Raw genomic sequence first — 65,051 nt, 5'->3', positions numbered from 1 at the left:
TGTTCATGATAAGTAGTGAAGCTCCTCCTCTACAGTAAATGTTATCTCTGTATGCTTGATGTTTTAGATTGTTTTTCCTCTTAGCAGAAATTAGCTGCTTTGATGATTTATATACACTATACATAGCATATAAGGGGAAAAACTGTTTTCTAACATCTCAAATTCGGAAATACAGTAACAGGATTGATGAGGACATATATATTTGTGTGTGTGTGTGTGTGTGTGTGTGTGTGTGTGTGTGTGTGTGTGTGTGTGTGTGTTTGTGTTCTGGAATATGATTCAGCACTAACATACTCCCTCCCTCCTCTCTTCATTGACTTTGAAGAAATATGATGTGAAGCATTTACTGAGCTGTACCTTGTGACATTGAAAGTTCAGAGTAAAGCTATCTAAGAACATATTTTACAAACTTTGTACTTATTATCTGTCCTATTGATTTATGCAAAGATTGTTTTATTTCTTTCCTAAATTATACAGTGCATGATTCCCTATTCTTGCAAGAATTTCAATATACCTTATTTTTTTACAGGACAAAATTATTTTTAGAGCAAATTTACATAATTACAAAATGTCTAGGAAGCATCTTATGAAGTCAGCTGTATTTGAGCTTTTCACAGTGAATCAAGAGAAAAAAAACATTTTGTGTGTCAGTGTATAAGTGACCCAGAAGAATACAAATGCTGTGATGCCAAAATCACTGCATACTCAGGCAGTAATAAAAATGTTCTTCAAGAGCTTCCAACCTAAAAAGACATTTACAACGCTGCCACCCAGAAGTTTACAAAGCTGTGATTCAAAAAGATCACAATAGCACCAAGAAACCAGAGCCCAGCACTTCCCGCCAGGCAAAGGATGAACAATGACACCAGATGTGTTTAAAAGACAGCTCATCAAGCTTGTTGTGAAGGACAGTGTACCATTATCATTATTTGCACGACCAGCTTTTACAGCTCAGTGGAGAAATGGCCCGCAAACTTGGTGTTTCTCTGGAAAAGCCGGATTACTTACTGGTAATACTCTTTTAATGAGTCCACGACAACACCCACCGCCCATAGGAACAGGAAATCTACAGAAATAAAAGGGGCGGTCTGCCTTGCTTCCTCAGTTGGCACCCACTGGAGAGACTTTCAGGGACCTAAACCCGGGAGGGACCACCATGCTGAGGACAGCTCTACCAAAGACTAGGTCAGTGGAGGATGTTAAATCGAGCCTGTAGTGGTTATAAAAGGTAGAAGGAGCCAACCAAGTTGCGGCCTTATATATAGACTCGATTGCGACGCCTCCCGTTTCCGCCCAGGAGGATGCCATAGCTCTGGCGGAATGTGCCCTGATATCCTCCGGTGGATCTTCATTTCTCGCGGAGTATGCCAGACAGATCGCGTCCCCAATCCACTGGGATAGGGTACCCCTCGTGACTCCATACCCTTTCTTTTGACCCTGGAAGGATATAAATAGAGCCCTACTCTTCCTCCACCTGCTAGACATCTCAACGTATTTTAATACTACTCTTTTCACATCTAGTGTGTGGAATTTTTCTTCTTCTGGAGTGAAGGGTCACGAAAAAATGAGTTGAGGTGGATTTCTTGTGATCTGTGAAATCTCCCTGCTACCTTTGGTAGATATGAGGTTTTAAAGCCTTTTTTCCTTTCCTTCGCCTTGGTGAGGATCTCATCTAGGGTCTTTCCGAAAAGAAACTCACCCTCACAAGGGATAGCGCAGAGCTTTGATTTGGACTGCGTGTCCCCTTTCCAACTTTTGAGCCAGAGAGCACACCTGGCATTGTTAAGCAAGTGATGGCTGTGATGGCTGCTAGGCGCAACGAGTCCGCTGAAGCGTCAGCTATGAATGCTGCTGCACCCCAGATTAAGGGAATGGCGGCTCGTAACTTGTCCCTGGAGAACTTCTGGTCTATCTGCTGATCGAGTTGGTCAATCCAGACCAGCATAGAATGGACCATACAAGTGCTGGCCACTGCTGGCTTAAATGTGCCGGTAGCTGCTTCCCAAACACTTTTTATCGAGGCATCTGCTTTGCGGTCGAGTGGGTCTTTTAATATTCCTGCATCCTCTACCGGTAAAGATGATTGCTTTGAGGTAGAGGCAACTGCTGCGTCAACTTTCAAAACCTTAGTCCAAGTTAGCAGCTCCTCATCACCAAATGTGTATCTCCTCTTTGAGGCTGCAAGGAGGTAACCTCTTTGGTTTTGTTTTTCCCACTCTTTTTTAATTAAAGATTTGACTGCCGGAATTATGGGAAAGGCGCTTCTCTTTCTCTCCGCTAGACCTGCGAACATCACGTCCTGTGTTGTTTGCGGCCCTTTTGCCTCTGTGCACACCATAGTGTCTGATGGATTTCACTAAATTATCCATGCTTTCTAGCTGAAAGCATGAACGTCCTTCCATGTCTGAAGAAGATGGTGATGAGGACACCACCGAGGAATCGGAGGCTACTCCCTGATCATCCTCAGAGTCTGAGCTAGATATAATCAGCTTTTTGCTTTTGGTGTGAGTAGGTACACTACTTGACTGACTCAGGGCCTGTAATTCATCTCTTATCATTGCCCTTATGTCCGTGGCTGACACTGTTGCTTGTTGCACAGTTTTGGCAATACATTTTTTACACAGCCTTTTGGAGTAGGAGTCAGGGAGGGGGCGTCTACAAAGGGCACATTCCTTATTCTTTGCTTTTTGTTTTTTCTTAGTCTAAGGAGGAGACGTAGCGAGAAAAGGATAGGGAGTGTCAGCTTGATAGGTAGAGAGTAACCACTCACCCAGTGAAGCTGTAGGTACCTGATCAAGAGGCTTCAGTACAGATTTGGTGGTGTGGCTTCTGTGGCTCCTGTCAGTGGAGCCCCTATTAGAGTGGTCCTTGGACAAGCCTGCTGCAGTATCACCTGCCGGGAGATGCATGCTTTTCCCTGGGGACGACATGCTGCACTGTCGACTTTCATGCTGCAGGGGTTTTTAAAGACCCCCGTCTTCCGTTGACCCCATCTGTACACCCCTCTGGTTACCTCCCGGGACCGCGCCACATAATGGAGAATGCTATCCGGCTAACCCGGAAGTTCCCCTACTACTTCCGGGGGGCGGGAGCGCCTGCATGCCCATGCGTGGTCCCACAATGTCCCCAGGACGCCGTGCACCTCATTCAGCTGGGGAACCTCCGGTGTGACCCGGAAGTTCCCCCTTACCACTTCTGGGGTGGTGGTGCTGCCTGCATGTGCACAGCCACATGCTCCCGGGCCCACACTGAAGACAACGCGGGGAACGGAAGTCGGCATTTCCTCCTCCGGCCCCAGCCCCACGCGGGTCAGGACGGCTCTATCCAGACCCCGACGGTGCGTCTCCTGCAAGAACTAGGGGCGGCCTTCCCCGGACCCGACATTTCTGCTGCTGCTGCTCAGACGAGGGGGGATCCGGAGTACAGCACTCCCCCGACGCTGCCTCTAGACCGGAGGCCCTGCCGTTCACATGGATACTGCACTGGTGGCTCGCTGGTCCAGGTATTTCTTCTTGTAGAGAATATTCCTGCGGTTCCCATAAGAACAGGAAACCAACTGAGGAGGCAAGGCGGACCGCCCCTTTTATTTCTGTAGGTTTCCTGTTCCTATGGGCAGATCCCTCTTTCCAGTGGGTGCTGTCGTGGCGAAGGGTAAAAGAGAAAGTGTTAGAAAATTAGTGATTGAAGATGCCCTTAACTAAAAGGAAGATCTTAAAAAGACTTTCAAGAGACCCTTTGTGTTTCTTAAAATGGATGCCTGCATGTCACAGAGTGAACTATTTTGCTATCAACGTTCGATATGTTTGTGACAAAAAAATTGTTACCAAGCGGCTGGCAGTAAAAGATACTAAAGCTCAACACAGCAGCCAGTTTCTCCAGACCTTAGTGGAAAAAGTTCTGCAAGATTATGAACTCACAAAAGAACAGGTTCTTGCAATTGTAACTGATAATGCTTCAAACATAAGTACAATTAAACTGATGAATGAGAATAATGTCCAAGACTTTACACGTGCTGCGCCAATTCTTTGGAATGCACTTCTCAGGTCAATACGATTAGTCCCCAATCCCCACAATTTTAAGCGTGCCCTGAAAATGCATTTAAATATTCAGACTGACCTATCGCCTCAACACATTAACTTAATCTATCCCTGTGTGGCACAGCCAAAAGTTTTACCATAACCAGGTTCCCCGCATCATGTTCCCACATGCTTTATGCATCCATTAGCCCTCTGTGTCTGTACTGTTAAACACTTAATATTATGGCTGGTCCATACAATCAGGGCAACTGTTATCACCCACCTTTGGTGTCTACCTCTTTCCTCAGACTGTAAGCTTGCGAGCAGGGCCCTCATTCCTCTTGGTATTTGTTATAATCTATGTGATTATTGTTATGCTGTAATGTCTATTGTCTGTACAAATCCCCTCTGAAATGTAAAGTGCTGCGGAATATGTCGGCGCTATAGAAATAACATTTATTATTATTATATTGAAAGTGAACAGCAGCTAGAATAATATTTTACATTCAGTATGTTGGAGATGGAAGGCCCCAGTCCTGTTCCCATAACGGAGGAAAAAACAGATTTTACTACAGAGAAACAGCAAAATGATTCTTTACAATTAAATGATCTTGTTGAAGCTGCTTCATACCTCTTTCCTACTCATCACATGGCACTGTGTAGTGCACACGCTGCAGCTGGCAATAAGAGAGTCTGCAAGAGGGACATGTTGGAACTCTGATTAGCAAAGTGAGGAACTTGGCTATTGCTGCCAGAACCCCTAAAATTGATTCCATCTTGAAGAGACGTGCTGGAAAAGGGGCAATTGTGGATCAAGCCACTCGGGGGGGGAGCAGCACCTATTTAATGATTGCACGATTGCTTTAGTTGAAACCCTTCTTTTTAGATATGGCCAACCCTCAGGTAAAACTACATGAAGGTTAATGGACATAGGTGGCTGAATTGAAGGAATTGCGTCATCAAATCATCACCCATTTACAGTGCCTAAAAAGTTACAAGCTGAGGATTTATCTCCTGGCATTTTTATAAAGGAGTGGAAAAACTTGTTGTTTTTCCTGCCCCAAAGAGGAGGTTTAATTGCAGAGGGCATTGCTGATTCAATGAAATGGAGAGAGACACTGCTATTAGAAAATAAAATTCTTTTGGTAGCTGTTTATGTGGACCCGAGTTATCGTATATTGCTGGATGGTCAACAGCTTACTAAAGGAAAAGAAGCATTGAGGTAGCAGTTAGGATGAGTAGCTGACAGGACAGCCAAGAGCAAGAGGACTCGGGTCCTGCCAGTGCTCCTGCTGCCGTTTCTTCATCCTCATCAGATGAGGAGTTTGATTTCGACAATTATTTGGATGACATGGAGCAGGCAAAGCATTGCTGCAGGGAAAAAGATTCTACTCCCATAGCAAACAGATTTACCATATTTCAGCAACATTTTTCACTTGCTCTCAAAGAAGTGAAAGAGTTCAATCGATCATCAAAACTGTGCACGAGACAATTCCTTTACACCCTGAAATTGTTAGAGATGTTGCCCATGTGGTTACTGCTTTGCCACCAACCCAAGTTAGTGTAGAGAGGTTGTTCTCTAGCCTTAAAATAATTAGGTCAGATTTGAGGTAATCTATGAAGGAGGATCTGATGGAGTTGATACTATTTCTCAGAACAAAATTCATAGACTGCACAAATGTTATTCTGTACATTTTTGTTGAAAACTTTTTTCCCCACTTACTGCATAGTGTATAATAATTGTAAATATGAAAGTTTTTTGCTCTAAAGTTGTATTCCAATATATTTTATGTTCTATCTAAATGGCTTGATTATTTTATCATAATTATTAAAAGCCTGATGTTACCATTTTACTACAGTAAATTTATCACTTAAACATGAGCCATGTATGGAGGGGTCTGAGTTGTGGAGTCAGGGTCATGGAAATTGAGTAGTCAGAGGTTTGGCTTACCTACTCTACAGCCCTGGTTTTTCCAACACTTTTTTTGTGCTGAAAACGTCCCCCTCAGCTTATACTCAAGTGAGGTGTCCAGAACATGGAGGGGTAGGGGCAGCGGTGGCGCATCGGGTCCAGGAGGCAGGAGCCAGCTGCTGCCAGTAACACCTGTGCCCGCTGCTAAAGAGAAATGAATATTCACTGCACTGGCGCTGCTTGCAAGAATAAAGCAAAGCCGGTTGCTGACACCAGAACAATACGCTGCGAGGGAGCGCAGGAAGGTAAGTGTAATGGGTTTTTTTTTGTTTGTTTTTTTCATGTGGGTCAATCATACCAGGATAAGAATGGGGTCATGAAGACACAGATAGGGATCGAGCCATGCATACAAGTATAAGGATGGAGCCATGCACAACAGGATAGGGATGGAGTCATGCACACCAGAATAGGGATGAGGAGTCTTACATACAAGGATAGGGATGAGGAGCCTTACATACAAGGATAGGGATGAGGAGCCTTGCATACAAGGATAGGGATGAGGGCACAATGCATACCCGGCTTATACTCGAGTCAATAAGGTTTCCCAGTTTTTTTGTTTTTTTTTTCTTTTTGTAAAATTAGGTGCCTCGCTTTTACTCGAGCATATACAGTAATTTTCTATGACCACTATAGCATCTTGGTTATTTTTTCATAAATAAGGGTCAAATGATTGAAGATCATAAAATATTTTATTAACATTTCTACATTTCTATGAAAATTATACAATAGGTTATTTACTTTTTAAAGCTGGATTTGATAAGATTTCTATAGGCTCCAAGCAAAAACTAAATCTAACAGTCCTGAAAAAATGCCTTTAAACATACTTTAAATGTATGTCATTTTATTAAACGCGTTTTAAAACGCGCAAAAAAAGGCAGCGTGACGCAATACAAAATGTATTTGGAGACGGTGTTAGAATGGAGACATTTAGGTCTTCCTGACTGTAGTCATATAAGGGAACCAAACAAATAACAGGATTTCTTTCAATTAATTTTCAAAAGACAAAATGAGAAATTTTAGGTCTCTTTTGTTAAAAAGGACTTACTGGTTAGAACAAAAAAAAAAAAAAAACACGACATAAGTCTTTTCTTAATACAGATAATTAACAAATCAGATGTTTTCCCTTAATTTACCAGGACGCAGGTTTCACTTTCCCAGAATCAGCACAAAATATGGAACAATGCTCTTCACTGGGAGATATCAACACTGAGCAGGGGGCCGATTCTAGACAGCATCTGGATGAAAAGTGGAACCCTTTGATCACACTGTCAGGATTTTGTCCGTTTTTGACTTTCGATCCACAGAATATGACCGGAGAATTGATTTCACATATTTTTCTCACAAGTTCACCAAAAGTAAATCAGCAAAACACAAATCGGGCAAAAATATACCTCACCTCCAACCTGGAGACAAATCTTCACCTCAAACACAATGCAGCAAAAGAAGGAATCGTTGCTTGCAAAGGGTTAGCCTGAGTCTCACTACATACTTTACACAGAGACTCACCAAACATGGTTTTACACGTGCCTATGGAGGAGGTCTGATGGCCCGTTTAGTGAACACAGAATATAATTTTATCAACAGCACTTCACCTGCTTACACAAGACAGAATGCTGCTTAGAACTGTTTTTTTTTGCTCAATTAAAAATCAGAACACACATCGAAAGAGCATTATGCTTGTTTGTAAGTCATCTTCTGGCCTTTTTATACGGGCCAATAGTCAAGAAAGAACATTTCTACCAACACTCGTTTACACATTGGCTTGTCTAAATGGGACCCGAGGAGAACCTTTGAAAGTAGTACATTTGCTCTTTCTAGCCTTCTATCAGTTAGGTGAAAGCAGGAGAACAGCCACTCCCTTTAAATTTTCAAAGACAATAGCTTATCCTACGAGTTTACATGCTGAAGATATCCATTCTATCCCCACAGTGTAATCTGCCAGCTGAGAAGCAGGAAATCTCAGAACTGTCAAATAGAGAGACAGGAGAGAGCCCCACCTTCAGCCTTTCTTTTCTGATAGGAGTGAATTGAGATAGGCCAGGCACATCTATTTGGAATGTGGCCAGAATTATACTTCTTAAATACTTGCGATCACATGACCACGTGATCTTTTTGCCTGCATCAGAGAATCCTGACAGCGCACTCTGTGCACGATGTGAGGATTCACAAGTCTACAGTCAAATAGAATGACTGCAGAGTTTTGTACCAAACCTGGACAACCCTTTTAAAAGTCCATAACTATACTCTAGACTTTTATATATTTTTAGTTTTCCTAATTAGATCTAATTCTATATATATTGGAGAAAGAATTTATATTTTGAACTCCTTTTATATCACGAGAGGTGTGCCCGATGCTATCGCATCGTGAGGGAAGTGTGTGTGTACGTGTGTATGTGAGTACATGTGTGTGTAAATACGTCTAAGTGTACGTGAATACGTGTGTGTGTGTATATGTGAGTACAGGCGGCGGTGGGGGGGGTTCAGCGGTGGCAGGTCCAGCGGTGGGGGGGTCCTGGCAGCGGCCAGCTGGCAGGAAAGACTGCGGTTTGCGGCCTGTGCAAAGGCCGCAAGCCACGGTCTTTCCTGCCGGCTTTGACGGAGGTGCGTGGGCAGGCAGCGGCGGGGGGGGGGTCCATCGGCAGCGGGTCAGGCAGCGGCGGGGGGGTCCCGGCGGTGTCCCGCTGGTGGTCCTGGTACCACCAGCGGGTGCCATATTGGAATACCCATCACTGGGGTATTTCAATATGGCGGTCGGTATACTTCCAGTCGGCGCGGTGGATTGTGGGATTCGGGGACATCCAGACGGAAGTGGATTACAGACAATATAAGGTAATTATATATATAGAAATTTTCCAAAAAGTAACTGTTCTGTTTGAACATCTGTATTACATTGAAAATAAACACATTCTCGATGTTCCCTTAAATGGTTAGTCATATTGATAATTTCTAATACGTACAATTGGTTAACAGCAATTAAAACAAACAAGAAAAAAAACAAAGATTAGGGATACAAATTAGCTTATTCTCAATTAAACGTATGATGACAGAATTTGAGGCATAAAATGTCAAACAGTTCTCGGTAACAACCAATAAATAATATGCTGGGGCGATGTCTAAAATATCCACTATGAAATCTAATGTTCTTATCAAAATAAGGCCTTATTTACACTTGCATGACCATTTTGAATCTGTGTGCTGGTCTGTTTTTCACCCTTTTGCATTCCATGTATCGTTTTATTTTACCATCCGCATGTCATGTGTTTTTTGACTACGCTAAACAAAAAATATCGGAAGGTAGCGCAAGTGTCGCCAAGCAAGTGACCAGTGAAAAAAACGATTTTTTATTTTTGCTTGTTTGAAAATTGGACAAACTAGTAGTCCCCTAGACTACATATAATGTATTCATGTGCAGTGTGTTGAAAACATGGACAGTACATGGATGACAAAGACATACATTTGACTGAGGCCTAAATAGAATAATGTAGAGGTGCATTCCCAGCTCATACATTTACGGTATGTCATATCCACAAGTGTCAATGCAAGTCCCAACAGCAGGACCTGCATATATCACAAAAATGGCCCAAATGCACGGCTGTCAGCGGAGAAATGGTTGGAACTCTCATTCATTTGTCTGGTATGGTAATTTTGACCACGTGTTCTCTAACATAAGCCTGCATCGGGGCTCCGTTCTCAAGATATGGTGGGACTTGCATCAACTTTATATTCAAACCATATTCCAAGGACATGCCATAAATGTACAAGATAGGAAAACCCCTTTAACGTAACAAAGGAGCTGTTGGAAATCTCCTTTAAAAGCAGGGCTGTGGAGTCGTAGAGTCGGAGGTTTGGCTTACCAACTCCACAGCCCTGGTATGAGGGAGTGGGCGTCATAGAAATTGAGGAGTCAGAGGTTTCGCTTACCGATTCCACAGCCCTGTTTAAAAGCACACGAGGATGTGGTATATCGTCTAACAAAAAATATTGGCCCTCAAACACATTAGATTGTTAGGGGATGTCACAAATATTCACATTAAAGAAGCACTTTCACTTAAAAAAAATCTTATAAAATGTGCGCAGACTCCCCTGGATGACAGTGCGCTCTGTGTAAACAGGAAGTGTCTTTTACAAAAAGTCTATAGAGCGACAGAGAAGGGCTCCGTAGGCTAACGTTAGAGAATTCCGGGTCATGCTGAGAGCATGGAGTGTGCCAACTACCCTGAACACCAGTGACGTCACTGAGAAACAAAGCAGAACAGTGCTGGATCCCGGCGAGAGCCACGGTAGGCGAGTATGTTACCACACTCACAGTACATTTCATATACACACACTTAATAAATAAAAAATAGACAGGAGTCCTCCTTTAATGTGTGCATCTCATCATCCATTCTAACCAATGTCCGCTGTTTTATCAATATTATTACTCTATGATCAGATACATTGTGAAAAAATAAAAATGCTAGTAGGAAATGGGAAGCTTGAAAAGACTAATGCCAAAAGAACATTTGCATTCCTAATCTGACATGTTATATATTTTACTATTCTATTTTTGACTTCCTTTTATACAATTGATACAATAGAAAAGGGCAATACACAAGGCACACATAAAGGTAACACTAACCACAGTACAAGATAAGGCAGAATCTTGCTCTTTGAGTGCTTTTTATTGCTTCCTTAGTGGATCTACTGTTGGTCTATATCTATACATAGCATCTTAAAGGAAAAGGGTCATTTGATTTATGCTGCCCAAAATATGGGTTGAAGGGTATATGTCTTTCTGAAACGCTGTGGTATTTCAGAAACAGCAGTTTGAAAAACTTGCTGGGAGCTATAGGGAGAGACCAGTTTCTCACCACCCCCCTTCAGTTGATTGACAGGTCTCTCCTTTGTGTACATAAGGAGAGACCTGTCAATCAACAAGCGGTGCCAGGAGAAATCGGCGAGAGGAAGCACCGGACTAGTCTGGTCTCTCTCCCTATTGTCTCCCGTTAGGCTCATCATACTATATATTCTCTGAATCGCCAGGTTGTTCCAGAGTAAAACATATCTTGCCGTCATCAAGCCAAATCCGATTCAACCTGCCCCTAGTTCGGGCAGCGTTAATCTAGTGCCAAGGTCCCTTTAAACTGCTACTTAACTTAAAAAGGACCACAGATCAATAGTTTGTAAGACACATTTGTTTTAATACTGATGGACCCTGAATCTGCAGCTTATAAAGGAAAGATAGGTAGTATTGTTCATAAACATATTGTAAGACATCTTCGATAGCTACGATAGACTACATGAGATCAGCTTTGTCATCCATACAATAGTACAAAAGTATGGATTGAAAAAGCTGCAATGACCTAAAATGACTTGCTGTTCTTGTAAAGCTATCTGGAGAAAAAAAAAGTGAAGATTATTGGCGTGATATATGGACACTAATCTGGACTTCTGGTCATTACTCTCTGTCAAGCCTAAAATTAAGGCTTACACACAACAGATTTTATTGTGACAATATAAAGTGTACCTGTTTTTTAGTAATTCAGTGTGCACAGACATCAAACTTTAAAGCACCACTCTAGCGGGTTGTTGCTTTTTTAGCACTGGAGTGATGCTTCTAATCTAAGGTCCCTTCTTTCCTGCAGTATTATACTTAAGTCTTTACCTTTTATCCGCGCTGCTCCGGTCAAGCGGCACCATCTCGTGACTGCAGCTTTTGACTGGCCGGAAGTCAATAGTAACGGTCACAAGCTCTCACTGCAAGTCTTTGAGAGCCAGAACGAGGTTCTCATAGACTTGCATTGAAAAGTGACACTGGAGCAATCTGGCAGGTCACAAACTGCTGGAGGACGACGAAAGCGGCAGCGATAGGTGAAGACGGCGGCTGGTAAATATGAGAGTAGGGGCAAGGACCCTAGATTAAAAAGAACCACTTCAGCGGTAAAATGTAAAAAAAAAAAAAAAAAAGCTGGAGTGGTGCTTTAAAGCAGATGAATATAAATCTGGGAGTGCGTTATGGGAACGTTGGCGCACTAAGAGTAAGGACATTCCCCTATACATTAATGTATTGTAATACAATAGAGTAATAAATTCTTTAGAATATGAAGCCAAGGTGGACATAAGGTTTAGAGTCTGTATACTTGACTTGACAATTGAAAGTAAGCTTAGCAATGCCTACCTAATCTAGTACAATTCCAAAACCCCAGAACTATACATGTATATCAGTTAGATAAAACTGAAAGGTGAGAGTTTTAAGGTTCAGGAATCAGACCACACAAAGTCACTGTCCATAAAAACGACCTGGAGATACAGAAACAGCTGAGTGAGCACCTCCGGCCAACTCTGCAAAATAATAGGGACCTGGGGTATTCCTGGGATCCTAGCTTCACAGTATGTCTAATAGGCTACATGATGTAAAGATCTCTTACTATAGATCACGTCACAGGCCTTACAGAAGTCTGCATTACCAATATGCCAATAATCATTATGCGTAAACACTCCAAAACAATGCAGATGATGGACCCCAAGACACAACTTTTTTTTTTTTTTTTAACCTGAAATGAAAAAAGTTCTGTAAGTACAGCTAGTACATATACAAGACAGGAGTAACACTTAAAAGGACTTTTCCCAAGCTTTTACAACATTTGCGATGGTCCCCATTGGTCCTGCAGTAATGACGTCCCTTACAACATTCACCAACTCTCTGACCACTGCAGCCAATCGTTTACCCTATACTGGATATCTACAAGGCCAGCTGGGAATTCAAGCTGTAAGAAATTATTTTCATTCTATATTTTAGAATATTCCAAAACTTTTTGAAAATTTCTGAAAACCCTTTAAGGTTAAAAAAAAAAAAAAAAAAACCCCCACACAAAAAAAAACACCCTCACAATGTCAGAATGTGAAACAACCAGTAACCCTTGTCCTACACCAAGCAGGGGAGGAACTGGAGTAATTTCCAGACATCTCAAAGTTATACTAATTCTTCAGCTTACATCTGCTACTGTGAAACATACAATACTAGGGTATAGTAAAGAGCTACGAACAAGAATTGTGTAAGGATGGCTAGAAACGGTCACTGTGTCCGTGTGTGATCACCAACCTCCACCCATAAAAAAAAACACTAATAAAATGGAAATTTAAAATGTAATATCTTTTGATACAATGAATCTATTTTGCGCGCTGTGTCATCTTTTCCTCACAATTCCTTTTTACTTCTGTAGCATGTAACATTTGGTTGCATTTTCTATCTATAATGTTACTGAATGAGTCATAAAATCCATCATTGAAATTGACCTACCAGTCACTTATTACCTAATATCTTATCACTCGTATTATAAAAATTGTAATGTTCATGACAAAGTTCAATGGAAGGAATATAAATAGTGCTGCACCCTGTGAAAATTTAGGGAAGCAACATTTTGCATAAAGTACAAGAACTTCTACTCCTTCTTGGCCTCCTTTTTGTCCTTGTCAGGAGCAGTCTTTATGGTGTTCCACACTTCGGTGTACAGCAATGTACCCAGAAAAACTAGAAAGGTGCCAATCCAGTGCCAGGCAGTAAAAGGGTTCTTGAAGTACAGAATGGAGAAGATGAGACTTAGGAATTTTCGCAACGTGACAACTAGGGTGACCGTTAAAGATGGACACTCTGTTGTGAGAATGAATACTCCACGGATGCAAACATATCTTGAGAAAGGCGTTAAGGCAAACTGAGTAACAGCAAGAAAGCAGACAAGACTATATAAAAGAAGCAGAACTTCCAATAAAAGAGGTCGACACCAGAGCATTACAAAGCTGGAACCTTTAAGTGTTGCTTTCATTTTTATTTCATAAATCAATAGTACACATAAAAATAAGAAACATATATTAGAGGAATTTGATTCTTTCTCCTCCTGTACTGCTCTGTCATTCCTAATTCACAGGTAAAATCTGAATATAGACACTCCCATTACTGAGCAATTTTTCCCATAAGTCAAGAGCGAATGATCAGTCCAAGAGGAGAAACAAGCAAATTTTTCTGATAAGATACATTATAAAGTTGCCTATTTTATTGTGTACTATTTATGAAATAAAAATGTAAACGATGGTTACGCTGTTTTTCACCATGCAGGTATGATGAATACGGGATGTCATACCCATTTAAGAGTATAATGTACAGAAACCTTTTGCAGGAGCAATGTCCATCTGCCTACCAGACCCTGCTGTCATCTCTGACGTGAACTGTATAACAGCTGGAAAATCAAGGGAAGGATACTGAGTGATCACATTCATGAGAAGATAAAACCACATGATCGGCATCTGGATTCCCAGTGGAGGCAGCTGAAATGATTCTGTAATGAAAGGAACATGTACAGTTCAACCTTAATTTACATTACATGCTTAGTATTCACATTTATAATATACCGTATACACATTATTCACATCAAGGTAATACAAGTTAATATCACGTGTGTAGAAAGCCAAGAATTCTGCTGCCAAACATTCAAGAAAGTCCAAATTTGCACAACATACTAAAACTTCTCACTATTTAAAGGGGTTTTCTGGGACTATTGTTTTTTTTTTTTTTTACTATGGGCCTAAGAACTGACAGGCAGGTGGTTACTAGCTACCTACCAAGCCTACGCGGCACCGGCTCAGGGCGATCACGGGCCGATCCCACCCCTAAACGTCAAAAGAGCAGCTCTTCCTCTTCCAGTTTGCTCGGTCGACAGGCCGTGGTTGCAGACGTCATGCTGATTGACAACCAGCTTCCCGCAGTTAGGTCGCAGGAATTAATTAATCGCTATGACATCAGCAGGCATGCCCCATTTACAAAGCTGCTCGGAAAAAAAGCAGCTATTCTGTTGACGTGATGTGAGCGGAAGTCGCAGAATCATCGGAAGGAACCATTTGTGACTGCTATGACCCTGCAGAGATTGGTGGCGAGCAGAACAGGCACATAGCTAGCAATTACCTTCCTGATATTTCTTAGGCTCATAGTAAAAAAATAAATTAGTCCAGATAACGTCTTTAAGTCAACATAAAAAGTTGATGATCTTTGAAAATACCTTGTTTATAAGAACACTGTATATCAAAAATACACTAAAAATTAAAAATAAAATCCCAGCAATTCTTACCTTAATTTCTTACTTGCCCTTAGCATAGAGAAATAAAGATGTGTCCTTCCTTTAACGATTATTTCTATCTCGGCCTTCCATAGCTGACCTGGGATTAGCTCCAGCCAGGCGCTGACCACTGGGGGGGGGGGACGCTATGGAAATAGCTGTGCGCATACCTACCAGTAATTATAATGGGAGTTAAAGAACCAACATAGTGCAGCCACTTTCGACTGTTTCCAGAGCCATGCTTCCAGTGGTCAGCTGGATAAAGTTATTCCAGCCTCCACCATGAAAAGCTAAGATGGATATAGCCTTTCAACTTGCCTCTAAACCTCGCTAACATTTATGGCACGGGATATTAAATCAACATGAAAATAAAGACTTTTTTTTTTTTTTTTTTTACCAGATGGTGCCAGAGACCTAAACTGGTGTCATACTAAATTATGCAACTCAAAAAAGGTTAATGATGGGCACATCTGTCCGTAAAAGAATTTCTCTGCGTGTCCTAGAGGTCAGCCATTTCCAAGTGCAACACAGCTGGCTGCAGAAGGATCCTCTCCCCACTGACCTGTCTTCAGTAGGAGACAAATACTGCCAAGCCCAATCCATCTGCTAGCAAACCATGGAACTAATCAGAAAATGAACCAAAGGGTTCTCTGACAGACTGTGTAATAAGCTGCAGGAATATGGGCTTACATACATGGTGGGCGAGTATCTCCTGTTGACAGCCCAGTGTCATACATATTAAATATGTTCCTTCCAGTTCACAAAATTTGCTCACTATCTGTTGTGTATGGAGGCAGCCTGACTGTCTCCAATAGAACTGAACATGGTAGATTTATACATGTCAGAACCTTTGTTTTCATGTGACACACGTGCTTGTCAGAGCTACATAACAGCCATTTATTCAATCCTCGGGTTGCTGCGGTTTTGCTCCCATTCCAAAAATGCAGATATTGGCCATATTCTGCATAGTGTAGGTATTTGGTGCTGTAGGGCTATGTACTATAGGGGATGAATATTATGGTTGTACAGCAGTAGGGAGTATGTCTCTACTATACAAACAGAACAAAATCACACTACGTAACCATCCGACGACCATTATATTTCTTCTCCTTATACTCCAACCTATGTATGTAATAATTACAATTACTCGGGGAATATTTCTAGTGTACTCTGCTTTGAGACATTTTCAGAACTTTCTTTTATGATAACTCGGAAGTGACAGATCAAATTCACAATGGTCCCCATTTGGTATATACTCACCGCTTTGTGTGAACATCACTGCGTGATAATAAATGTCAGGGGCAAGAAGCAGGAATCCTGGAAGTGGCAATGCATGCTGAGGGGAAAAAGGACAACCGGGAACAAGTTTAATAATTGCGCTCCAATTCTTAGGAACCAGATAATAGTCATGCCACCTGGGTTACAAATACTTAGTCCCATCACATTTACACACCATAAAGCATTTTCTTCCCTTTCACTATATTTCCCCATGTAAAATAATACCAGCCTATACTCACCTCCGATGCTTATGTCGTTCCAGCGATATTGGAGACTGGTCTCAATCAGTGGCTGCTTCGCTCACTTCCTTAAGACAAAATTGACATCCAGAAACAGTCAGAGAGCACCTACACCACTTCTTTATTAATTTTGTCCAAAGGAAGACAGAGTGAACTGGACGCTGATTGGCTGCAGACACTAGCTTGGAGGTGAGTAAAGGCTGTTCTTATTTTACATGGAGGAAGTATAGTGATTGACAGCAGAGGACAACCCTTAAAGAGAACCTGTCAGCAGGATTTTGCACTATAAAGTAAAGACATGGCTGCAATGGCGCCAATATGCTGATTAAACTGATATCTTTAGTGAAGGAATCAGATCTCTGGTTATGGTTTAACCAGCCTCTAAAGTTTTCTTCTAATGATGTATTCTGCAAATCAGGCGGAATGGGAGTAGGGTCTTCTTCTGCTTGCCTCCAGTGTGTCTATGACAGGTCACTCAGTAACTTGCCTCCTTTTTGAGGTCCCACTCCACGGTCATTGGGGTGTGCAGTGTGATCCCACAGACGGTCTTAAGGTCTTCAATATAATGGCGCCGGAAATGGTGCAAGCACAGATCGAGAGTCTGGCTTAATGGAGACGCCATTGAGTTGAGATCTTGATTTCCACATGTGCTACCATTGGTGCCATTTTATTGAAGACCTAAAGACCGTCTGTGGAATCACACTGGAATCACGGTGGCGGCACAGAGTTTCAAAAAGGAGGTAGGTAACTGAATAATCAGTGACCTGTCGGACACACAGGAGGCAAGCGGAGGAGCTGAAGAAGACCCTACCGCCCGTCCTGCCCCGATGCACAGAAGACCTCATTAGAAGAAAAAATTAGATGCTGATTAAACAATAACCAGAGATCGGATTCCTTCACCAAAGGTATCAGTTTAGTCAGCATAATATGTACTTATATTGTAACCTATAGTATTTGTATGTTCATTTTCAGCACTGTGGAAAACATTGGCACTTTATATATAAAATTATTTTGCTTGGTGTGCTAATATGGACAGACAGTGCAATAATAATGATATAACGATGCTTCATTGTTTTATTTAAAGTGAATGAAAACAATGCTTAAAATGCAAGCACTGCATCCCTCCGATGCTTCATGGGAAAAGCTGCCTTTGCTACCAGTTCAGGAGAGCACGCTGTTCAGGCCAGCAGCCCAGCCATGTTGTTGGCCTTAACTGTCAATCATCAGGAGTGTACTGCCCCCTTGTAAGCGGGAAGCCAAATAGGTGGGGAGCTGTGCGCTTCTGAATATCGAAGAAGTGGACACCCCTGTGAGCTCCAAATATAGGTAGGAGCTCCTGAGTCGCAAACGACTTTGGGTTCTAGCTCAGGGACAGATTTTCCCAAACTGCCCAGGGCTGTTGTCAAATCGGAGCTTCGCAGCCAAGTACGTAGTCAACCCTAGCTGATACAAGTGGTTATTATTGTACATTTTGGCTGTGATTCGTTTTCTGCATTATTCTGAAATTCTTAAAATTTCTGGCTTATGAAGTGTATTAAAAAGCTCAAATTTTTAAGAAACACAAATAGGAAGAATGGCCTTTTACCAATATTTATGCACAACGCAAATAGGTACACTTAAAGTGAGTTGAAGGGATTATTAAGTCATTCTTTTGACAAAAGTAGCTCAATTAAAAGGGGTGAAACACTACTGAACAACCCCTTCCTAAAGTGCTCCAAATAAAACAAGAGCAAAACATCCATCCCGAATGGGCGCAGTTCCAATAAAGTTGATCCTGTGTCTTCCAGTGCTCACATGATGTCACATGAGCACTGCAGCCATCTGTAGTTGCTAATTGCCGACAATATGTCTCCGCGCAGTCATGTGACATTGATATGTCACATGAGCGCTGTAACCCATCAGCGAGTGCTGGTAGGAGGAAATCTGTCAGACGGAACTCCATTTGACAGAAGGCTGATGGGTTGCAACACTCATAATACTAATAATCTTTATTTTTCTATAGAGATAACATATTCCGGAGCGCTTTGCACACATTTTGACACAAGGTCATGAAATTACCCGGAAACAGCACCGATATCAGAAGAACGCTGTCGATCTGGGAGGAGTGTATGTGCTTCTATCATATTTGGGACACTAACATTTAAAAGGGGTTGTACAGTAGTGGATAGCCACATTAAGATGTTCCACGTCTTACATTATAAAATAAGGCTTCTTTAGAATGTTTCCCATATTCCTTATACAGCGTTTCCTGAAATATTCCCATTCTGGCCGACAGCAAAAGAGCAAAGGTCAGAGCAGCAATTCCTATGAAAAACAACAGAAGAATATGCATTAACACATGATCCTAAAATTTAAGTAACAACATGTTTTAGCTACAACTCATGTTTAATCCCGACAGTCCTAATGATAGTCTCATTTAAGAAACTTAGTGTGTTTAATGTGACATCAATGGCAGTTTTATTGCTTCAATTTACTGTTATTTCACTTCATTGCATAACATGCCAGGAGGAAAAATTAGACTTCCCAGACACATGTAACATGTTCCTAATGTAAACCATGCAGTAAAATGGTCACACAAGTGGGAATCAATAGGTACCCAGGACACAAAAGGTATGCAATGCCCCGAGCCTATCCCTATATTTTGATCTCTTCCTTATCAACAATGAAATCAATTGTGCACTACCTATTAGGGTATCTGCAAATGTTCAGTATTAGGCAGCGCTTTGGATGGAGCACATGTACACTCTGTCCAAAGCGCCGATGGCTTTAGAACACAGGTTCCGCATGTGTTCACCGAACCGTGCTGAATCACTGCGTCCAATACACCGAGACGGGTGACATTTATCTTGCGGAGACTCACGTCTCCACAAGATAAATAGACATGCTGCGGTTTGGAAAGAGGTGCTGCATGTCTGTCTCCACAGGTAAATCGCGGGCGCCGGAGCACGTATAGTGGACATGGGATTTCATGAAATCCCGTCCACTATGCTGTAACATCTGGATGCTGCATATGTTCGCTGCGTCCAACCCGCAGCGTTTACTGACCGTGAGAACATACCCTAAATAATGGAATTGGTGGAGATACTTTAGTACTGGTGCAGGATCCCCTATGGAAAAATATGATGTTATCTAGCAGAATGTATGTTGTGGGCCTTCACCAATCAGACAATTATAGCCCATCTATGGGATATGCGATAAATGTCTACAATGGTAAAACCTCCTAAAACATCTGACTACAAAAAGCACACACCTAAAAGCCACCATAGAAAACTTGTTGAACCATCTTCTTCAACGGACGTTGAATGGGAAGCCTTAAATAGAGAAAGAGAGTGAATTATTTGCAAATTATATGGCTTCCTAGTTACGCATACCTAGAAATAGTACATCTCATTATGGTTTTACTACGGAACTCCCACTGATAGAGAGAGGGGTCATGTTTGGAACCATGTTCCAGCAGATAAGTGACCGAGCTTTTCAGATCATTGGTGTCCTTGCAATCCAATTTTATACAGGAGGTGTATTTAGTGTCAAGTATGGAATCAGATTTTTTTTTTGTTTCGGTCCTAGCTCCAAAGGTTTGATTGGGAAAAGATAAATGAAAGGCTTCTGCACAAAGCTGTATAACAGAAGTGTAAATCCTAAGAGGACAGAAGACCTGGCATGTTGAGAACTTTCTTTGATAATTAATAGATCTGCTGTGGCAAAGTCTGAACCCCTCTATACACAACAGATGGTCCACCATAACGTTTATGGCTACACTTGGTCCATGTGAAAAAAGCCTAAAAGGTGACAATCCAAGAGGACAATTACATACAGATCTTCTGTGACAAATTATTAGATAAATGTTTGGCATATCCATACAATATGCCATAGAGACCAGCTGTTTATTGTTAGAACTTTTTTTTTTTTTTTTTTAAACAGTCCACAATAGGTTCGATAGATAAATAAATATGAAGTTTACCACTTGATTTGCAGACATCAGAGTGCAAATGAAGATTCCCAGAGAGACCAAAACAATGGACAAGTACTTGGAAGCACTATACCTGAAAAGTTAAATTGTAAAACAATCATGTAAAACACTATGTCAGAAAAGAAAACCGATCGTACATGGAGAAAATGGACACCTTCCCTGGCTGTTGCAATCTAAAGAGAAAAATGTGCACCCCTTCTCAAATTATAGCCCCCTGGAAAAGAATATGTTGAGAAAAGCAGTAAAGCTCCTGTTGTATACAATGTACCCCACTCATCAGACAGTGCCAAAGCAAGGTTTGGGTTTTATTTGTATGTAGCTGAGGTATCCTGCAGAAATGTGTATCACACAGTGTATATTTTTTTGTATGCCTACATAGTGTTTCTCTAACTTACAAGTCAGATTTTAATGGCAGAAAAAGATGCTTGAATTCTAATACTTGTAAAAATGCTTTGTCCTAACAAGAAGTTAAACGTCTTCAAGGAAATTCCAAATATATAAAGGGAACATGTGAGCCGATTCATGCAGCCAGAGCCACAGACAGCATCAGAGTCCGGTTCCATCATTTCAGATATGCATGTTTTACCTTGAAGCGCTGCGTCCATACAACTGAGATGACTAGTCACAGAGGCATGCCCTGGCAGGACAGGTCTCTCCCTATACACACAGGCAACAAGAGCCCGGCCAATCCAAGAAAGTGGGGAAGCCGTCAGGGACACCTCTGTGACTAGTCACCTTGTTCCTGGATTTTCAGAGTACAATAAGTCTGAAGTGAAACACACAGTCTCTGATCCATGTTGTCCATGTTTCGGGCACAAAGAATTTGATAACTTGGGAACTTGTCACCAGGGTTTATTCACTACTTATCAGCCCTTTCTCAGATCATTTCAGCAACATGTGTATAAGCCCCTAGTTCCACCGCAAATCAAAGAAAATACCTTATATAATCCTGCCGTGCCTGCGCTAATCACCACAGTCTGGTCCAGTGATGGTCTGTACTCAGCGCCTCTCCTCTCGCCGATCTCTTCCGGTCACCTCCCACAGTAGTGCAAGTCTCAGGCCTGTGCAGTCGAAGCAGAGATTTGGCAAACATGATACGCTCTACTCTGGGGAAACTGAAGGCCCAGAAGTGAAGCTGACGCATTACAGAGCCATGTTTGGCCCTAAGCAGAGCAGAACATGCCTGCACAGGCCTGAGATTTGCAGCACACGGTGAATGATGTAGAAGTCTTCCACATCCATCAAAGCAGGAAAGCCAGTTATTGCGGAGAGAGGACGCACTGAGCACAGACACTACTGTCGACAAGACCATTTTGATTACCAAATGGCACCAGAGACTTATAGAAGGTATTTTCTTGGATTTGCAGGGAGCTGGGGGCTTGTACAAGTGCGGGACTGGTGTGTAAGAGGGTAGGTGGTGATTTAATTATATGGAAAAAACCTAGTGAAAGGTTCCCTTTAGTGACTAATTTTAATAAAATTGTAATTTTTTTGGCACAAGTCTACTATGCAAATGAGCAGACTTCAGTTGAAATTTCTTCTAGGAAGATAGATATAACAAAATCTTACCTCTTACGAAGAATTATTATACCTAAGATCATATTTGCAATCAATGACCCCTAGAAAAGAAATAGGAACATTATGAAGAAGTCAGGACTCACGATACATATGCAAGTGTTATAAATTCCATACAACTTTATTATCTGGTATTATAGGGAATCTGTCGCCCTCAGGGACGTATGTAAAATATTAATATGGGTATACAGGTAATAGAAATGCTACACTAGTCCTACCTGTATGCCTCATATTAATGGTCTTGTTGTTGCGAAATCTCATTCTTTCCTTATGCTAATGATTTCTCCCTGGCTCCAGGGCTTTGCCCCCTGTCTTCATTATCATACCACCCCCCTCCAATCAGTGTCACAGCGTCCTGTGATGCGTAATGGTGGCCATGGAATCCTGCGCCTGCAATAGCGGGATTATTCAGTACCTATTCTGCCTGTCTATGGGCAATGGCTTCAGCGTTCTTCTGCCCAGGCGAGTCACTGCTACTTCCGTTGCAGGCTTGCAGCAACCTATGGCATGTGTGGAGATAAGGTGCTCTCCCCCCCATGCATACATGAGTGACAGGGGCATCGGAAACTGCATGGCTCCTTATTATGAAGGGAGGAAGGAAGTGGGGAGAGCAGCTTATTGCCGAGCATGCCGGCACAGAAGAAAACTGAAGCCCAAGCCCATAGAAGGGCGGAATAGGTATGGTATAATCGTGCTATCAGCAGAGCAGTCACGGGATTCCAAGCCCACCATTACATGTCACAGGGCACTGCAACGCTGATGGGTGGTACGTGAATGAAGATGGGAAGCAGAAATTCCTTCCAAGCACCTCTCGCTCCAGAGCTTGGAAGAAATCATTAGCATACAGAAATAAAATACAATCTCTGAACAACAAAACCACAAATATGAGGCGCACAAGTAGGACTACTGTAACATTTCTATCACCTGTATGCCCATATTAATAGGTTATATACATCCCAGGGAGTGACAGATTCCCTCTAAAGGGAATCTGTCATCTGATTCATGTTGCCTAAACCACGGGCAGCATGAATCAGAGCCTGGCAGCACAATAGCATCCAGTTATATTTTTTCCTCAAACTTACGTTGTTTCAGAATAAGTATGCTTTCAGAGGTCGGGCAACCATAGTGGTAAACTGGACTAGTTTGGTGCTACTCCAGACTGACTTTTCCCCACTTCAGGTGATTATAGCAGTCACCTGCATGTGATTAGCAGTCACCTGCAGTGGCACTGGGAAGAGCCAGTGACCCTGGACTAATCTAGTCTCTGGTTATGGTCCCTGGACGGATCCTCTAAATACATTTTCTCTAAAATGCTGGAGTGTGACAGGGAATCGCTGCAATTGCGCTGCCGAGCTCTGACTCATGCTGCCTGTGGTTTGAGCAGCATGAATCAGATGACAGATTTGCAATATACTAAGTTTATACAGTCATATGTTAAAGTTTGGGCACCCCTATTAATGTTAACCTTTTTTCTTTATGACAATTCTGGTTTTTGCAACAGCTATTTCAGTTTCATATATCTAATAACTGATGGACTCTGTTATATTTCTGGATTCAAATGAGGTTTATTGTACTAACAGAAAATGTGCAATGTGCATTTTAACAAAATTTGAGCGGTGCAAAAGTATGGGCACCTCAACATAAAAGTGACATTAATATTTCGTAGATCCTCCTTTTGCAAAAATAACAGCCTCTAGTCGCTTCCTGTAGCTATTAATGAGTTCCTGGATGAAGGTATTTGTGACCATTCCTGTTTACAAAACAATTCCAGTTCAGTTAAGTTTGATGGTCGCCGAGCATGGACAGCCCGCTTCAAATCATCCCACAGATGTTCAATGATGATCAGGTCTGGGGACTGGGATGGCCATTCCAGAACATTGTAATTGTTCCTCTGCATGAATGCCTGAGTAGATTTGGAGCGGTGTTTTGGATCATTGTCTTGTTGAAATATCCATCCCCTGCGTAACTTCAACTTCGTCACTGATTCTTGCACATTATTGTCAAGAATCTGCTGATACTGAGTTGAATCCATGCGACCCTCAACTTTAACAAGATTCCCGGTGCCGGCATTGGCCACACAGCCCCAAAGCATGATGGAACCTCCACCAAATTTTACAGTGGGTAGCAAGTGTTTTTCTTGGAATGCTGTGTTTTTTAGCCTCCATGCATAACGCCTTTTCGTATGACCAAACAACTCAATCTTTGTATCATCAGTCCACAGGACCTTCTTTCAAAATGTAACTGGCTTGTCCAAATGTGCTTTTGCATACCTCAGGCGACTCTGTTTGTGGCGTGCTTGCAGAAACGACTTCTTTCGCATCACTCTCCCATACAGCTTCTCCTTGTGCAAAGTGCGCTGTATTGTTGACCGATGCTCAGTGACACCATCTGCAGCAAGATGATGCTGCAGGTCTTTGGAAGTGGTCTGTGGATTGTCCTTGACTGTTCTCACCATTCTTCTTCTCTGCCTTTCTGATATTTTTCTTGGCCTGCCACTTCTGGGCTTAACAAGAACTGTACCTGTGTTCTTCCATTTCCTTACTATGTTCCTCACAGTGGAAACTGACAGGTTAAATCTCTGAGACAACTTTTTGTATCCTTCCCCTGAAAAGCTATGTTGAATAATCTTTGTTTTCAGATCATTTGAGAGTTGTTTTGAGGAGCCCATGATGCCACTCTTCATAGGAGAATCAAATAGGAGAACTACTTGCAAGTGGCCACCTTAAATACCTTTTCTCATGATTTGATACACCTGGCTATGAAGTTCAAAGCTCAATGAGGTTACAAAACCAATTTAGTGCTTCAGGAAGTCAGTAAAAAGTAGTTAGGAGTGTTCAAATCAAGAAAATGATAAGGGTGCCCATACTTTTGCACCGGTCAAATTTTGTTTAAATGCAGATTGCACATTTTCTGTTAGTACAATAAACCTCATTTGAATCCAGAAATATAACTGAATCCATCAGTTATTAGATATATAAAACTGAAATAGCTGTTGCAAAAACCAAAATTGTTATAAAGAAAAAAGGTTAACATTAATAGGGGTGCCCAAACTTTAACATATGACTGTAGATTTGGCTCCTCAGCAGAGTTCTTGTGGACAGTTCTGATCAGCTGCGTAAAACCAAAGAAAATTTCTAGACATGTACAAGCTATGTATGTATACTCAATGGAAAACTCCATAGAGCTGATAGTACACACAGGTAATATGGCAACATTGTGTCAAAAAATCTGGTGCTGTCAAAGCACAAAGCCAGGTCTATTAGTTATAGCAGCGATGTCACAAAATCTGTAACACTAAAATAGTAAGAACAAATGGAAGGTGAAAACCTCATTAATGTAAAAGGGAATACATTTGCAGGAATTTGGTAGGATGTTGGAGGTAATAAAATCTGCAATAGTCTCTATTCTGCCGCTGATTCTTTCCAGATTGCGCTCCTTTTTACATAAAATGTAAGATATGAAGCAATATCTGCATGTAATTCATAGTGATTTTGCAAACCATTTAAAGGAACCTTGACAGGCATTTGTAAATTTTAGAATCTTTAATATTTGTATCAAATAAAATTATCTTTTAAGTAATTATTTCATAATTATTGTCCTGGCACATTTTTTGTGTTCGGTATTGTTATAGTTGCTAGTGCCCTGTAGGACACAATGCTCCCACCTGGCTCTGTATGGCAGATCACTGTGTATGGCCCAGCGACTGAATCCGGCCTGGCACGCCTCTTTGACTGAAAGCTGGAAGCCGACGGGAAGAATAAAGTTACCGTAATTTCATCCCGGTAACCATGTTTTCAGTACAGCTGTAGAAAACTATTAACCCTATATCTGCAGGTCAATAGCGTTTAGGGACATGACAGTGACTTTCTTGGCACAGAATGACTGATCAAACCTAAAACAGGAGCTCAGTGCACCATGGCGGGGCCAACCCTTTGAGTGCACCTTCCCCTCTATCTTCAGACCCCCATCCTCTCTGATTGACAGCTATGGCTTCATAGAGCCAGAGAAGGGCAGAGATAGAAAGAAAACATGCAAGTGGGAAGGTGTGCTTACACAATGGTGAACCAAGTGCTTGCTCTTGGTTTGAGCAGTCATTCTGTGCCAACAGAGTCTCTTTAAGGGTATGTGCACACGTTGCGGATTGCTGTGTGGAATTTTCCACGCAGAATCTGTACCTTTAGGCAGAATCTGAAGGTCAAAATATGCACGTTTCTTGCGGATTTCGCCTGCGTTTTTACACCTGCGGATTCCAATAATGGAATGGGTGTAAAAACGCTGCGGAATCCGCACAAAGAACTGACATGCTGCGGAAAAAAATCCACTGCGTTTTTCCACAGCATGTGCACAGCGTTTTATTTTCCCCATAGAATAACATTGTACTGTAAGTCACTTGCGGATCTGCAGGGGCAAATCCACTGAGGATCCGCAGCAAATCCGCGACGTGTGCACATACCCTTAAAGGAAACCTGTCATGTCCCTAAACACTAATGATGCTGAGTGGTACAATTGCCAGGGCAGTCAGTATAGTGCAGAGCTTCTATGTATTATAGTAGTACCCTTGCATGATACTCCCCAGGCAGTGTACAGTGTTAAGGCCTGTTAGTCTAAAGCTTAGGCTAAAGCTGGCCAAATCCTCCGATTTCAGCCAACAGCCCAATGTCTATGGGAACCTCCCAACTCTCCCCCCTTGGAGGGGCATAGATGAGAGTCTGGACAACTGTCACATGATGTGCGCATCTTATTTATGCAGCATCAATAGTAAAAGATAGAATGTTAAAAATAATAATAAAAAAAAGGAATAAACCCTCTGTCGGCCCCCGCAGTCCTCAGCGACGCTGCCGGCAAGTTCCGTTCCCAGGGATGCATTGCGAGAATGACCTCTCTCGCGACCGCTACGTCATCTCAGGTGATTCGCACAATACATCCCTGGGACCGGAAGTTGCTGGCAGCATGGCTGAGAGGCGGGAGCACTCTGGGGGCCATCAGAGGGTAAGTATATCCCTATGTTTTATTTTAATTCTATTTTTTACAGGAATTCGGTACCAGGGCATGGAGAAGAGTCTCCTCTCCTACAGACCGTGGGTACCATCCGCACATGAAGCGCTCACTTTACGCATGGTGGGCATAGCCACATGAGTAAAGTGAGCATTTCAATGCAACCCTATGGCGGCGGAATCGCCGCTATTTCGCAAAATTAATGAACACACTGCAGATTTTACCGTGATGCAATTCCGCAGCGGAAAAATCCGCAGCATGGGCACAGCAATTGTGGAATCCCATAGGATTGCATGGGGGTGTGTTTTATTAGCGGCGGAAACGCTTAAAAAACGCAACGTGGGCACACAGCCTAACAGTATAGCCAACTAATCATTACTGTTGGGACATAAAGGGCCGAGTGGAGGTGGAGCACGAGAAAGGCAGACTGCCATGATAGCAGTTTAATAAAAACATCTTTTACACAGCTGTATACCCCTCCCCAGAGACAACAGTATCATACTGCCCCCACTTCTACTCACCGATCTAAAAATCATGTGAAGTGGCATTGAGATATTGAGATTCAGCGCATAGTTATTCACCACGCTAACCGTAAAAAACATGGTCACCATGATCGCGTAATACCTGAAAAATAAGAATAATATAGTGAATACACGCCTGACAAAAGGGGTTACATCGCTCAATATACACAAGTGCAATATACCTAATTGGAACGGCCGGACGCTTCCTTCCAAAATTTGCCTGGAAGATGAATCCTTCTACTGCGATAAGTAAGAACTGTGCAAACGTCACAATGTTTCCACATCCTGGAAACTTCCTGGAAATAAGCAGAGATCGTTACACTCAATGTAATAATATAGAAACTAGCAAACACAAGGCCTGATGGGGGAAAATAATCTCAGAAAGTCAAGCCCTGGTCACACAGACGGTCCAATGGTATTGATTTTACTTTTAAAAATATTGCGTTAATGGCATATTCACACTGAAGACCCCCCCCAGCCCACCCCAAGATGGCTTATTCACACTGATGACCCCCCCCCAGCCCACTCCAAGATAAGCCGAACAAAGCCAGGGCAATGTACTAGAACACACTATTGTAGGTTTTCACTATGGATTTTACCATCCTGTTGCTTGTCAAGATTTTTTTTAAAACAATGTACAACAGGATGGTGCAACAGAAGCCAATACAGTGGCATCCTGCAGCTATAGTGACCATAGACTACTGAAACGAACCATGAGTGTGCGCATCGCACCATCAGAAATACACAGGAATTGTGACAGCGTGAGCATCGCACCATCAGGAATACACAGGAATCGTGACAGTGTGCGTATCGCACCATCAGGAATGCACAGGAATCGTGACAGCGTGGGCATCGCACCATCAGGAATACACAGGAATTGTGACAGTGTGCGTATCGCACCATCAGGAATACACAGGAATCGTGACAGTGTGCGTATCGCACCATCAGGATTGCACAGGAATCGTGACAGCGTGGGCATCGCAGCATCAGGAATACACAGGAATTGTGACAGTGTGCGCATCGCACCATCAGGAATACACAGGAATCGTGACAGTATGCGCATCACACAACCAGGAATGCACAGGAATCGTGACAGTGTGGGCATCACACCATCAGGAATGCACAGGAATCGTGACAGTGTGCGTATCGCACCATCAGGAATGCACAGGAATCGTGACAGTGTGCGTATCGCACCATCAGGAATGCACAGGAATCGTGACAGTGTGCGTATCGCACCATCAGGAATACACAGGAATCGTGACAGTGTGCGTATCGCACCATCAGGAATGCACAGGAATCGTGACAGCGTGCGCATCGCACCATCAAGAATGCACAGGAATCGTGACAGCGTGCATATCACACCATCAGGAATACACAGGAATCGTGACAGCGTGCGCATCGCACCATCAAGAATGCACAGGAATCGTGACAGTGTGTGTATCGCACCATCAGGAATACACAGGAGTCGTGACAGAGTGCGCATCGCACCATCAGGAATACACAGGAATCGTGACAGAGTGCGTATCGCACCATCAGGAATACACAGGAATCGTGACAGCGTACGCATCACACCATCAAGAATGCACAGGAATCGTGACAGTGTGCGTATCGCACCATCAGGAATACACAGGAATCGTGACAGTGTGCGCATCGCACCATCAGGAATACACAGGAATCGTGACAGCGTGCGCATCGCACCATCAGGGATGCACAGGAATTGTGACAGCGTGCGCATCGCACCATCAGGAATGCACAGGAATCGTGACAGTGTGCGTATCGCACCATCAGGAATCGTGACAGTGTGCATATCGCACCATCAGGAATACACAGGAATCGTGACAGTGTGCGTATCGCACCATCAGGAATACACAGGAATCGTGACAGCGTGCGCATCGCACCATCAGGAATACACAGGAATCGTGACAGAGTGCGTATCGCACCATCAGGAATACACAGGAATCGTGACAGCGTACGCATCACACCATCAAGAATGCACAGGAATCGTGACAGTGTGCGTATCGCACCATCAGGAATACACAGGAATCGTGACAGCGTGCGCATCGCACCATCAGGAATACACAGGAGTCGTGACAGAGTGCGCATCGCACCATCAGGAATACACAGGAGTCGTGACAGAGTGCGCATCGCACCATCAGGAATACACAGGAATCGTGACAGAGTGCGTATCGCACCATCAGGAATACACAGGAATCGTGACAGCGTGCGCATCGCACCATCAGGAATACACAGGAGTCGTGACAGAGTGCGCATCGCACCATCAGGAATACACAGGAATCGTGACAGAGTGCGTACCGCACCATCAGGAATACACAGGAATCGTGACAGCGTGCGTATCACACCATCAGGAATACACAGGAATCGTGACAGCGTGCGTATCACACCATCAGGAATACACAGGAATCGTGACAGCGTGCGCATCGCACCATCAGGAATACACAGGAATCGTGACAGCGTGCGCATCGCACCATCAGGAATACACAGGAATCGTGACAGCGTGCGCATCGCACCATCAGGAATACACAGGAATCGTGACAGCGTACGCATCGCACCATCAGGAATACACAGGAATCGTGACAGCGTGCGCATCGCACCATCAGGAATACACAGGAATCGTGACAGCGTGCGCATCGCACCATCAGGAATACACAGGAATCGTGACAGCGTGCGTATCACACCATCAGGAATACACAGGAATCGTGACAGCGTACGCATCGCACCATCAGGAATACACAGGAATCGTGACAGCGTGCGTATCACACCATCAGGAATACACAGGAATCGTGACAGCGTGCGCATCGCACCATCAGGAATACACAGGAATCGTGACAGCGTGCGTATCACACCATCAGGAATACACAGGAATCGTGACAGCGTACGCATCGCACCTTCAGGAATACACAGGAATCGTGACAGCGTGCGTATCACACCATCAGGAATACACAGGAATCGTGACAGCGTGCGCATCGCACCATCAGGAATACACAGGAATCGTGACAGCGTGCGTATCGCACCATCAGGAATACACAGGAATCGTGACAGCGTGCGCATCGCACCATCAGGAATACACAGGAATCGTGACAGCGTGCGCATCGCACCATCAGGAATACACAGGAATCGTGACAGCGTGCGCATCGCACCTTCAGGAATACACAGGAATCGTGACAGCGTGCGTATCACACCATCAGGAATACACAGGAGTCGTGACAGCGTGCGCATCGCACCATCAGGAATACACAGGAATCGTGACAGCGTGCGCATCACACCATCAGGAATACACAGGAATCGTGACAGCGTGCGCATCGCACCATCAGGAATACACAGGAATCGTGACAGCGTGCGCATCGCACCATCAGGAATACACAGGAATCGTGACAGCGTGCGTATCACACCATCAGGAATACACAGGAATCGTGACAGCGTGCGTATCACACCATCAGGAATACACAGGAGTCGTGACAGCGTGCGCATCGCACCATCAGGAATACACAGGAATCGTGACAGCGTGCGCATCACACCATCAGGAATACACAGGAATCGTGACAGCGTGCGCATCGCACCATCAGGAATACACAGGAATCGTGACAGAGTGCGCATCGCACCATCAGGAATACACAGGAATCGTGACAGAGTGCGTATCACACCATCAGGAATACACAGGAGTCGTGACAGCGTGCGCATCGCACCATCAGGAATACACAGGAATCGTGACAGCGTGCGCATCACACCATCAGGAATACACAGGAATCGTGACAGCGTGCGCATCGCACCATCAGGAATACACAGGAATCGTGACAGCGTGCGTATCACACCATCAGGAATACACAGGAATCGTGACAGCGTATGCATCGCACCATCAGGAATACACAGGAATCGTGACAGCGTGCGTATCACACCATCAGGTATACGGTCATGATTTGCTCGTCTGCAGTCAGGGTGACCACAGACTTTTCAGCTTGGCAAGCTCAACTACTGGGATAACTGGACCTGTCATGTTTAGCATTATGGAAATCATCAGACAGACATAGATGCACAGTCATCAGGCCAGCAGCAGCGTGACATTACACTGTGCACTGACGTTAGGTTTATGTCACGATTGTTGCGATATGCCGGAAGCAGTAACCCCAGCACTATGTGCAGCCGGTCCTGTCGTACACCGCGTGTCTGCGGATACCGCGCCGACAATGAATGAGCGGCTGAATACTGCGCCTCACCTGGCCATAAGTTCTAAGAACACCACATTACTGCAGCAGCCAGAGAACACCAGGCCCACGGCAAGAGCAGGATGCATGGTGACCGGAACAACCCCCGCCACCGGCTCCGCCAGTCAGCACAGGACACCGCAGCTCTCTCCTGCTCCGACGTCCTGCTGAAATTGTAACAACCGGCCAAAATCAAAGCGACACGTCTGCCAAGAGCGCGCTGCCTTGTGGGAGCTGTAGTTCTTCAGCTACGAAGACGCCATTCTTTCTAGGACAAAGAAAAATACAACTCCCGAGGTGCACTGCGCATGCGTCTCACGGTGTGCTAGGATAGCTGCCGGCCGGATAGGTCGTTTGGCTGTAGCTTAGGGAGACGACGAAAGCGAAATGCAAAACCTCCGGGGTGTGGAGATGTTAGCAGCTATTTCCAGGCACAGCTAGCTCTCGTGTGTGGAAGCTCAGAGTCAGACTGTATGGAGGGTCAGATGTGCAGAGCTCAGTAGTGCACAGTACCTGCAGGGTATGATATAGCTGTGAGGTGATGTGTGTTATACAGAGGTGGAGATAGCAGCATGGCCTCCACAAACCCTCCGATTTATTACACTGTTTAGGCATACAGTAGGACAAAGCAAGAAGAGACCCCCTGTGCAAGAACAGTCCATGGGTCCTTTACAGTCCAATAGCTCATCATGATGCACAATTCAAACCACACATCCAAGCTCTCTCCACCTCCTGTCGCCTCCAGCTCAAAAATATTTCCAGAATCCGTCCCTTCCTCAACCTACAAACTAAACTACTTGTGCATGCCCTCATCATCTCACGCCTCGACTACTGTAACATCCTTTCCTGGGGCCTACCTGCTAACACCCTTGCACCTCTCCAGTCCATCCTCAACTCTGCCGCCCGACTAATTCATCTCTCTTCTCGCTACTGCTCTGCTTCTCCCCTCTGCAAATCTCTTCACTGGCTCCCATTCCCTCAGTGTATCCAATTCAATTTACTAATACTGACCTACAAAGCCATACATAACCTGTCTCACCCATACATCTCTGAACTAACCTCCCGATACCTTCCCTCACGTAATCTCCGGTCCTCCCAAGACCTCCTTCTCTCCACCACACTTATTCGCTCCTCACCCAACCGCCTCCAAGACTTCTCCCGAATAGCCCCCATCCTCTGGAATTCCCTGCCCCAACACGTCCGGCTATCATCCACACTCGGATCCTTCAGATGGAACCTGAAAACCCACCACTTCAGGAAAGCCTACAGCCTGCAATAATCCCACTGCCTCCTCACCACTACTGGAGCTACTGCCTCACCATCACTGGAGCTGCTGTAACCCCCCCAACCTACTGTCTCCTTCCCCATCATCCTGTAGCATGTAAACCCACAAGGGCAGGGTCCTCTCCCATTTGTATCAGTCTGTGATTGTTAGTTTGTTTACTATAAGTGATATCTGTAATTCGTATGTAACCCCTTCTCATGTACAGCACCATGGAACCAATGGTGCTTAATAAATAATAAAATAATAATAATTACCCCTCCACAAGAATCTGCAGTTTATTATGGCCTGGGGCTGCCGTACATGTAGTGTGAAAGTGTTGTGCTCAGACAGTCACACACCAGCAAAAAAAAAAAATGGTAGCCCTCATCAGATGCAGCAAAAATAAACAAATAAGTGTTAAAACAAATTTAGTTTTAGAAATGCTTGTTTATATAATTAATACTTATTAATAAAAAATTGTGACACATTCCCTTTAAATAAAAACAGGATGCCTACTCGCACCTGATTATCTTCCCTTCAATTTATGTGCGGATCCTAAAGGTTTACATACTTCTGCCACTCACAGACATGACACTGGATCATCTTCCTCATTTAAAAAAATTACAAAATTTAATATTTTTTTACTCGTTTGATTTTTATCTACTTACTGTAGGTCTAGTGTGAAAATCTGATGTGGTTTAAAGTCTAAGTCACTAAGAAATACTGAAAATCTGCATACATTATACAGTATAAATATATATATAGATATATAAATATATATATATTGTGAGGCAGTGATCGGTCTCACATGTAGAGGTCGCTGTGTGTTTCCCCCAAGATGCAGACGGAGCCCTATTAGACCCGCTGGAGTGCCTTGTTGTCACAGCAGAATACCTGTGAGCCACAGGGAAACATAAAAGTAAGCTTGAACCTGGTCAAGCTATCTAGCCTGGGATTGTTCAGGAAAAGCTGGTATAGGCTCTTATTTTTAAAACGGACTGCAGGAAGGAAGTGAGACCTGGCCGTTTCTTCCAGGCGGGGTCTTACAGGTGACCTAAGGCCACAGATTCTAGTTTAAAATCCCTGCAGTAAAGGGTTTGGGTGTGTCAGAAAGGCACTTGGGACCGGAGTGCACGGCTGCATGTATTTCTTTGCAGCTGCACATTCCGGTCTGAGTGCCGGCGGCAGTGCCAGGTATTGATGCGAGAGACTTGCGAGAGTTTCTCGCATCACACTCGCAAGTGTGACCATAACCTAACATAGAGCCCTGCAGAGCGAACTCCTGGCACTCGCAGTGTACACAGTGGTGCAGTCGCCCACGGCAACAGGTCAGAGGTGGACCGGCATGTTTAAGGACTAATCTGGAGGATATGGTTCACGGCTGTGATCTAGAGGATATCGTTTGCTATGTAGAGCTGCGAGTTGGACATTAATGCTGTGTTTTTCTGAGCTGGACGTTTAAATGCTATGAAGTGAACGCATTAAAGAGACTTTTGTTTGGAACTTGGCTGGGTCACTGCCTCATCACTGCATAAGTGTGCTACCGCTGCACTAAAAGATATATCTATGTACATACAAACAACTGGCAGCCATAGATTGATGTTTTTATGAAATAACACCTATTTAAAAAAAAATGCCTTGAAGTGTCCCTAATTGCCCTTTAAACAACTCAACTTTCTAGCAAAAGTCAGGTCCAAACTTCTGGGCTGTGAGTTCCTGGCATGCAGACCAGGATCCCTCTCCATCTGTGGCTCTGCAGTAAATTCTTTCTTGTTTTTACACTTATTTCTCAGTATGTGAGAAAAATATTTATTGAGAGTCTTCAGTGGTTGATACCTTTAAATGGCTAACTGAAAAGATGGTAACAAACTGCAAGCTTTCGAGACTACTCAGGTCTCTTCATGAGGCATTGACTAATACAACATCTGAAGAGTCACATATTTATACACAAAACAGCACAGAAATAATACAATAGATAACAATTCTGCTTCACGTCAATTGTCTTATTATGGGAGAGGGATAAACAATAAATATTGGAACAGTTCATAGATAAGGAGTGTGAAAGTTTTATTGTCATCTGAATGGGGTCTTGTAGTGTATTGTGATGCCCCCAGAAGGTCTGAAGAGCAAATTCCTTAATTGATGTCAAAACACATACATCCATGCGACACATTCATTCCTGCACTGAGTGTGTCAAAGGTTGTCATAAATTTATACTCCCAGACCCTCCTGTCCCACTGAGATTTGAAGTTACCTTTTGAAACAAGTGAAAGGTACATCATAGGTCGTGTCCCGGCATTTGATGCAGGCTCCAACGCTGAGCCTGCATCTTAACAGCCACGGGTGAAATCGCAATCCAGCTGCTGCTAACATGTTAAATAAATACGGGTCTCTCATTCCTGAAGTGTTGTTGTCAATGTGGTCTTATTTTTATTTATTTTACTCATATAGCGCCATTAATTCCACAGCGCTTTACAGACATTATCGGCACTGTCCCCGATGGGGCTCACAAGCTAAAGTCCCTATCAGTATGTCTTTGCAATGTGGCAAGAAACCGGAGTACCCGGAGCAAACCCACGCAAACACGGGGAGAACATACACACTCCTTGCAGATGTTGTCCTTGGTGGGATTTGAACCCAGGACCCCAGCACTGCAAGGCTACGGTGCTAACCACTGAGTCACTGTGTTGCTCATATGTCAATAGAACACTAATAAATAACTATCCTGTAGAGGCAGTTTCTGATGTGTACAGTTTCCAGCAGAGATAAGGCCAATAGTTTCTGACTATACAGTCTCTTTCTTGCTAAGCACCTAACTCAGTGAAGAAATCAAAGTCAACATTTACTGGCTTAGTAATATCTTGCTCAACCCCTCCCTGTATTCATGACCATGAATCCTAGCAACCCTACACGGTGTAATGTGCGTTTATTGTACATGCTCTACATAGTGAAGGTGGTGTCATTCCATTACCAGGTGAGCCTAGAGATCTGGGGCTTCAAAATGAATAAAAATTAAGTTCCGGTGTGACAATTTTTCTTTTGGCTTAATTTTGGCCATCATGGATTAATTTTTGAAAAGATTATTGATATAACATTGCTGTTTTTCTAGAACAGCGACGCCTAAGATGTAATTGTAAGAATCTGACATTCACTTTTTCTCTGGTGATGGAACCCAGTGGTTCCACACTTAGGTTGTAATAAGTCTGAAAGATTTGTTTAAATTATATTAGAGTCAGAGTCATCTAGTAAAGCGGGAAATTTTGTATGAATCATATCTGTAAACTCTAGACAACAAGGAAAACAGATTGTACTTTACCATGGGTCATGAACAAAAGAAATTCAGCTCCTGCGATCGGGTAAAAAAAGCTTTATTCCAGATTCCAAGGAAAGAGCACATGACAAGAGCAAAATGTGCAACACGGATTCACTTATGATCCTTCTTCATGGCATGAAGAAAGATCATAAATGATCCGAAAACACGTTGCATAGTTTGCTCTTTTGTCATGTTTTCTTTCAATGAAATTTTGAATAAAGCCTTTATGACCCAGACCTGATTTTTAAGGGACAGCTTTGAACTTTATTCCCCATGTACCTAATACACTAGTATTAGATTTTTTTAATGCAGTTCCTCAATTTACCAAGCTGGAATCTATACATTGTTGGTTTCTACAGTTTTCCAATATACTTTGAAATTTTGCATGCATGTTTCATTTGTGGCATTTCACAACCCCTTTTATTGTGACCCCAATTATAAGTTTCATTTATGTCTTGTCTCATCAAGTTTTATTTAAAGGAAATCTGTCAGCTCATTCTACCACTCATCCAAACAGGTTAAGTGTGTGTGGGCTATAAAAACACAAGTAAATTCTTACCTTTGTTAAAAAGCACTGCTGTGTTGTGGAGAAATCCACTCTAGAAGATATGCAAATGAGGCTGAAAGTGCTCTGATTGGGAGCGGGTACTTCCATTGCCACAGCTTCCAGTTTTAGTATCAGCCTAGCTCCATTCTCCACTAAGTGATTGACAGTTAGTACTGTTAGGGACGGCAGAAGGCACTAAATATAAAATAACGTATAGTGCGTTCGCCGCCTGGGGTCCACCGTGCAGAAGATGTTAACACTGCTGCTAGCTAATGGCAGACATACAATATGGCGGTATAACACACGCAGGTTGAACGTCACCCAGGTGCACTGAGCGATCTGTTTACTCACAGAGATGCCTTAAGTGCAAAACACAAAAATGCTGAGCCTGTTAGCGTCACAGGTCTCAGAGATGTGCACGCACGGTATATGGTCAGAGGAGCTGGGCCCTAGGCAGAGGATCAGCATCCGTCTAGACCTACCGTGCGTGCGGCGTCGCAACTGCGGACGCCAAGAGGAGCTGCAGACTGCAGCGCGGCAACAGACACTGCCGCTAGTTGACAATGCCCGGAAGAAGGCGCACTGTCGGACGCTATCACTGTGGAGGATGCTGTAGTGGCTTGTAGCTTGCCACTGGCTGGCGCTGACTCTATAGCTAAGTCCCTATACACACTCGTAATATCAGAGGTAGGGGATCTTAATGAGCCATTCGCAGGTTCATGCATCCATCATAGTTCGCAACTATACTAGTGCATGGCCGAGTGGCCATGCGAACCTTTTATAGCCGGGACCCTCCGGAAGCTTCCAGATCCCTGAGATGGACCAATCAGATCACGAGAAGGACCTGGACATGTGACTCCCGATCTCCAATGGGAGATCGTCTCGTGAGCATGCTCAGTAGACCGACGGAGGGACAGCCTCTGGAGCGATTTGCTTCTGAGCAGCCTGCATTGCTATTGCTGACCCAAAGGTGGCAGCAATAACCAGCCCCACAGAGCAGGTCTGGGCAGAGCGTCTGTGAAGCTGGGATTGCTGAGCAATGTCCTCTGTGGTCAAAAGATAATGGGAGACCACAGCATGTGAGGCTCTGGATTCCTGTTGAACTGCTGCAGGAACCTGATGCCTAACAAATACTTCTACAGCAGAGTTATGGAGCTGTAGCAGTGCTCAGTCCCACCCAGAGCACATATGCATATCACTTCTAAATTGAATTTGGCAGGAACAGATCAGCGTTTTTTGTTAAATAAAAGTATGGATTCACTTGTGTTCTTAAAGCCTACACAAAAATGTAATCAGTTTGGGAGGTAGCGGGGGGGATTGAATGATCTGACAGATTCCCTTTAACCCCCAACTATGAAGGATACCTGTGGAACATCTTCCCTCATAGTCATAGCAGATACTTTGAATCAGATACACGTATTTATTAACATTTTTAAGATGTATCATTTCCTCAGCATCCTTAAATAGGGCTATTTCATTCCATGGATCACACAATTAGACGTCAGTTTGTGGAGAACCGTGCCACTATATTAGATGTGCTTCCTGTCACATGGAATGTGAAAACTCCTGGTCCTTATTATTGTATTACAATGAAAATGTCTCGGATAAAAGACTTTGTTTTCAATTTCGAATTTGGATCTTCACATTCCAAGTAAGTGTGCTTTTTTTGTCACTTTAAATGACCTAAAATGGATAAGAAGCAATTGTATTATTAAATAAAATACCTTGCAGTTTATTACACCAGAATTCCTAATATACATACAGTCATGGCCAAAAGTTTTGAGAATGACACAAATATTATATTTTCACATGATCTGCTGGCCTCTGGTTTTTATGTGTGTTTGTCAGATGTTTTTATCACATACAGAAATATAATTGCAATCATATTATGAGTAACAAAAGGTTATATTGACAGTTAGAATGAGTTAATGCAGCAAGTCAATATTTGCAGTGTTGACCCTTCTTCTTCAGGACCTCAGCAATTCTCCCTGGCATGCTCTCAATCAACTTCTGGATCAAATCCTGACTGATAGCAGTCCATTCTTGCAAAATCAATGCTTTTATTTTGTCTGAATTTGAAGGTTTTTGTTTGTTCACCCATCTCTTGATGATTGACCACAAGTTCTCAATGGGATTAAGATCTGGGGAGTTTCGAGGCCATGGTCCCAAAATCTCTATGTTTTGTTCCCTGAGCCATTTAGTTATCACATTTGCTTTATGGCAAGGTGCTCCATCATGTTGAAAAAGGCATTGTTGATCACCAAACTGCTTTTGGACGGTTGGGAGAAGTTGCTCTTGGAGGACATTCTGGTACCATTCTTTATTCATGGCTGTGTTTTTAGGCAAGACTGAGAGAGAGCCCATTCCCTTGGCTGAGAAGCCACCCCACACATGAATGGTTTCAGGATGCTTGACAGTTGGCATGAGACAAGACTGGTGGTAGCACTCACCTGGTCTTCTCCGAATAAGCCGTTTTCCAGATGTCCCAAACAATCGAAAAGGGGATTCATCAGAGAAAATGACTTTACCCCAGTCCTCAGCAGTCCACTCCCTGTACCTCTTGCAGAATATCAGTCTGTCCATGATGTTTTTCCTGGAGAAATGTGGCTTCTTTGCTGCCCTCCTTGAGACCAGGCCTGGCTCCAAGAGTCTCCGCCTCACAGTGCGTGCAGATGCACTCACATCTGCCTGCTGCCATTCCTGAGCAAGCTCTGCACTGCTGGCAGCCCGATCCCGCAGCTGAAACACTTTTAAGAGACGGTCCTGGCGCTTGCTGGACTTTCTTGGGCTCCCTGGAGCCTTTTTGGCAACAAGGGAACCTCTCTCCTTGAAGTTCTTGATGATGCGATAGATTGTTGACTGAGGTGCAATCTTTCTAGCTGCGATACTCTTCCCTGTTAGGCCATTTTTGTGCAGTGCAATGATGACTGCACGTGTTTCTTTAGAGATAACCGTGGTTAACAGAAGAGAAACAATGATGCCAAGCACCAGCCTCCTTTTAAAGTGTCCAGTGGTGTCATTCTTACTTAATCATGACAGATTGATCTCCAGCCCTGTCATCATCAACACCCACACCTGTGTTAATGGAGCAATCACTGAAACGATGTTAGCTGGTCCTTTTAAGGCAGGGCTGCAATGATGTTGAAATGTGTTTTGGGGGATAAAGTTCATTTTCTAGGCAAATATTGACTTTGCAAGTAATTGCTGTTAAGCTGATCACTCTTTATAACATTCTGGAGTATATGCAAATTGCCAAATGAAAAAAATGAAGCAGTAGACTTTGTAAAAATTAATATTTGTATCATTCTCAAAACTTTTGGCCATGACTGTACAAGAGGGTTAAAACAGAGCCACGAGAGGTTGTTTAATTTGTATTTCAATTTATTACTGTCATTCTTTAAAGAAAAATATGTTTTGTGAGAACTATGATTTTTTTTGTTAGATGGAATATCATATACCAAACCACTGTCCGCATGAATCAGATTTCGGCACGATTACTATAGCCATGTATGTTTTACCCTGAAATAGGCTGGTTTCACATTAACGTTTTTTTGCGCAGCGCATCGTGGTCGTCCATGCGCATGGGTCATGCGTACCTATGTTTAACATGGCGTGCACATGGTCTTGCGTTTGCACACATTCATCTGCGTTTTCTTTCGCATGTGTTTTTTCCAGGTGTGCGCCTAGGCGCACCGGACGCAACATGTTGCATTTTTGGGTCCGTCAAAAGGCGTAAAAAAACCTCATGTGCACTCTTGCACACGGAATGCGACAAAAACGCATTACAGTCTATGGGAACGCAGGTGTGCGCATGGACATGCATTCATCTGCGTTTTCGTGCGCATGCGTTTTTGGAGTAAACATGTCTAGACACTGGTTTAAACCACCCCCTACACAAATAAGCATTGTTTGATGTCCCATTGGTGGAGTCTGTTTCAAGGATTTTTCAAGGATTTTCCTCCAGTGAAATGTGACACCTAGAGAATGCATGCGCATAAAAAATGCAAACGCATGCAAAAACGCATGCACTTTTACTTGCGCACAAAGACGCAAATGTGAAACTAGCCATACTGTGACATTTCAGATAAAACATTCTTTTAAAAACCGTTCATAAATTATGTGATGCGGATTACTAGTCCAATAGGCAGATCCCCTGTGACTACTCCCAGCCCCATTCCCCTTGACTGGGAGGTACCACCCTAGATACACACAAAGGGAGATGCCAATCAGCATCAGGATGTGAGGCTAGGAGAAGCCATCCAGGATCTGCCTCTTCAACTAACTTCTGCCATTTCAGCTAGTTGTGTTTGTGGCATTGTCCAAGCTGACTTTTAAAAGTACGTTATGTCACAGCGTCTCAGTATAAAACATACATGGCTACAATAACAGACCTAGGCTCTGAATCATGCTGCCCCCTTGTTCAGACAGTATGATTCAGCTGTTAGGATCCCTTTAGTCAGAAGAAGGTGTTGTTATACCCAAGGAAAGTCGCTGTTTTGCATTCCATATGCATGAAATCAGAGATGCTGTTAAGGGCATGTCACACTAAGAGATATCGCTAGCAATATCGCTATAACTAGTGACGTTATAGCGATATTGCTAGCGATATCGCTGTGTCTGATACTTACCTACGACCGGCTCCCCCGCTGGTTATCGCTGATCGCGCGAGAACAGGCTGGACTGTTTCTCGTCGTCAGCTTCCTGCGGCGCTTCCTGCTGTGACGACGAGCGACGCGTGGAGCCGGGCGGGAGGACGCAGGATCGCCTGGTGTGACAGTTAACTAGCGACCCCCGACCCCTGCGATGTCGCTGGTGAGATCTGCTTGTGTGGCAGCTCACTAGCGACCACTTAGCGATGTACCAGCGATCCTGACCGCGTCATATCGCTGGTCGGGATCGCTGGTACATCGCTAAGTGTGACAGTACCCTTAGCTTGTACTTCAAGTTGAGATATTGGGAAACAGTATTTCCAAAAAGCTCTGATTATTTTCAAATTGATAGCACATGTTTGGACACCCTGATGTACAATGTACAGTAAGTAGTGTAAATAGTAAGTCGTCAAAAGGCTGTCCTGTGTAGACATGTAATTTAAAGGGTAAGTAACTGCAGACTTCTGAATCTTTCTGCTGTCAGAATTCTCCGGTGTTACCGGTGAGAGTGGGCGGTCGAATGACCACAAGTATGCGATTTGCATACTCTCGGCCACATTCCAACTAGACGCACTTGAACTCACTCAGTTCAAAAGTATGATTCGAGGGATGAACAATTGAGCTCATTCTGGTCAATCAAAAACGTATTTGTGCATCTAACAGAGTAATCTCTGCTGTAGACAGTACATTAAGCCCTTAGTGACAGAGCCAATTTGGTGCTTAATTATCAGGCCAATTTTTACAATTCTGACCATTGTCACTTTATGAAGTTATAGCTCTAGAACGCTTCAACGGATCCCACTGATTCTAAGATTGTTTTTTCGTGACATATTGTACTTCATATTAGTGGTAACATTTCTTCGATATAAGTTGAGTTTATTTATGAAAAAAATGGAAATTTTATTATTATTATTATTATTATTATTATTATTATGCATTTATATAGCGTCATTTATTCCATGGCGCTTTACATGTGAAAAGGGGAAATATAGACAAGTATACTAAACATGTGTAAGACAAGGGACCCACAAGTACATAAGGAGAGGGGACCCTGCCCTCGAGGGCTCACAGTCTACAGGGATGGGTGAGGATACAGTAGGAGAGGGTAGAGCAGGTTACGCTGTGGTTCAGTAGACCGAGCATCATTGCAGGCTGTAGGCTTGTTGGAACAGGTGGGTCTTCAGGTTCTTCTTGAAGGTTTCCGTTGATGGTGAGAGTCTGATGTGTTGCGGCAGGGAGTTCCAGAGTATGGGGGAAGCACGGGAGAAGTCTTGTATGCGGTTGTGGGAAGAAAAGATAAGGGGGAGTAGAGAAGGAGATCTTGAGATGATCGAAGGTTGCGTGCGGGTAGGTACCTAGAGACCATGTCACAGATGTATGGAGGAGACAGGTTGTGGATGGCTTTGTATGTCATGGTTAGGGTTTTGATTTGGAGCCTCTGGGCGATAGGAAGCCAGTGAAGGGCCTGGCATAGGGGGGAGGCTGGGGAATAGCGGGGAGACAGGTGGATTAGTCGGGCAGCAGAGTGTAGGATGGACTGGAGTGGAGCCAGAGTGCTAGAGGGGAGGCCAGAGAGTAGGAGGTTGCAGTAGTCGAGGTGGGAGATGATAAGAGCATGCACTAGTATTTTTGTGGTTTCATGGTTGAGGAATGAGCGGATCCGGGAAATATTTTTGAGTTTGAGGCAGCAGGAGGAGGTGAGGGCTTGGATATGTGGTTTGAAAGAGAGCGCAGAGTCGAGGATCACCCCAAGGCACCGAGCGTAGAGGACTGGGGAAAGAGCAGTCGTTGACATTGATGGATAGGTCTGGTGGAGGGGTAGAGTGAGATGGGGGAAAGATGATGAATTCTGTTTTGTCCATATTCAGTTTGAGAAAGCGAGCAGAGAAGAAGGCTGAGATAGCAGACAGACATTGTGGGATTTCAGTCAGTAAGTAGGCGAGGTCGGGTCCAGATAGGTAAATCTGCATGTCATCGGCATAGAAGTGATACTGCAAACCGTGGGATTCTATGAGCTGTCTCAAGCCGAAGGTATAGATGGAGAATAGTAGGGGTCCTAGGACAGAGCCTTGGGGAACACCGACAGACAGGGGGTGAGGTGAGGAGGTGTTGTGTGAGAGGGAGACACTAAATGTTCGGTCTGTTAGGTATGATGAGATCCAGGATAGGGCCAGGTCTGTGATGCCAAGAGATGAGAGAGTCTGTAGCAGGAGGGAATGGTCTATGGTGTCGAAGGCAGAGGACAGGTCCAGGAGAAGTAGGACAGAGTAGTGAGCAGTGACTCAGAGCGGTGACTGACCCTGCCACCCTGGTGACTGAAAGTGTTTCCTGCCAGGGAGAATAAAGTTCATTTTAGTGCAGGCGCTGCTCAGGTTAGTAACGCTATTACTTGCAGATTAACGACATAGCTCCAGGTTATTAGCATGTTTTTCTGGTGACTGTTCCCTTTAAAACTGCGATGTTTGCAGTCTTCAACCTCTGTATTGTACTATTTATTGCTGGCTGCAGAATGAGTTAAAGGGAACTTGTCATATGTATAAAACATTATTAACCTACAGATATGAGGTTATCTGCAGATCACTACTGTTCTGACACTGTGCGGCCACTGCACTGAGAGCCCCGCTGCTGGGAGGAAATGAGCTTTAGTCATCCTGGCAGGCTTGGGTTTCAGTGTTTCAGTAACAGGGGTGGGCTGGCACAGCTTCAGTCACTGTTCAGTGCATAGCGGCTCTAACCGTGCCCCTGGCCTTGACTAACAATCGACTCTAATGATAACCCTGTTGTCAGTCTCACAACGTTGTTATAGCCGCAGATCACTATGTATTGAGCAGTGACTGAGGGTTGATCCTACTGGCAGATTCCCTTGCAGTGATTTGTGGAAAAGTCTCTTTAGATGTCATACATAAATTGCACTAGAGACTTTTGGCCACTAGTGTCATCCTAGTGGTAGACATAGAATGTTGCTGAGACTTTCAGACTCTCCTCCAGTTTACCACAAGTGACAATATATTGGAATTGTTACTCAGAACTCTTCTGCACACTGGACCAACACCTGTAATTTAGATGTCAGCACAATATAGTGAATGGTTACAGAACAAATGTACTTTTGAGAGTTTCATGGGGATGCATCAATATTATTACCTTTGTTCTCACTAGCACATAGCCTGTATGTTCAGTGTCTTTATCACTTTATAAGTGTATACACATAGAATGCACATTCTAAAATATGTAAATGGATTCACAAACAAAAGCACTAGACTTAGGGTACCGTTACACATAGCGACGCTCCAGCGATCTCGACAACGATACGACCTGGTAAGGATCGCTGGTACGTTGCTACATGGTGGCTAGTAAGCTGTCAAACAGGCAGATCTACTCAAAGACGCAGCAATGATACGGCGATCCGTATAACGACCTCGATGGTCGTTGGGACCTTGTCACACAACAGCTATTCTAACGACTCAGACCTCGATAGGCGTGAGTTTTGAGTCGCCAACAAAGTCGCTCGTCATTGTTACGGCGTCAAACACAACGATGCATGCTGGCCAGCAGCACACCAACAATCAAAAAATGGCCTAGGATATTCGAGCACGATCAGCGATAGCCAGCAGGGGGCCAATCGCCGCTATGTGTCACACGTAGCGAGATTGCTGACGAGGTCGCTGTTGCGTCACAAAACCTATGATGTTTCAGCGATCTCGCTAACGATCTTGCTATGTGTGATGGGGTCTTTAGACTGCATAAATCAGTGCCAGCACCAGAGGGAAGAGGAGGTGCACTTATCCGAGGGCAACAGAAGTGTAAATAAACGTCTAATCCACAGTCTACAGCAATAGCCAAAAAGTGTGTGTATGCCTGTCTGTCTCTCACAAAAAAAGAACATACATTTATTTTTCTTCAAGAATTAGTTTTCAAGAATTCAGAGAATGCTCTCGGTGACACTTACCATTATGAGTGAACTAGGTAATGGGTCCTTGTCATGTCACAGATTATACAGTATATCCTGTGGAAACTGTGTGCTGTACAAAATCAATCACGTGCCATCGTAACATTGCTTTTTTTTTTTTCAGAGATGAGTTTCCTGTTACAGACTTTCCAGAGAGGTAAACAATTTTTACCTATGGAGCATGAAATTAGTTTACATTTGCTTATTACTGCCTGGGACATTTCGAATGCCATTTTCATAGATTTGACATTTTTGAGCTCTCCTTTTTTGGGGGACTTTTCTTTATGGTTTTGGGTATTGGCAAGAATGATTGTTCAGTGTCATGTAATTTTTCTAAAAAGCATATACAGAAACCATGGAGGGAAAGGAACTGATTACTAAGGCAAAACAGAATTATAGTCAGAAACCAGAGTCACACATTCTGCAAGTGTCACAAATGAATAAACAGAAAACTTACCTTGTTGGTAAAATTGGTGGTGAAAATCCAATAAAGAGGGGTCAAATACAGTGGGGCAAAAAAGTATTTAGTCAGTCAGCAATAGTGCAAGTTCCACCACTTAAAAAGATGAGAGGCGTCTGTAATTTACATCATAGGTAGACCTCAACTATGGGAGACAAACTGAGAAAAAAAAATCCAGAAAATCACATTGTCTGTTTTTTTTCCTTTTATTTGCATATTATGGTGGAAAATAAGTATTTGGTCAGAAACAAAAAAAATTTCATCTCAATACTTTGTGATATATCCTTTGTTGGCAATGACAGAGGTCAAACGTTTTCTGTAAGTCTTCACAAGGTTGCCACACACTGTTGTTGGTATGTTGGCCCATTCCTCCATGCAGATCTCCTCTAGAGCAGTGATGTTTTTGGCTTTTCGCTTGGCAACACGGACTTTCAACTCCCTCCAAAGGTTTTCTATAGGGTTGAGATCTGGAGACTGGCTAGGCCACTCCAGGACCTTGAAATGCTTCTTACGAAGCCACTCCTTCGTTGCCCTGGTGGTGTGCTTTGGATCATTGTCATGTTGAAAGACCCAGCCACGTTTCATCATCAATGCCCTTGCTGATGGAAGGAGGTTTGCACTCAAAATCTCACGATTAGAGTTGAGCGATACCAGCCGATACTTGAAAATATCGGATCGGAATGGATCGGCCGATCTTAAAAAAAAGTATCGGTATCGCCGATTCCGATACCGGGAACCAATGCAAGTCAATGGGGCCAAAATATCGGAATTAAAAAAAACCCTTTCTTTCCTTGTAGGTTAATTCTACATGAAGAAAAACAACTAAGAATAATGTAGAATGTATTGTGGGAGGTGGAGGAGACATTAAAGCCATAGAGGTTTAGCCCAATCAAATGGAATAGCAGGAATTAAACTTTTTTTTTAAAGATGTTAGGAGTTACAAAGATATTGACTATGTTAGCCTCATTTATATTTTGCCAGACATGTATGTCTTCTTCTTCTTTCTTCTTTCTTCTTCTTTCTTATTCTTCTTCCTTTTTTTACCTTCTTCTTCTTCTTCTTATTCCTTTTTTTACATTCTTCTTCTTCTTCTTCCTTTTTTTACATTCTTCTACTTCCTTTTTTTACATTCTTCTTCTTCTTCTTCCTTTTTTTACATTCTTCTTCTTATTCCTTTTTTTACATTCTTCTTCTTCTTCCTTTTTTAAATTCTTCTACTTCCTTTTTTTACATTCTTCTTCTTCTTCTTCCTTTTCTTACATTCTTCATATTCTTCTTATTCAACAATTATTATTCTACATATTCAACTTCTTCATCTTCTTCCTATTCTTCTTCATCATATTCTTGTTTGTGTCAGGCATTCCTGTAGTTGTTATCTAGAAAAGTTAGAAGTTTACACCTTCCGTTCTGCCTGTCACAAAAGATTTACAACAGGATTTGTCCGCGTTCAGTTTGGCCTGCAGCAGCAGGCCTTTTCCAGGGGCACCACGAGGAGGAACGGACTCACCCCCATACACTGCTTAGTCTTCTTCTGCTTATAAATAAGATAATATCATTTGCTCAGAGTATTAGTCTTATGCTTAATGTTCTTCTGCTTTGTTTTTTTTATGCTTCTTTGTCTTCTCTCTCTTGTTGTTCTGCATCTTGGTGGTTGTCTTCCTGTTCTTTGTCCTCTTGAACCAACTGACGGTACTGGCACCCGGAGGGGCAGCAGAAGGAACAAGAGCCAATGGCACTACCGAGGACCAGCTGACGGTGCTGGAACCCAGTTACTAAGCAGGAGGTACCTGTGCTACAAAGCACTACCAAGGACCAGCAGACGTTGCCGGAACTCGGATACCGAGATGGAGGCACCTAGGCCAAAGGCTCTGACGAGAACCAGCTGATGGTGCTGGAACCCGGAGGGGTAGCATAAGCTGCAAGAGCAAATGGAAATAGCGAGGACCAGCTGACAGTGCTGGCACCCGGAGGGGCAGCAGAAGGAATAAGAGCCAATGGCACAACCGAGGACCAGCTGACGGTGCTGGAACACGGTTACTAAGCAGGAGGTACCTGTGCTACAAAGCACTACCAAGGACCAGCAGACGTTGCCGGAACTCGGATACCGAGATGGAGGCACCTAGGCCAAAGGCTCTGACGAGAACCAGCTGACGGTGCTGGAACCCGGAGGGGTAGCATAAGCTGCAAGAGCAAATGGAAATAGCGAGGACCAGCTGACAGTGCTGGCACCCGGAGGGGCAGCAGAAGGAATAAGAGCCAATGGCACAACCGAGGACCAGCTGACGGTGCTGGAACCCGGTTACTAAGCAGGAGGTACCTGTGCTACAAAGCACTACCAAGGACCAGCAGACGTTGCCGGAACTCGGATACCGAGATGGAGGCACCTAGGCCAAAGGCTCTGACGAGAACCAGCTGACGGTGCTGGAACCCGGAGGGGTAGCATAAGCTGCAAGAGCAAATGGAAATAGCGAGGACCAGCTGACAGTGCTGGCACCCGGAGGGGCAGCAGAAGGAATAAGAGCCAATGGCACAACCGAGGACCAGCTGACGGTGCTGGAACACGGTTACTAAGCAGGAGGTACCTGTGCTACAAAGCACTACCAAGGACCAGCAGACGTTGCCGGAACTTGGATACCGAGATGGAGGCACCTAGGCCAAAGGCTCTGACGAGAACCAGCTGACGGTGCTGGAACCCGGAGAGGTATCAGAAGTTACCCCTGAAAAGCAAAGTTGGCATGCCGCAAGCTGGCCGCAGTTACCGAATCACACAGTCCTACAGGGGGTGCTTGTCCTACTGGCACTATGGAACAAGCCTTTCTTACCAGAACCCGCAGTCCACATAGGAAGCACCTAAACTGCTGGCACCCTAGCCTCGGCTAACCCAACCGCAACACGACATGGCAACTTGGGGTGGCAAACTGACATTGACACTTCCCGGAAACAGCAGGCAGGGCTGGAACCAAGCTGGGCAGGAGGGAGTACCCGTGCCAAAGTCAGTTATGAGCAGCAACTGGCGATGTTGGAGCCCAGGACAAGCACTTAGCAGGCTGAGGCCTGATGTGCTGTCAATTGGGAGGCAGCAGGACAGATTGCCATCAAAACAGCAGGGGAACAGCTGACGTTACTGAACCCCACAAACACAGGAGCTAGTGTTTTACTCTGTGAAGACGGCACTTCCGAGCAACAACTGGCTGTGTTGAAGCCCAGGGACAAGCACGGAGCAGGCTGAGGCTGCATTGAAGAAATTTTAAGATCGGTTGTAGACTACTAATTTGAACCAAGCTCCACTTAGGCCTGTGGCTTCACTGATTTTCGTATTTCCCCTGTCCTCCAACCCCGCCAGTTACAGCTCCGAAGTGGCGTCTGCACAATCCACACATGTTCCTGTGTTACAGGTGTTCAGTCCAGTCAGTTAATCCCCTGATGTGTGTCCGGCAATGTCGCCTGCTCTGTCCACATTCCCATAATGGGAATGTGGACAGAGCAGGCGACATTGCCGGACACACATCAGGGGATTAACTGACCGGACTGAACACCTGTAACACAGGAACAAGTGTGGATTGTGCAGACGCCACTTCGGAGCTGTAACTGGCAGGGTTGGAGGACAGGGGAAATACGAGAGACAGTGGAGCCACAGGCCTAATTGGAGCACGGTTAAAAATCAGTAGTGGTACGACTGTGTAGGCAGCAGGAGACTTTGCCATCTACACAGCAGGGGATCAGCTGACGTTACTGAACCCCACTGAGACACGGGAGCAAGTGTCTCTTTCCGTGTGGACGGCACTTCCGAACTACAACTGGCTGTGTTGAAGCCCAGGAAATAGGAGGGTGTAGGCAGAGGCCTACTGTATTTTGAATGAGGTGACAGCAGGAGAGACTGCCATCCACACAGCAGGGGATCAGCTGACATTACTGAACCCCACTGAGACACGGGAGCAAGTATCTCTTTCCGTGTGGACGGCACTTCCGAACTACAACTGGCTGTGTTGAAGCCCAGGAAATAGGAGGGTGTAGGCAGAGGCCTACTGTATTTTGAATTAGGTGACAGCAGGAGAGACTGCCATCCACAAAGCAGGGGATCAGCTGACGTTACTGAACCCCACTGAGACACGGGAGCAAGTATCTCTTTCCGTGTGGACGGCACTTCCGAGCTACAACTGGCTGTGTTGAAGCCCAGGAAATAGGAGGGTGTAGGCAGAGGCCTACTGTATTTTGAATGAGGTGACAGCAGGAGAGACTGCCATCCACACAGCAGGGGATCAGCTGACATTACTGAACCCCACTGAGACACGGGAGCAAGTATCTCTTTCCGTGTGGACGGCACTTCCGAACTACAACTGGCTGTGTTGAAGCCCAGGAAATAGGAGGGTGTAGGCAGAGGCCTACTGTATTTTGAATTAGGTGACAGCAGGAGAGACTGCCATCCACAAAGCAGGGGATCAGCTGACGTTACTGAACCCCACTGAGACACGGGAGCAAGTATCTCTTTCCGTGTGGACGGCACTTCCGAGCTACAACTGGCTGTGTTGAAGCCCAGGAAATAGGAGGGTGTAGGCAGAGGCCTACTGTATTTTGAATGAGGTGACAGCAGGAGAGACTGCCATCCACACAGCAGGGGATCAGCTGACATTACTGAACCCCACTGAGACACGGGAGCAAGTATCTCTTTCCGTGTGGACGGCACTTCCGAACTACAACTGGCTGTGTTGAAGCCCAGGAAATAGGAGGGTGTAGGCAGAGGCCTACTGTATTTTGAATGAGGTGACAGCAGGAGAGACTGCCATCCACACAGCAGGGGATCAGCTGACATTACTGAACCCCACTGAGACACGGGAGCAAGTATCTCTTTCCGTGTGGACGGCACTTCCGAACTACAACTGGCTGTGTTGAAGCCCAGGAAATAGGAGGGTGTAGGCAGAGGCCTACTGTATTTTGAATTAGGTGACAGCAGTAGAGACTGCCATCCACACAGCAGGGGATCAGCTGACATTACTGAACCCCACTGAGACACGGGAGCAAGTATCTCTTTCCGTGTGGACGGCACTTCCGAACTACAACTGGCTGTGTTGAAGCCCAGGAAATAGGAGGGTGTAGGCAGAGGCCTACTGTATTTTGAATGAGGTGACAGCAGGAGAGACTGCCATCCACACAGCAGGGGATCAGCTGACGTTACTGAACCCCACAGAGACACGGGAGCAAGTATCTCTTTCCGTGTGGACGGCACTTCCGAACTACAACTGGCTGTGTTGAAGCCCAGGAAATAGGAGGGTGTAGGCAGAGGCCTACTGTCTTTGGAATGCGGAGACAGCAGGAGAGACTGCCATCTCCACAGCAGGGGATCAGCTGGCAATGATGAACCCCACTAACACTTGAACGAATGTGTTTGGCTCTGTGGAGACGACACTTCTGAACACCAACTGACGCTGTTGGAGCCCAGGATTAGGCGTGGAGCAGGCTGGGGCCTACTGGATTTTGGCAGGTGAAGGCAGCAGGAGACTTGCCATCTCCACAGCAGGGGAACAGCTGGCAGTGCTGAACCCCACTAACACTCTAACGAATGTGTTTGGCTCTGTGGAGACGACACTTCTGAACACCAACTGACGCTGTTGGAGCCCAGGATTAGGCGAGGAGCAGGCTGGGGCCTACTGGATTTTGGCAGGTGAAGGCAGCAGGAGACTTGCCATCTCCACAGCAGGGGAACAGCTGGCAGTGCTGAAACCCACTAACACTCTAACGAATGTGTTTGGCTCTGTGGAGACGACACTTCTGAACACCAACTGACGCTGTTGGAGCCCAGGATTAGGTGAGGAGCAGGCTGGGGCCTACTGGATTTTGGCAGGTGAAGGCAGCAGGAGACTTGCCATCTCCACAGCAGGGGAACAGCTGGCAGTGCTGAACCCCACTAACACTCTAACGAATGTGTTTGGCTCTGTGGAGACGACACTTCTGAACACCAACTGACGCTGTTGGAGCCCAGGATTAGGCGAGGAGCAGGCTGGGGCCTACTGGATTTTGGCAGGTGAAGGCAGCAGGAGACTTGCCATCTCCACAGCAGGGGAACAGCTGGCAGTGCTGAAACCCACTAACACTCTAACGAATGTGTTTGGCTCTGTGGAGACGACACTTCTGAACACCAACTGACGCTGTTGGAGCCCAGGATTAGGCGAGGAGCAGGCTGGGGCCTACTGGATTTTGGCAGGTGAAGGCAGCAGGAGACTTGCCATCTCCACAGCAGGGGAACAGCTGGCAGTGCTGAAACCCACTAACACTCTAACGAATGTGTTTGGCTCTGTGGAGACGACACTTCTGAACACCAACTGACGCTGTTGGAGCCCAGGATTAGGCGAGGAGCAGGCTGGGGCCTACTGGATTTTGGCAGGTGAAGGCAGCAGGAGACTTGCCATCTCCACAGCAGGGGAACAGCTGGCAGTGCTGAACCCCACTAACACTCTAACGAATGTGTTTGGCTCTGTGGAGACGACACTTCTGAACACCAACTGACGCTGTTGGAGCCCAGGATTAGGCGAGGAGCAGGCTGGGGCCTGTTGTTTTTGGCAGGTGAAGGCAGCAGGAGACTTGCCATCTCCACAGCAGGGGAACAGCTGGCAGTGCTGAAACCCACTAACACTCGAACGAATGTGTTTGGCTCTGTGGAGACGACACTTCTGAACACCAACTGACACTGTTGGAGCCCAGGATTACGCATGCCGCATGCAGAGGCCAATGGGCAGTGGTTTTTATGGAGGTTGTGGACTACTACTGATTCTAACCATGCTCCACTTAGGCCTCTGGCTCCACTGTCTCTACTATTTACCCTGGCCTCCAACCCCGCCAGCTACATCTCTGAAGTGGCGTCAGCACAATCTACACTTGTTCCTGTGTTACTGGTGCTCAGTCCCATCAGTTGATCCCCTGATGTTTGTCCGGCAAGTTCGCCAGCTCTGTCCTCATTCCCACTACTGGTTATGGGAATGTGGACAGAGAAGGAGACCTTGCCGGACACACATCAGGGGATAAACTGATGGGACTGAGCCACAGGAACACAGGAACAAGTGTAGATTGTGCTGACGCCACTTCAGAGATGTAGATGGCGGGGTTGGAGGTCAGGGGAAATAGTAGAGACAGTGGAGCCAGAGACCTAAGTTGGGCACGGTTAAAAATCAGTAGTGGTTTGAATGTTGATGGAGCTGGTGACTTTGCCGTCCACACAGCAGGGGATCAGCTGGCATTACTGAACCCCACTAACACAGGAGCTAGTGTGTTTCTCTGTGCAGACGACACATCTGAGCGACAACTGGCTGTGTTGAAGCACAGGGATTATAGTTCAGGTGGTAGAAAAATGAACACACCAGCAGACCTGGATACAGTTGCCAACCACTAATTTAGTCTGTAAGAGGAATGGCAAAGTCTTTGGAGATCCAGGCCTTGTTCATTTTCAGAAAAGTCAGCCGGTCAACATTATTGGAAGATAGTCGCGTGCGACGGTCTGTTAGTACACCACCTGCGGCACTAAAGACACGTTCCGATAATACACTGGCAGCAGGGCAAGCCAGCACCTCCAATGCATACTGGCTAAGCTCTGGCCATGTATCCAGCTTAGAGACCCAAAACTTGAAGGGGGAAGAGCCATCTGGGAGTACAGCGACAGGGCAAGACATGTAGTCTGACACCATCTGACGGAAGCGTTGCCTCCTGCTGACTCGAGGCGTTGCTGATGGTGTAGACAATTGTGGTGGACACACAAAACTTTGCCACATTTGGGCCATAGTGGTCTTGCCTTGTGCTGCGGCGCTGCCTCTGCTCCCTCTTTGTGCAGAGTTTCCTCCACTGCCTCGACGCACAGAGCTGCTTTGTAAAGCACTAGCAACAATGCTGTCGGGTGGAATGGAAAACATTATGGACTGCACCAGTGACTCTTCGTACTCCCGCATTTTACGCTCCCGGTTCAACGTTGGTATGAGCCTTTGTACGCTGTCCCGGTAGCGAGGATCTAGGAGGGTGTACACCCAATAATCAGCCGAGACGAGAATGTGGGCGATGCGGCGGTCGTTTCTCAGGCACTGCAGCATGAAATCAACCATGTGCTGCAGACTCCCAACTGCCAAAGAACCGCTGTCCCCTGTTTGAGGCGTGACCTCGGCCTGCTCTGCATCACCCCACCCTCGCTGTACATACTGAGTAGAGGTTTGTGTACCTCCCTCCTCTGGAGAGATGTCTTCCTCCTCCATCGACTCCTCCTCATCCTCCTCACAAAGTGTCCCCTGCCTAGGCCTTTGTGAGGAAACACGTAGCGCAGACTGTCCAGAAGCAGATGGCATTTGGGACTCCTCATCCTCCACCTCTTCTGAAACCTCATCCCTTAGTGCTTGCAGTGTTTGTTGAAGCAGGCAGATAAGGGGGACAGTCATGCTGACTAGTGCATCATCTGCACTCGCCATCCGCGTGGATTCATCGAAGGCACGCAAAACGAGGCAGATGTCCTTCATAGAGGCCCACTCAATGGTGCTGAAGTGTGAACGGCGCACAGTGCGACTTGTTTGCGCCTGATGCAGCTGGTACTCCATGACTGCTGCCTGCTGCTCACACAACCGCTCCAACATATGTAACGTTGAATTCCACCGGGTGGGTAGGTCACATATGATGCGATGTTCCGGAAGGCCAAATCGTCGCTGCAGAGCAGCGAGGCGCGATCTTGCCGTGCTGGAACGTCGCAAGTGAGCGCACTCTATGCGGACCTTGTGCAACAGTGCAGCAAGATCCGGATAGTCCCTCAGAAAGCTCTGCACGACCAAGTTAAGAACATGTGCCAGACATGGGATGTGTGTGAGGTTGCCTAGGCCAAGAGCTGCCACCAGATTTCGGCCATTGTCACACACTACCAAGCCCGGCTGGAGATTCGCTGGCCCAAACCACACATCGCTCTCCAGCTTGATAGCATTCCAGAGCTCCTGCGCTGTGTGGCTTCGATTCCCCAAAGAAATTAATTTGAGTACAGCCTGCTGACGTTTGGCCACGGCTGTGCTCATATCGGTCGTAACAGGCTCCTGCTCTGCTGTTTCTGAGGAACTTGAGTAGGAGGAGGAGTCTATGTGTACAGACTGGAGTCCTGCAATCCGTGGCGTTGGAAGAACACGTACAGCGCCACTCTCCAGATCCGTACCCGGCTCCACAACATTGACCCAGTGGGCAGTGAGGGAAAGGTATCGTCCCTGTCCATGGTTACTGGTCCACGCATCGGTGGTCAGGTGGACCTTGCTACTAACGGCGTTTAGTAGCGCGTGTTTTATTTTGCCCTCAACATGTTTCTGCAGGGCAGGGACGGCTCGCCTGCTGAAATAAAAGCGGCTGGGCACGTTGTATTGGGGGACTGCCAATGCCATTAAGTCCCGGAAGGTGTCAGTGTCCACCAGCCTGAATGACAGCATTTCAACTGCCAGAAGTTTGGCAATGCCAGCATTCAGAGACTGTGCTCGGGGATGGTTTGCCGAGTAAGGGCGCCTTTTATCCCATGCCTGTGCTACCGATGGCTGTGATGGATGGGAACGTGCTGCTATGGGTGTAATCTGACAGGGTCTCCGGACACAAGTGGCAGAGGTTCTTCCTTGGCGATCCTGTGAGGAAGCCGAACCAGCAGTGTGTGAGCTGGAGGAAGAGGGCCCAACACGAACTGAAGAGGTGGTAGGTGGTGCTGTACATTGGCCTACGTCTTCAGGGTGTCTCTGCAACTCCAACTCGTGCTTGGTGCGCACATGTTTCCACATATTTGTGGTATTGAGGTTGCTGACATTTCTCCCTCTTTTGACTCTCTGATGACACAGCTTGCATTTGACAAAGCAAATGTCATCTGCAACTGTGTCAAAAAAGGACCACGCACTGCAACTCTTGTGAGCGCCCGGTTTGCCTTTGGAAGGAGGAATGCTCCTAACGGGTGCCGAAGTGGAGGGTACAGGCAACCAAGTCTTCCCCCTCCCTCTGCCTCCTGTTTTGGCCGGTAGGGGAATCTCTTCCTCCGAGCTGCTCCCACCACCTTCCTGTTGCTCACGCCATGATGGGTCAAGGACCTCATCATCTTCCCTCCCCTCTTCAAACAGCTGCTTCTCCGGGGTTGTCTCGCCAGCACCGTACGCACCAGAAAGTGGCAACTGAGTCTCGTCATCATCTGATGCGTACTGAGGTGTGCTGACCATAGTCACTGGCCCACTCGCCTCTTCAGATTCAGAGGGACAAAGAAGTTGCGCATCACTGCATACTCCCTCTTCTTCACATTCAGGAATGCTGCTTGGCTGGCCCCCTCTTTCCAAGCCAACAGATTCCGAGAACAGAAGTAGAGACTGTGAAGGCTCCTGTCCATGTCTCTCTGACTGCCTGGGCACTTTGGCAGGTGGTGAAGAGACAGATGGTTGCTCTTCGGTGCTCTGACCCTGAGAGGATGCGGAAGTAATTGAAGTCGATGCGTTAGCTGCCATCCATCCGACAACGGCTTCAATTTGTTCCTCCCGCAGCAGTGGGGTACGTTGAGGTCCTACAAAGCTGCGCATAAAGGACTGTTGCCTGCTAAAACTGGGGGATGCTGATCCACTGGTGCCCGCAGCAGGCCCAGAATCCCCACGTCCTCTACCTGTAGAATCCCCACGTCCTCTCCCTGCAGAATCCCCACGTCCTCTCCCTGCTGAAACTCCACGCCCACGCCCACGCGCCTTACTCCCTGCCTTCTTCATCTTGCAAGACTGCTTAAGATAGGCAAAAAAGTACAAAGGGGGGCCTTAGTGTGCTTATTCCTGAACAGCTGGTTACAGGTACAAGAAACACTAATTTTATGAAGTGTGTGTGTGGACTAGACTTTAATAGGAGCTGATGTGGCCTACACAAGTTCCAAATGTAGTGTTTGGTGAACTTTTTTTGTGGTTTCTTTGTTGGAAACAAACTCAAAGTATGTGAACAAAGAATTGAAACTGATAGTATCACCAACTTTTTGGAGCTATTACAATGCAGGCAGGTAACCTACAATGCAAAAGATGAGGCTCCAAAAAAATTGGGTAATACTAATCTGGCTGCGCCGGCAGGGCACAAGCCAGAAAAAAAGGCTCCTCTATCTACTCCTATATAGTGTTTGCAACCAACCAATGTTGATGGATACGGATGGATGCACACTAATAGGAGAAGAAAAAATGAGCTGCACTCAAAGACAAATATGTGTGAGGCAGTGACGCACGTTGAGCGTCCTACAACCAGACGTAGCTGCAGGACACTCTACTCAGCGTGAGCTGCACTCACACACAGTCAGAGGCCTCTCAGACAGCCGTCAACAGTGCAGCTAAGTGGGCACTGGCACTGACAGGCTGCAGAAAGGCTCCGCTGTGTACTCCTATATAGTGTTTGCAACCACCGTAGATGGAGACGGATGGATGCACACTAATAGAAGAAAAAATGAGCTGCACTCAAATAAAAATATGTGTGAGGCACTGACGCACGCTGAGCGTCCTACAGCCAGACGTAGCTGCAGGACACACTACTCAGCGTGAGCTGCACTCACACACAGTCAGAGACCTCTCAGACAGCCGTGAACAGTGCAGCAAAGTGGACACTAGCACTGAAAGGCTGCAGAAAGGCTCCGCTGTCTACTACTAGTGTTTGCAACCAACGTATATGGATACGGATGGAAGCACACTAGATTGAAATTATGTAAAAAATGCAGCTCAAAAAATAAAAGATGTATGAGGCAGCAGTGATCACACTGGGTGGCCTACAGCCTGACGTGGCTGCAGGACCCACTCCACAGCGTGAGCTTCACTCACACAGCCCTTGCAGACAGCTGTGAACACTGCTGCTAGGGCAAAGAAGGCTACAGTGGTGGTTTATGTAGCCTGGGTAAAGCACTAGATGTTTGGTGGAATCGCTATTTCTAACTGTCCCTCACAGTCTTCTACAGCAGCCTGTCCCTAACTGAATTCACAGCAGAGTGACCAGAAATGGCGGCTGCGGTGGCTTTTATAGTGCATCATGACATCATTTCGGCAGCCAATCACAGCCATGCCAATAGTTAAGATGCCTACATGCCTAACAGGATGTGCCCACAATTCGGAGGATTCCCATTGGCTTAATCAAAGCAAGCAGGCTCATAGCATGATGGGAACTTCCTATTCCGATTCCGATTCCGGAATCTGATATGACAAAAGTATCGGAACTAAGTATCGGAATTCCGATACCGCTAATATCGGCCGATACCCGATACTTGCGGTATCGGAATGCTCAACACTACTCACGATACATGGCCCCATTCATTCTTTCATGTACCCGGATCAGTCGTCCTGGCCCCTTTGCAGAGAAACAGCCCCAAAGCATGATGTTTCCACCACCATGCTTTACAGTAGGTATGGTGTTTGATGGATGCAACTCAGTATTTTTCCTCCAAACACGACAAGTTGTGTTTCTACCAAACAGTTTCAGTTTGGTTTCATCAGACCATAGGACATTCTCCCAAAACTCCTCTGGATCATCCAAATGCTCTCTAGCAAACTTCAGACGGGTCCGGACATGTACAGGCTTAAGCAGTGGGACACGTCTGGCACTGCAGGATCTGAGTCCATGGTGGCGTAGTGTGTTACTTATGGTAGGCCTTGTTACATTGGTCCCAGCTCTCTGCAGTTCATTCACTAGGTCCCCCCGCGTGGTTCTGGGATTTTTGCTCACCGTTATTGTGATCATTCTGACCCCACGGGGTGGGATTTTGCATGGAGCACCAGATCGAGGGAGATTATCAGTGGTCTTGTATGTCTTCCATTTTCTAATTATTGCTCCCACAGTTGATTTCTTCACTCCAAGCTGGTTGGCTATTGCAGATTCAGTCTTCCCAGCCTGGTGCAGGGCTACAATTTTGTTTCTGGTGTCCTTTGACAGCTCTTTGGTCTTCACCATAGTGGAGTTTGGAGTCAGACTGTTTGAGGGTGTGCACAGGTGTCTTTTTATACTGATAACAAGTTTTAACAGGTGCCATTACTACAGGTAATGAGTGGAGGAAAGAGGAGACTCTTAAAGAAGAAGTTACAGGTCTGTGAGAGCCATAAATCTTGATTGCTTGTTTCTGACCAAATACTTATTTTCCACCATAATATGTAAACAAAAGGAAAAAAAAACAGACAATGTGATTTTCTGGATTTTTTTTTCTCAGTTTGTCTCCCATAGTTGAGGTCTACCTATGATGTAAATTACAGACGCCTCTCATCTTTTTAAGTGGTGGAACTTGCACTATTGCTGACTGACTAAATACTTTTTTGCCCCACTGTAGGTAGAACATTCAGTAAAATCCAAGATCAAATCCATCTGCCACAGGGAAAAAAGGTATGCATAGAAAACATCATATGGATTACTACAAGTGAAGAATAGCAAAATAGTGGGCCTTCTAGCATGATTGCCCAAGTGACTGTGCTATAGGGGGCTGGTGACAGCAGAGACAGAAAAACATCAATAGAGCAGAAAAAGTAAGTTCATGGTAAACACATTTGCACAGTTCTGTTAAAGGGTTACTGTGATAATCAATGGTTATAGGGGTTAACTAATTAATTGTTGGTTTGACCCATGAATTCACCAGAGAACACAAGAATGGAGTTTTATATAAATGAAACTTGGCAAAGCCCTCCCATTCCCTATGTGACTACTGGAGAAAGCCAACTACAGCACTCTGTTATTACTGTCAGTCCCATAGACAGTGAACAGAACAGAGCCCAGATCTACGTCATCAGAGGTCATTCGCGCTATGCATCCCTGGGAACGGAAGCTGCTGCCATCGCCAATGACGAGCGTGAGGACTCCGGGGGGTGGACAGAGGGTAAGTATATCCCGATTTTTAATTTTAATTCTATTTTTTACAGGAATATGGTACCCAGGGCATGGAAGAGAGTCTTCTCTCCTCCAGACCCTGGGTACCATCCGCACATGAAGAGCTCACTTTACGCATGGTGGGCATAACCACATGTGTAAAGTGAGCATTCCAATGCAATCCTATGGCGGCAGAATCGCCGCGATTCCACAGAATTAATGGACATGCTGCGGATTTTACTGCTAGGCGATTCCGCAGTGGTAAAATTCGCAGCATGGGCACAACTGTAACAACCCTGCCGGCATCACTGCATGGCCTCCTGTCCCCCACACACAAACTTACTCACTGCTCCAGGTCATTCTGTGAATTCTGTCTGCTGCTGGCTCCATGCTGTGTGCCACTTGCTTCCTGCCTGCTCTCTGCATGCTCCCTGGCTGTGTGTATAGGGGGGCGGCGCCAGAACTCTCTGGTTCTTATGGAATCAGGGTGCACCTGTCTAATGTGTCCCTGGCCAATTACCAAGAGGCCTCTAGTTTTTATGGCAGCTACACCCAGAGGAACTTGCCTGTGCAATGTCTTAACTCAGTTCGTGTCTTGCTACTGAGCTGCCAGGTCCTGTCCTGTGTTTCGCCTTCTCTGGAGGCTTCACTCCTACCTTTGCCTTGTATATGTCTGTCCGCCATCCAGGAGGCAGAATATCTTGGTCTCTGTGCTATTTCTCCTGACCTTGTCTTTTACTTGTCCTTGCCGCCCTCCAGGAGGCAGAATATCCTGGTCCCTGTGTCTTTGTTTATGTACCTTGTCTTGTACCATTACCTTGTCTGAACTCAGTCCTCCCTCTGTTTCTTGGTTTCCTCATCTGTGGCTACTTCCACTGCAGTGTCGATCCTTGTGTCCTCTCTGCATGCTCTGTGCTCTTGCGGCTCTGCCTGCTCTGTACTCTTGTGACTCTGCCTGTGCTCCATACTCTTGTGGCTCTGCTTATGCTCTGCACTCTTGTGGTTCTGCCTGCTCCGTACTCTTGTGACTCTTTCTGTGCTACGCGCCTTTGCGGCTCTGCTTCTGCTGGTGCAGAGACTCTTGCTGTTAACTGCAGCTTCTCACCACAGCCTTGCGGTTCTTCACCTCTTGTTCCTTCATACACCATTCCTTCCTGCCAGTACCAGTACCTGCACCTGCTGTGTGAACAGGCCTCTACCTGTTCCTCCATACACCACTCCTGCCCTTGTCTCTGTGCATTTCCAGTTGGTCCCTGTCTCTTTGTCTCAGCCATGCCTGCCTGCCTGTGTCTAAGCCATGCCCACCTGCCAGTGTCTCAGCCGTGCCCGCCTGCCGGTGTCTCAGCCGTGCTCGCCAGCCAGTGTCTCAGCCGTGCCCTCTTGCCAGTGTCTCAGCTGTTCCCGCCGTGCTCACCTGCCTGTCTGCTACTCGTGCCTGTCGCCCGTACCGTCTTCCCAAGTGGGATCAGCAGCCACAGCCTGACACCACCCTGGAGTGGCACCTGACAGCTGCCTGCCGCACAAGCCTGACCTCACCATCAAAGGCTCCAGTGAAAACCAAGGCAGCTGTCTTAGTCACGCCCATTCCAGGGTAGTCTGGTTTGTGGCACAGTAGGACCACAGCCCCGTGGCTCACACCCACTAGTCAGGGCGTGAGTGTGACAACAACAATAGCGGAATCCCATAGGATTGCATGGGAAAGCATTTTTTAAGCATTTCCGCAGCGGCAAAAATGCGGCGAAAACGCAACGTTGGCACACAGCCTAATAGTGGATGTAGGAGAACCTCAGCAGATGACTGCACTGTAGCTGAAAATAATCTCTATATAAAAACCAAGATTGATATTACTGCCATATGGTACAGAACATATAAGAAATCACAGCACAGTTATAGATGGTGACTTACAGAGGATGTTCTTTCTGATGGAATCGTTCACATCTCACTTCTTTTCCATCTGGCCCAGACCGACAAGACAGCTTCTTCCAGCCATGACTCGGCTGCAGAGATCACAACAAAGACACATTTCACTTATATTTCCAGTCCCATCACCATCTATTCCCAACCTGAACAAACTCCTCATCCTGCTGATACCTCAGTGCTGAGCCACTGCTGCCGTATGTGTTCCTATTACTGCAGATGCTGTGTGGTTCTCTATGCTCCCTAAATTCTAAAGCAACCCTCTAGAATATATTATGCCATGTGCAAGTGCCCTCGGGAACAGTGCCCACATTTTGTCCCCTAGAAAATATTGATACCCTTTGTGTGTCACAGTAGCCTGAGTTCCCGTATAACAATAAGTGCCCACTTTACTACATTTAATAATGTCTCCCCCTGTACAGCTCCCCTAAACACAGTATGATGCTCTCTTATACACAGTACAATGCCCCTTCGCTGTATATATCCTGATCCCTTAGTATCCCCCAAACTGTTTGATGGCTCCAACACTGTATGATGGCCCCCTAGATAGCATCCATGTAGTATAATGCACCAGATAGTCCTCAATATAGTATAATGCACACCCCCAGAGACCTCCATATAGTATAATACACTCCCCATAGGCAGACTCTATATAGTATAATGCACTCCCCATAGGCAGACTCTATATAGAATAATGCACCCCCCTATAGGCAGGCTCTATAGTATAATGGACTCCCCATAGGCAGACTATATAGTATAATCTAATAAAATACTGACTGGCACTTCCAAGCTAATGTGAATAGGTGCATACTAGGAGCAGCCACCTCCATATACAATATACAAAAAAAGTTGCACTCTATCATGCTAAAGCATGTAGACATGGAATATATGAAATATGAATAGCAATACTGCTCTGGATAATAAGAAAAAATTGAGACGCTTAGCACATAATTTGGCCAATTCATGCATGCCCAGCAACCAGCGACAAAATGGTCTCATTCTGTTGGGACCCTACGTGTCTAGTGTGAATACCTCTCTTAGGCTAAAGTCTGAATTTCTGGGTGAATTTGAATACCTCTCTCAAAAAAGCTTGTATTTAAGGGTAGGTAGGATTCTGCTGTAATTAAAACCACCACATGTTGAAGGGCGGAGTGCTCGGTCAGAGAGCACACATACAAATAACAAAAGACTGACTGGCACTTCTAAGATAATGTGAATAGATGCATATTTGGAGCAGCCACCTCCATATACAATATACAAAAAAAGTTGCACTCTATCATGCTAAATCATGTAAACACAGAATATATGAAATATATTATATACTCCTCAGGAACCAGTACCAGGCTCTCACGCAGGAAACCAATGAAGAAATACATCAGGATAAGACTTTGCCCACAAACAGCAACCTTGTACGCCTTCAGAGTCCTCCTGGATGGAGAAAGAAAAATGTTGTGAAGAAGAAACGGAGAGTGGTGGTCATGGGGGATTCCCTGTTGAGAGGAACAGAGGCCGCTATCTGCAGACCGGATATAACTTCAAGAGAAATGTGCTGTCTTCCAGGTGCAAAAATTAAAGATGTATCTGACAGGATATCAGGACTCTTCAGACCCACAGATGACTACCCATTCCTGCTACTACATGTGGGGACAAATGACACCGCAAGAAACGACCTGGAAACCATCTGCAGAGACTTTGAAGACTTAGGCAAGAAAGTGAAAGAACTGGGAGCGCAGGTGGTCTTCTCTTCCATCCTCCCAGTGGATGGCCATGGAACAAGGAGGTGGAATAAGATTCTGCAGGTGAACAACTGGCTACGTCAATGGTGCTGTCAGCAACGATTTGGATTTCTGGATCACGGAGTGAGTTACCTTTACGATGGACTACTTGCTAGAGATGGGGTGCACCTTACGAAGACTGGAAAACATGTATTTGGAAGTCGTCTTGCTACACTTGTAAGGAGAGCTTTAAACTAGAACAACATGGGAAGGGAAGCAAAAGACCAGAAAAAGTCATACACCTGACAAATGCTATTGAGAACTCTGCTATTAGAAGTGGAAAGGAAGAACAAAGACAAAAGAATCTAATTAATAAAAAAATTGGAGAAAGAGAAACCAATCACATACTAAAATGTTTCTATACTAATGCACAAAGCATGGGCAACAAACAAAGAGAATTGGAACTACTAACACAGGAGAAGAAATATGATGTCATTGGAATCACTGAAACTTGGTGGGACAATACACATGATTGGAATACAAGACTAGAAGGATACAACTTATTTGCAAGAAGCAGACTTGATAAATGAGGAGGAGGTGTCACATTGTATGTTAGAAACGCGTATATCTGCACAGAGATTGAAGCTTCAGAGACTGGGAGTTCTGTGGAAACTGTTTGGGTAAGAATACAAGGACAGAACAATGGAAAGGACACCATTGTAGGCATTTACTACAGGCCGCCTGTGCAACCTGAAGATATGGATGAACTCTTTATGCATCAAATGGCCAAGTTCTCCCAAAAATATGACATAGTTGTCATGGGAGATTTCAACTATCCAGACATTTGTTGGGAATCTCTCTCAGGCAAAACTAACAGGTCAAGGAAATTCTTATCCTCTCTTGCTGACAACTTTATCTTCCAAAAGGTAGGGGAGAAAACAAGAGGAACTGCTACCTTGGATCTAATCCTTATAAACAGGGAGGAAATGGTAGAGGAGGTAAAAGTGGCTGGGACCCTAGGAGGTAGCAACCATGCTATTTTAGAATTTTGGATAACTAGAGGAGGAAGACCTGTGAAGACTCAGACGTCAAGGTTAGATTTCAGAAAGGCAGATTTTAAGGGATTCAGAAAGAGAATTGGAGGGATCCAATGGCTGGATATACTTAAAGACAAAAATGTCCAGGAAGGATGGGAAATCTTGAAAAATGAAATTCTCAAAGCACAATTGTTAACAATTCCGAAAAGAGGGAAGAATAGGAAGCATTTAAGGAAGCCAGGATGGATGAACACAGAACTTAAGCACATGCTAAAAAGGAAGAAAAAAATGTTTATAAAATGGAAAGAGGGAGGCATATCTAAAGAAGAATATAATGCTGTCTACAGAACCTGCAGGGCACAAATCAGATTATCTAAAGCTGACAATGAATTGAGGCTTGCAAGAGATGTCAAAAGCAATAATAAAGGATTTTGGGGATATGTCAAAAGTAAAAGAAAAGTCAAAGATGCTATAGGATTTTTACAGGATGAAAATGATGAAATGGTAAGACAGGAT

At 45.0% G+C, this 65,051-nt stretch overlaps 1 protein-coding gene across 1 annotated transcript; it reads right to left on the bottom strand.

Moving 5' to 3' along the window:
- Positions 1–9,308: 9,308 nt before the first annotated feature.
- On the bottom strand, positions 9,309–32,331 carry SLC35B4 (solute carrier family 35 member B4). The gene is made up of 10 exons (XM_073580980.1): positions 31,885–32,331; positions 27,835–27,948; positions 27,653–27,755; positions 22,131–22,180; positions 20,553–20,634; positions 19,842–19,902; positions 18,786–18,895; positions 16,335–16,410; positions 14,225–14,300; positions 9,309–13,656 (listed from the first exon to the last, which is right to left on the bottom strand). Exons 1-10 carry the CDS (start codon positions 31,959–31,961, stop codon positions 13,410–13,412), a joined length of 996 nt encoding a protein of 331 aa, XP_073437081.1. The 5' UTR covers positions 31,962–32,331; the 3' UTR covers positions 9,309–13,409.
- Between the last annotated feature and the right edge of the window lie 32,720 nt (positions 32,332–65,051).

The sequence above is a fragment of the Dendrobates tinctorius genome, unplaced genomic scaffold, assembly GCF_039654945.1.
Source record: "Dendrobates tinctorius isolate UK_male_01 unplaced genomic scaffold, ASM3965494v1 ptg000066l, whole genome shotgun sequence".
NCBI classification, from domain to species: domain Eukaryota; kingdom Metazoa; phylum Chordata; class Amphibia; order Anura; family Dendrobatidae; genus Dendrobates; species Dendrobates tinctorius.
The sequence above is the reverse complement of the archived record's forward strand: the minus strand, read 5'-3'. Positions and strand labels throughout refer to the sequence as shown.

Coding starts and splice junctions, on each gene's coding strand:
- SLC35B4 (XM_073580980.1), bottom strand. CDS start 31,961: ATGCATCCTGCTCTTGCCGTGGGCCTGGTGTTCTCTGGCTGCTGCAGT. Junction 19,903..20,552: donor TGATGTCTGCAAATCAAGTG/GTAAACTTCATA, acceptor TCTCTATTTAAG/GCTTCCCATTCAACGTCCGT. Junction 13,657..14,224: donor CTCATGAATGTGATCACTCA/GTATCCTTCCCT, acceptor GCCTTTCTCAAG/ATATGTTTGCATCCGTGGAG.